Source organism: Camellia sinensis, unplaced genomic scaffold (assembly GCF_055761805.1).
Source record: "Camellia sinensis isolate YWXY unplaced genomic scaffold, ASM5576180v1 Unanchor3, whole genome shotgun sequence".
NCBI lineage: Eukaryota > Viridiplantae > Streptophyta > Magnoliopsida > Ericales > Theaceae > Camellia > Camellia sinensis.
This window is the reverse complement of record NW_028129178.1, coordinates 5,672,240-5,744,328: the sequence shown is the minus strand read 5'-3', so window position 1 is coordinate 5,744,328 and position 72,089 is coordinate 5,672,240. Positions and strand designations below refer to the sequence as shown.

The window sequence follows — 72,089 nt, the reverse complement described above, 5'->3', positions numbered from 1 at the left end:
GCCTAGGAATGCCTAAGATGGAATGAGGATGCAAAGATGCACTTTAAAACACTTTTCAGAATTTTCAGAAAACAGGAGTCTCGTTCGAGCGTGGCTTTCTACGCTCGAGCGGATATGTAGACAAAGGATCTCCGCTCGAGCGTGACTTTCCTCGCTTGAGCGGACTACAAAAGTACTGGATGCATGAAATTCACACTCAACGGGCGCTCGACCCCCGCTCGAGCATGAGACACAAGTCCTCGCTTGAGCATGCATTCCCTCGCTTGAGCGGACTGTAAACACATGCAAAGTACTGGATACACGCATTTCACGCTTAAGCGCTACTTTTCTCGCTCGAGCGGACTGCATGATCTCAGAGTGTACGCTCGAGCATGGATTTTCTCGCTCGAGCGTGGATCCAAAATCTGGAATTTTCAGATTTGTCTCCAAGCATGAAACTCAACATTTAAAGCATCAAATTCTATCCTTTTGGGCTAATTTTCTGGAAAACACTTTAAAACTCATAATATGACATGTTTCAAAGATCAATTTGCAAAATCAAAGCCCAAAGGTAAGTCAATTGAACACCATTTTCAACCATAACTTCAAGAACATAATGTGAATGAACATGCATGTGTTCAATTGAAACCAAAGCTTCCAATACATGATCAAATAACTCAATCCTTCCAAAAACATGATGAATTCATGGACCAAAGCTAGAATATGGACATGCATGTGAGGATTCTATGAAAACAACCTCAAAACTCAACAATGTATACATGCATGCAAGATTTAAGCTTCAATTTAACATGTTAGAACCAATTCTAGACTTAGATCACTAAAGACTCAATAACCATGCAAGGTACCACTAGAATTCATAATCAAGAAGATGAATATCCTACCTTATGTCTTGAATTCAAGATATACAAGCTCAATTTGCAATTATCCTTCAAATCTCCTAAGTTTCAAGCCAATTTGATGGACTCCAGCTCCTCTTCCAACTCTCTAGCTCTCTCTCACGTTTTGGGTCTAGGAAGTGAACACAAAATGATGCAAGACTAAGCTCTAAACAAGAAGTGTGAGGTGGCCCACTAGATGGAAAAATGGTAGTTAAGGCAACTAATGTGATTCAACACTATTTAATCTAATTTAATCATACCAAATCAAATTTCAATTAAACATACCATAAAATCACATAAATTCCAATTAGCATAAAACACTAATCAATTTCAGATTCGGCCGCCGATAAGGCCTTCAATTTATAGTTTAAAACATAAAACATGAACAGATAAATCAATGACAAACAAATAGAAATGCATTTAAACTAATACACTCAATCAATCAGTTCAGAATTTCAGTCAATCAGTCACTTAACATGCTTAATCATAGATTAGCACTAATCAGTGATGAGAGTTGTCACATCAATCCATCCAAAAATCCAGAAAGCATTCTTACAATTCTCTCTCTCTTTCTCCCTCTTGATTTAGAGTTTTCGATTAAGAATTTCTTAAGCAAGTTTATGCTTTTCTTATTGGTAATCAAATTTTACATACTTGATTATCAGTGTCTTGATTTTCTTGATTATATCAAAAGTATTCTGATCTATTGTCATCAGTACAGACGCCAATAGACTTAATCCTTAGATCAAGTTTGGTTGTATCCTAAAGGTGAATTTACTGTAACTCCTTGCATACTTTTTGGTGGATGCAAATATTGTCTTTAGCAAAGCGACTAAATAACATGACTTGAAACCCCAAATTTCTGCTCTATATAGACAAGATCATCGCCAAGTTTTAAAGACCCAAAACTACCAACTGAAGAATTCAAAACGAATTGTTCCAATATAAAGCATGAGGTACTTCCTCCATCCATACTAGTAGCCCATCACCACAACCAACCATTCGAGCCAAGCTGCAAGCGACCTTATTCCCAAGACGGCCAACATGAGATAGACGACAACAACTCTGAAGCTTCTTGCAAGATATGACCAAAAGGAGAAGACAAGTGAGCCCCATCCCCAATGCCATTGATAGTAGTAAGTGAATCACCCTCAATGTGGACATCATGGATGCCCAACTCTTCTGATTGGGTGCACTTATTTTGAACATATTTTGATAATTTAAATTATTCATTTTATACAACTAATGGAGCATGCCACTTACGTAAAAAATTGTGTTCATCTGATATTGATAATTACATGATCAATTTAAATGTTTCATTATCAAAATTAGGCTTGCTATTTGTTTTATTTAAAAATAAATAAACAAATATGGTCTATTCTTATGATGTCTTGCAAAATTAACCGATGAAATTATTAAAATAAATCCAAGATGGACACACGCAATCTCTCACAGCACCCTGCTATGCACAACAAGTACTCTCTCCCCTTCTTTTTCCCCTTATTAATTGATCAAAGTGCACAAAAAACATGCATTATTATATTATCACATGGCATGCTTGTTAATGATTGAAGATTTATTATTGATACCACTCATGCTAAATCTTCACGAAGTTAGTATCTAATTTTATCAATGTATCTATATATATGTTTACGTATGGATGATGAACTCGTGTCATCAATTTCAAATTATCTATCTATCCATCCTATTGGTTCTATATAAGATAGATTGGGGAGGCTGGATTTGTGAAGTTTATTATAATTTTTTATTTATTTTATGATTTGAACTATTTATTTTGTACGAGTCCTCTGTATAATGTCATTTGTAAAAAAAAAAAAAAAAATTAAGACGGTCTGATCATTATAACAATTTTATTTTATTACATTTATCTTTAAAAGAATAGACAATATTTAAAAACAAACATAATACAATGAATAGAATGTAAATGTCATAACAATATAATTTTTCTTTATGAATAATATATATATATATATATATATATATATATATAATTTTGCATAATAAACGATTCAAATGATTGGACAACTACTGAACTCACATGCATGAATAACACTATCAAGTCGAAATTATAAACAGTAGAAAGCTCAAATCGTAAAAAAGAAAATAAAAAAAGAAAATAAATAAAAAAAACCCACGTGATCCTTACGTAGTAATTGCTGCAATTTAATAGGAGCCAAATTTGACTTGCCAAGCTTCTAAACGCTATGGACTGACTGGTCAGGCTGCATTGAAATCCATTACTAGTACTACTAGTGGTGTTTGGGGTTTTTGTTTATTTGGTGGTCTTTTTTTTTTCTTTTTCTTCTTCTTATTTTTGTTTCTAGTTAATTCTTTTTTTTAATTTTAAAAAAAAATTAAAATTTTAAATTCAGTTTGATGAGATGAATCGAAAAATTAAAAAAAAGTTCAAAAAAGACAAAGAAATAAGGAGCTAAAAATAGTAGTCTTTTTGGTTTATTTTGACTTTTAATTTTTTTTTTTTTAGAATCTTCAAAAATTTTACATTTTAGATTTTTCTACCTAAGATAAATAAATAAAAAAAATTCACATAATTTTGAAAAAAAGTCACTATAGACAAAAAAAAAAAAAAAGAAAAAAAGAAAAATTAGTGAAACATTCCTTTTCAACTTTTAGTAGTAGGAGAGGCTTGATATGTTTTTTCTTATTAGTTAAGGTCCTTTAATAATATTATTAGAAAAATTCTAACCCATCACAAGGAAATTTCACAAATTTGCTTGTGACAAATTTCTACGTGACAAGCTAAATTTCTAGGTGAAATTTTTCATTGAAAGTTCAAATTTCTCTTTGAAAACAAATTTTTGTGTCAAAATTTTTATGTTGAAATTTCTCTATGCCAAAATTTTTCTGTGAAAACGTTAAGGAATTCCAATTACTATGAAGATGTTGCATGTTTTTTATCTTATAAAATCTTAATATCATGAATCTTAAACTAAAACCCTCCAAAAAAAATCAAAAAAAGAGATGACTTATATAACTATCCCCAAATTTTTTAATTTTTGTTTTATCTTAATATATTTTTAACTCCCTTAGAATTATTGGTCGAACTCTCTCCCCTCTGTGAGAGTTGTCTCTACCTTTTGGTAGCCTTTAGGGTTTATACCTTGTTTTCGGAGTTTGTGAGTTGTCTCTATCTTTTGGCAGCTGTTAGGGTTTCTACCCTGTTTTGGAGTTTGTGTTTCTTCCTTGCCTTCAGAGTCGGTCTGGAGTAGAGTGCCTGAGGGTGTGGAGTTTCGGTGTATCTCTGTATCTCTTCGTTTCTTTAGTTTCCATTTCTATTCCATGGAAACCTTTTCTTTAACCCCTAAAGGCCTAGACTGTGTAGATCTTGAGGAGGGCTCTGGTGAGAATGTTGATGTATCCCATCTGTGCTTATTAGGAAGGATTCTAGCCCCAAAACCTCTGAATCAGCAAGCTGTCATTAAAATTGTCCAAGGGGCTTGGAGGCCTCGGGCAAAGGTGATTATCTTCCCTTGGCCAGAGAACACTTTCTTGTTTCAGTTTGACGATGTGGAAGACCGACGACGGGTCCTCCTGGAGGCTCCTTGGTCGGTGATGGGGCATTTGTTGGCCTTTTAACCCCTCTCTGTAGGAAAATCTTCAGCAGAGATGGAGTTTCAATGGTGTCCATTTTGGGTACAAGTTCATGGTATTCCGGTTGCCAAGATGGCACGCCAGAATGGGGAGATTATAGGACATCGAATCGAGAGGCTTATTGGGGTTAAGGCTATGCATGATGGTCTTCTGCTTTATCGTAGCTTTCTCTATATCTAGGTGGAAGTGGATGTTTCCAAACCACTGCCACTTGGCTTTCTTCTACAGCAGAAGGGCCCTGCGACCAAAGACACATGGATCTCCTACAAGTATGAGAAGCTGTCGGATTTTTGCTATGATTGTGGAAGAGTGGGCCATGAGAAATATGCATGCAAATTTGTATATCGTGAAGAAGGAGCCAAGTCGAGGTATGGATCGGAGCTGAGAATTGGTCGAGCACCAAAGTTAGCCATCTCCAATGCCCACATTCACCAATGGGTAGACATGGCAGAGGAACGAGTTCAGGTCTTGGCGTAGCAGCAACCGCCGATGGCGGCACGTAGGAAGGACGAGCCGCGACCCGGTAACCACAAGCCCACTAGTACAATAAGGACAGACGTGGGTGTACATGTAGTCTGTACACCTTCCCAAAGGCCCAGTGTGGAGAGTGGTAGGAACAATGGGACAGGTGGCCAGACTACGGCCCTAACGGTAATGGCTGAAGAGGTGGAAGCATGCTCACTCAAAGGGGAGTAGACGCCTAACCCAGGAGTGAAACAACACTGTGCAGACCTGGGGCTTATGAACCAAGTGTCAACGTCTCCGACCCAATCCAATGTTAGGATTGGGCCTCAATATTTTGTTACTGAGCCTACAGAGCTGGGGTCCAATTTGTTGGATAGCCACACTCTTGTGAATGGTGTTAGGCCCAATCCTAACTTTTATATCAAAGAACTGAACCCAAATTCTAGCTCGTCCAATTTCTCAGTCTTGGAGCTGAGTGTTGATAAGGGCATGGCCCAGATTTTTCAAGCATTGTCTATTAAACAAAAGGTTTGTGATGACTTTGATGCCTCACCCCATGTATCCAAAAGATTGAAAGCTGAGGGAATGGCTGAAGCTAGGGCTTACAAACGGATCACCCAAGCGACGAAGGAGAGGAAATTACTCCATGATAGCTCGACAAGCTATTCACGTAGACGAAGGAAAGCAGGGACCTCTAGCCAATCACTGTTTGAGGTTCGAATTGCTCCTTCGGAAGATGTGGTGGATGATGTTTCTTTGGTGCCGATTCCAGTCCATCCGGTACATGAGGAGTTCGATGATTATGTTTCTTAGGTATCAAGCACTTTTCCCCTGAAGAGTGAGGACTCTACTGCTTGGGCTTTGGTGGCTGGCCTTTTACAACCACGGGCTCCAGGTTAATGCTCAGCTAGAACTGTCAAGGGTTGGGGCGACCGCTGACAGTCCGGATCCTCCGAGGGTTGGTCACAACCCATCGTCCCTCTTTATTTTTTTTTAATGGAAACTAAGAATAAAGCCTCTAAACTTGATTGTCTTAGGAGGCGGCTTCACTTTCCTAACAAATGTTACGTCAATCCTATGGGTCTGTCTGGTGGTTTGGCACTTTGGTGGTTGGATGATTTGTGTATGGATGTTAGATTCAAATCTCCTCATTTGATTTGGTGTGTTATCGGCACCCCAACAGGTGCTGGGCTTTGGGGGACGTCTTTTGTCTATGCTCCTTCAAACCGGGTCGAACGCAGGGGATTCTGGAAATTTTTGACCATTCAAGCCAAGGCCAATCACTATCCTTGGCTCTGTGTAGGTGACTTTAATCAAGTTGGTTCCATATAGGAAAAGACGGGTGGGCTTGGAGTGCAGTCGGTCTCAGATTGTAGAGTTTCAACAGTTATTTTCTGATTGTAAATTGATGGATCTGGAATTCAATGGCCACTCTTATACTTGGTCTAATAACCAGGTTGGTGAAACCAACATTCGTGAGAGACTTGACAAAGCCCATGCAACTGTGGAATGGCATGAAAAGTTCCCCTATGCTCAAGTTCTTCATGACTGCTTTATTGGGTCGGACCACTGTCCATTAGTTGTCCAGTGTTGTCTTCCTCCAAAACCAGTCCCAAGACTGTTTAAGTTTGAAACGATATGGTCTATGAGTCCTATCTACAGTGAAGTCATCAAAAATGCATGGGCCACTCAGGTCCATGGGTCTCCCATGTTTCAGTTAACAAATCGTCTGGAGACTTGTTGCAAGGGCTTGATTGCTTGGAGCAAAACTAAATTTGGCAACAATAAAAAACTGCTCGCAGAATGTAGACACAAGTTAACCACAATTCAAGGCCAAGAGCCTACTGATGAGAATCTTCGCCAGCAACAAACCATTAAATCCCACATTGATAAGCTTTTGACAAGGGAGAAGATGTTTCTTCACCAAAGGTCACGAGTCAATTGGCTTTCTTATGGGGATCGAAATTCAGCATTCTTTCATTCTACTCTTACCCAATGACGTCAACGAAATCAGCTTGTCAGACTTAAAACTGAGGAAGGGATGTGGTTGGACTTTGATGATGATATTAATTCCTACATACATCTTTATTTCTCTCATCTGTTTACATTAGTGGGTTATAGGAATATGCATGAAGCTTTAGCAGTGGTGCATCCGATAACGTCTGATATGAATAGGCTGTTAATCAATGAGGTGTCAGAGGAGGAAATCAAGATAGCAGTTTTCCAACTGGGCTCTATAAAGGCCTCGGAGCCTGATGGGTATCCAGGGTTTTTTTACTAGAGGTATTGGGCAGGTATTGGGGCAAACGTTTGCAAGGTTGTCAAAAGTTTTTTTCGTTGGGGGTCTCTCCTACAGGAGATAAACCAAGCAAATTTAGTCCTCATCCCAAAAGTCAAGGCCCCGGAGAAGCTTTCTGATTTCCGGCCAATTAGCCTCTGCAATTTCAACCTCAAGATTATCACCAAAATTCTGGCCAACCGATTGAAAAAGGTCCTAGGTAAGATTATCACTCCAAATCAATCGGCTTTTGTTCCGGGTCGGATGATTCAAGATAATATCCTGGTCGCACATGAGACTTCCATTTCTTAAAGTTATAAAAATGGGGCACAATTTCGAACATGGCCATCAAGTTGGATTTTGATAAAGCGTGTGACTGAATCCAATGGGACTTCCTTCTAGTGGTGTTACAAAAGATGGGCTTTCATGATCAGTGGACAAACTGGGTGATGCAATGTGTTACTACGGTCACTTTCTCAGTTTTTATCAATGGAGCTAAGCGTACATCTTTCATACCTTCTAGGGGTGTTCGACAAGGTGACCGTTTGTCCCCGTATTTGTTCATTTTGGTGGCGGATGTTTTATCGAAGCTCCTTCACTAAGGTTTGTTGGCGTGAGAATTCTCGGGCTTGAAAGTTCGGCGAGCTAGCCCTGTTTTGTCCCACTTATTGTTTGCGGACGATGTTTTGCTTTTCCTCAAAGCAGATGTCCTTCAATGTCAAAATCTGCTCCACATTTTGAAGGTTTATGGAGATGCGTCTGGCTAATTGATAAACTTCCAGAAATCAAGCATTCAATTTTCCTCCAATGTTGGGCCATGTCTCAAGCAACAAATTTGCTCCACCTTGGGTATGGCTACGGTTAAAGAGGGCTCCAAGTATCTGGGGCTTCCGTCCTGCTAGGGCCAATCAAAGACGGAGGCATACAACTTTTTGGTAGAACGAATGATGGATAAATTGCAAGGTTGGAAACTCCAGTTGCTATCCCATGCTGGTAGAGAGACTTTGACAAAGGCGGTGGCTCAAGCTATTCCCACCTATGCTATGGCGTGTTTTCTTTTTCCCAAGAAATTATGGGTATGTTTGGTTTGTGTTTGAGAGATGTGTTTTAGAGATAAAAAGTACGAAAACATGTTTGGTTTGGTTTTTTTTAAAAGATGTTTTGGAAAATTATTTTGAGATAGAGTTTTGGAAAAAGTGATTGATTTGATGTGTGTGAGAGAGAGATTTGTTTGGAAAACTTGTTTGGTTTACAAGTTTTGGGAAATTTTTTTGGGAAAATTTGTTTGGTTTGGTTATTTTTGAAAACTTATTTGTAGAGAAAATTTCCCAAATTTTTTTCAGAAAATCAAACCAAACGAGCCCTATGTGCTTCTTTTAATAAGCTTGTGAGTAAATTCTGGTGGAACAGAGACCCAGCCAATAAGGGTGTCCATTGGGTCGCCTGGGATAAAATGAGCAAGTCAAAAAACCTTGGTGGTGTGGGTTTTTGCAATTTTTGAGCTTTCAACAAAGCTCTGCTAGCTCGCCAGGGGTGGAGGCTCATTCATGACCCAAACTCCTTTTGCTCCAGATTCTTGAAAAGTATCTACTATCCACATTTAGATTTTTTGAATGCTAAAAAAGGGGGTCGGGCTTCGTGGGCATGGGCTAGTCTAATTGAAGGGCTGAAAGGTTCTCACTAGAGGGGTTCGCTAGCAAGTACATAATGGAGCTTCAATCAATTTCTGAAATGATAGATGGTTACCCTCAGCTAAGGACTTTCGTATTCACTCCCAAAAGCCTAGTGGCTGCCCTCTTACTCGGGTAAGCGAGGCAATTAACCCACGTACCAAGACTTGGGATGAGAATCGGCTGGAATCTCTGGTTTCTGATAGGGACTTGGCTACTATTCGAATTATCACTGTTTCGGTGAAAGACAAGGCTGATTGTGTGGTGTGGCATCACGACCCTAAGGGGACATACTCGGTCAAATCGAGGTACCGTGTGGCTTTGGACCTCCATCACAGTTTGCGGGAGCAGCAACCATCTTCTTCCTTTTATGTCCCAGAGAGTGTTTGGAAGTTCCTATGGGCCCTCCCTGTTCCCCCCAAACTTAGGCACTTCTGGTGGAGGGTGTGTCACAATTCGGTGGCCACGAAATGCAATCGCTTTCGGCGACAGTGTGCTTCAGACGGCCTATGTCCCATATGTGCCAAGGAATTGGAGACTGTGGAGCATTTGTTATGCGGGTGTAACTGGGTGCAGACTGCTTGGTTTGGTAGTTTGTTGAATCTCTCTTTCCAAGGGAGATCTATTCCTTCCATAACCAAATAGACTTGCGACATCTTTTCTGGCTTCTCAAATACGCAACATCGGTACGAATTCTTTTGTAAATTGTTGTGGTTGGCTTGGCACATCTGAAAGGGAAGAAATGATTTTATCTTTAATCATGTCCCAATTGACCGTCTGCCTGTTATCTTTATAACTGGGAAGGACTGGGAGGAATTTGCTGCTGTGTTTCCCATCGGACAGCCTGTGGTTGGCCGCCAGGATTTTGTTCCAAGGACCCATTAGGTGTGGCCTTCGTCTTCCCATGGGAGGTTAAAAGCAAATTGTGATGTGGCCTTCATTCGAGGGTCGTCTAGAGCTGCTATAGCGGTTTTATTTCAGGACTGGTCAGGATCTCTCGTGTATGGGGTGGTCCGAATGGAAGCGGTGGGCTCTGACATACAAGCAAAAGCTATGGTTGTGTAGACACCCCATTTTTGACCGTCCTCAAGACTTGGACGTCACCGTTTGAACACTCGGTGATTATCCGTGTTTGTGTTCGTTTGGAGTTCCCGGAGGTCTCGGCTCGCGCGTCTCGCCTCAGGATCTCCGAACCCGACCGTTTAGTGTCTGGTTTTGCACCAAACACTGACATCTTGCCTTTGAGAGGCAGGGTAGGGCTTGTAGACCATCCCCACCCACCACCGGCAGTGGCTAGAGGCCACCGGCTGGTTTTTGCTTCCATCGGCACTTTTTATTGCCGGCCGGCACTTTTTGTTGCCGGTCAGCACTATTTAGTGCCGGTCGGCACTCCTTTTGGCCAAGATGGCATTTTTGGCCGGCCGACTACTGTGCATTTGCTTTTGCAGATATTTTAAGACAGCTGTCTTACTTTTGCTCCCCTCCATACACGTGTATGGAGGGATCTCCCTCTTATGAAGCTTGTCTTGTAAGCTTTACAAGACAAAAGCTTCTATATAGAGAGGGGCTCTCTCTTGGCCTTAAAGGTTAGACACTTGAAACACTTGGGAGATATTTAGATAGCCATTGTTAGGGTTTGAGTTCTAGGGTTAGGGTTTGATACACCTTATCTCTCTCTTTTTCCCTCTTGTGTGTGTTTTAGTGTGTTTAGTCCATACTATTGCACACAAACACCTAGTGTTTCACCTTCACTTAGCTACTGAGGTTCTAAGGGATTGATTTTGAAGTTTTGGTGTTGGATTCAAGCCAAGGGAGGCCATTGGAGCACCATTGTTGAAGGGGTCATCAAGGGTAAGAAACTAACACCTTTATTCCCCATTTTTGCATTGATTTTCTACCTATCTTAGAGCTGTTTTCGTGCTTATTGTATAACACAAAAAAGTTCTTTTTTTAGGCCCTCTTGATTGTTTATTAAGAGTGTTTTGTGGTTTGAGGGTGTTTGACCCCTCTTAGGCCTTGAAAGGCCTCATTTTGTGCTATTTTGTGCTAGTTTCGGGATTTTGGTGTTTGGGCCTCTTCATCACTGAAATCTTGAGGGATTTCAGTGGTGGAGATGGTGCCTTGAAGTCTCTAAAAGGAGAGGGCCACCCCCTCTCCTTGTTGTCCTTGAAAAGGGCATGTTTTGGCCTCTAAAGGGAGCCTATGTTTGAGTGTGTGTTGAGCATGTATAGACTGTTTTTCATGCTTATTTTTCCATAATATAACATGATTTTAAATTGGTTTTGGTACTCCATGCATGCTTAGCGTAGTTGCCATGTAATGCCTTGTGATTCCTTAACATGTCTTAGGTCGTGTGCCTTTGTTTCTAGCATGTTTTAGGCTTACATTTGTGAAGATTTTGTGCTTATCTTGACATGTTTTAGGTCTGTCCATAAGTGTTTGGGTTGATTTTAGCATGCTTAGTATAGCCACTTTGCATTCCGGCTTGTTGGCCTTAAGTATGTGCATGTATAGCATGACATCTTTGCATTGATTTGGTGATTTAGGGCCACCGTACATGTTATTTCAGTCCCAATTTCATGCTTGCGTGACTGCCTTGCATGCCTCTTTAATGCTTTGGAAGCATGTGTTGCATGCTCCATGTTTTGACCATCGTGCATGCCTCTAAATTTGAGCCACTTAGATGCCATCTAAGTAGTCCTTTAGCCTTGTTTTAACATGCTAAAAACCTATTTTTAGTTCTTTAATGCATGCCATGATTGTTGTGATAAATGTGCTTCAAAGCTTCATGACTTGCCTCAAGTATTTGGACCATGCTTGCATGCATTTGCTTATCTTGTTTAACATGATTGGGCATCATTTTATAGCATGATTTTAGAGCTCATGTTGCATGCTAATCGTCCATGAAATCTCTTGTCAAGTGTGCTTGAATGTTGCTTGCTTAATGCTTGAGGTTTGGACCATAACATGTGTATGCGTGCATGTGTGTTTAGCCTCCTTTTTTGGGCATTTTGGCTACTGTTTTGGGCCTTATTAGAGCTACCCGAGTCTTGTATAAGTCCATCTTTACATCCATTTGCATGGTCCCATGTTTGCTTGTATGCTTGCATAAGCTTGTTGCCATGTCATGTTGCATCCTTAGCTTGCATGCTTAGGTTGCATTGCATCTTGCATGCATGCCTTGTTCCTTGACTTGATGATAGGAATTGGGCCTTGGTTTGTTTGATTGGTTTGCATTTCATTTGACATGAAAGTTGCATACTCGATTCTTTGGGCCATCATGCATGGAAATGCGTGATTGGTGGTCCGAGAATCGAGACACATGCCCTTTTGAGTCATTACCATGATAAGGGACATGGTTGGTGCATATACGCCTTGAATTGTGCTGCCATGCTTTGCCTTGCCCTCTGTTGCTTTCATTTGCAGATTCTGCAGGAACACTCTGCCGACCGGCAGTGTAAAGTGCCGACCGGCAATCATTTCTCTGCCGACAGCTTCGTTTTGTGCCGGTGGCCATACCACACTACCGGTGGCAATTCTACTCAGCCGGTGGTACTCCTCAATATCCAGAGAAGCAGTGCTGAGGTTTTGACAACCTCCAGAGGAGTGAAGGAAGGAAAACAGAGGCAGCCCATGCATGGCGGCGCATTTCCCGAGGCGATTTACTGTTTTCTTAGTTTAATTAAATTTGCTTAGTTGATTAGGCAATTTGTAATATTTAATTAGCTTGCGTAATTAATTAATTTGTAATATTTATTTGGTCCCTCCGAGTGAGGGCAAATCTGTAATAAGTGTGTGTGGGTGGTGTGTATGTCTTCCAATCCCCACTTCTTTCTTCCCTTTTATTTACCTGCTTATGATGGTAGATTAGGGCATCTTTAAAATTAGCATACCTTATGCTATGCATGCGTGCATCCATACATTTGTATTACATACATTAGGCTCGGTACATCACGCTAACTGCATCTGTACCTCAATTCACAAATTGAATATGTGGTAGTTGATCGCATTTCACATGCCATGTTTAGGGTTAGCCGAGCCTGCCTAGATTGCATTTTTGCATGTGATGCATTAGCCATTTTTTAACAGGAGCTAGGATCACGCATGTTTGCTAACTAGTTTATTGTTTTGGCACGGAGTACGATGTAAGTGTTTACGCTTTAGCATCCCGCATGCGTGTGAATGTTGCCATGACAGTATGCTTGCCATGCGGCTAAATGCTTATATGTTAAACTGTTTGAAATGCCTGTGGGTGGAGGTTGGATTGTTTGAGTTGGAAAAACTCGTTGAAATCCGTATTTTAGCCTACTTGCGAGTAGCAAATTCCAAAGCACTTTTTCAAAACCGAACGGATATGCAATGCTTATTTCCAAATTAGGCAATCTAGTCTATACTTGTTTGCTGCGCGCATAACATAGTAATTCTAGGCTAATAAATGGAATAAGAACACGTAATGTTTTCAAAATCGGATATCATGGTTAGTAGAGGCTGGTCTTCGGACCGGGCAAAAGGGGGTGCTCATAGCTGACCTTCCCCGATCGTACCTAAGCTCCCGAGCCGAGACAACTCCGGTGATGACGGACATGTGGCCTTCGGCACCGAGTTAGGGTTTCCTAAATTTCCCCATTAAAAAATATTTAGGTGGCGACTCTGTATCTGGCAAAGCAGTCCATGTTTGGCACTACTTTTCTAAAAATCTGTTTCTCAAAACGATTTGCCAGATTTGGACTCTTTGGTTCAGATTAAGAACCGCGACAACAAAATCGCGAGTCCGAACTGTAGTAGCATAAGGGCCCCCTCCGCGGGCGCGTCTACCGTTTCTGGCGACTCCGCTGGGGATTTTAGAGAGCTTGACTCGAACTCGTGATATCCTGTTTCGATCTCATTTATGTGTTTCTTTGCATTGCATGTGCATTGGTGCGCCTAGGAACACAGTGTTTGCCATCTGCCATTCCTGAATGGTTTTCCGGAGGCTTGTCTTGTCAAGGCATGACCATAAGGCTGACCGGCTATGGGCTCTGACAGTATGGGAACACAAACCCCGGTTTTTACCGACGCACCCTTTTCGACCATTCGACCTAGTGCATATTCGGATCCATAGTGACCATTCCAAGTTAGGACAGGTTGCTTACCCGATGCTAGGTTGTTTGAGAACCGCTGTGTGTGTAGTGAAACCCTAGCTCCTGACAAAATAGGACAGGGAAACCCTACCCCAACATAGGGGTGTTTTTGTTCTCTTTACTTGCTATGTGCTTCTAGAATGTATTTCTACAGGGAAAGTACATGTCAGTTTGCAAGTTTGAGTATCAGACCTGAGGACACCAGTATCAGTATCAGTTATGAGAATCAGTTATCTGCGGGTATCGGGTTCAGTTTTTGGGGACAGTGATTTCTGGGAACAGTGATCAGTAGTGGAATACAGTTGTTCGGCTACACCTGTGTTTGATCCGTTTGGGGCTGAAATGCTGTTTGTTTCTCCTTTCAGTTCAGAGAGTCGGAGAGTTGATACAGAATAGCCAGTGTCTCCCCTTGCTGAAGCAGGATTTATGGCGGCACAGAATACAGAAGAGATCGTGGTTATGATAACTGCATTGGATCAGGGGACCGCTCCGCAGAGTGAGGCCAGCATCAATATGTCACATCCACCCAGGTCGCCCGTTGTGCACCCGGTCTGGGCTCCCCAGTTATACCAGGCTCGTGAGCCCACCACCTTTGAATTGATGGGGATGATAGGTGACCTCCAGAGGTCCGTGGCCGATCTGGCCTATGGAATGTCGGCTTCACCGCCAGCGGCGCCATATGCCGGGAATTTCATACCACAGGAGCCCCTGCTACTGGGGCGGATTGTGATAGAGCTTAGCCAGCCAAAGGTGGCTTCCAGCTACAGCCACGACATGCCAGCACCAACCCAGACCCTTGATCAGGCTGAGGCTAGAGGAAAAGACAAGACAAGGGTAGATGCCGATCCTATTGAACAACTTCTATGGGCAGTCGAGGCTCTGAAAGTCAGAGGGATGAACAAGCAACAAACATCTGCGATCGTGACCAAAGCTGTGGATGATGCTTTCCCCACTCCAATCAAAGGCAGTTCAAGCCAGGCAGAAAATCGGGATGGGCCCCGTCATGCCCAGACAATTCCTATCGTTCCCAACCCTGCACTGGGAAAGGGTCAAAAAGCCAAGGCAGTGCCAGCCGACCCTTTCGCTAGCGCATCTGGCAAGAATCCTCAAACTTCAAAGTACCTGCCCCGAGGGCGCAGGGTCTTTCACGACCTCTACATGCCTTTGTCTAGGGCAGTACTAATATTGGCGAAGAATGGGCATCTTAAACCTTTGGAGCCTCGGCCACTCCCGAAGAATCTCCCCGCCACACATGATGCTACCTTGTACTACGCGTACCACCAACAGTCCGGCCACAGTACCGATGGTTGTTTCCGCCTTCGTCATGAAGTGCAAGATTTGTTCGACAACAAGGTTATCCTCCCACCCACCTCAGCCAAGTCCGTTACCACCCAGTTGTTGGATTTCGAGGGCTCAGATACTGCGAGTATGTAAAGTGAACCGCCTGCGGGCGACATTTGGTATATTTTAGATGTAGCGTCTGGCACGCATTTTCGAGCATCGGTGAAACTGAGTTTTGTAAATCCTGGCTTGGGTATCGAGTCAGTCTTTTGTTTTGAGTCTGTCTCTTTGTCTTGAGTCAGTCTTTTTGCTTAAGGGTCTGTCTTGTTGTATCGAGTCAGTCCCCTTTGTATATAATACCAGGTGATTCTGGGGGTTGTTGCCTCGAACACCGTTTTGTTTTGTAATTATCTGTTTTTGTTTTGAGTCTGTTTCTGCCAAGAGGCCATTACACCAACAAATCTGAATGGAACAGCTGTTGCTATCTCAACTTCATGCTTGCTTTCAGCATAAATGCCAGAAAATTTGATTGGGCTGACAGTACATCTCGCCTGCTCTCCTGCGCGCCAAACTCATTGCATTAACCTAAGTTTTTTAAAAAACAAACCTTTTGAACACTGCGGTGATAAAAACGAAGAGGAAGGAATTCCTCGGGTTTTGCAAAATTTTGATCATTTTGAGAGAAAGAGAGGCGTGCTAAGCCTTTTAATGAGTGAAATCATGCTTGTCGGCGTGAGTACTGAGGAGGATCCTGGCTGGATCCAGATTGGTTCCACATTATCTTCGGCGCGAGCGATTTGTCGCTTTCTTAAAAACTTTCAAAAACAAATGTTTTACGCGGCCCTGCGAAGACCTGTGTGGAATCGCTCTTGAGATTGCGCAGCTTAGGATCGCTCTCAGCCTCAAGATTCAACCCGCCCGCTTCGAACCTTGAACCCGTTCAGAACATCTAAACGGCCGACTGTCAGAGAAGGCCCGTGTGGCCAGTTTTGAAGTAGCCTTCAACCAAAAGACATCAAAGCTGAATCAAAACGAGTAGATCTCACCAGAAGAAGCTCGTGGAGCAACCGGGATGGATTTTTCCGCAAATCATTGCAACAGCCGTTCTCCTAGACACAGGGAGGCTTCAATTTCAGGAACCATTTGGCATGGACTTGCTACGCTTTTACCCTTTGAGAGGCTCGCTGGGCTGAAAACCCGGAAGGGCGACCCAGGCAAAAGTTAGAGCAAGAGAAAAATACAAAAAAGCAAAAAATACAAAAAAAAGAAGAAAATAAAAGAAAAAGAAAAATGCGAAAAAAAAAGAAATGAACAAAAGAAAATAAAAAGAAGCTCGCAAGGTCGAAAACCCGCATTGGGCGCCTTGGCAAAAGTGAGAGCCTAAAAAAAGTGAAGGTTAAAATACCCGAGTGTACCTTAACCGGAACTACGTGAGGCTTGATTCCCATGTTTGGGATACGTAGGCAACTTCATCATGAAGTCCAGCCCTCAACGCTTTCATAGCATCTCAGTCCATGCAATGGTCTCGATTTCATCCCAAAGTCTAGTCGCCAACGCTTCCAAAGGCGACTGTGTCCATATATTTGTTGTGACCGTCTTCGTCATCGCTGTGTCCAAGAGCTCGACCACCGCCAATGAAGACTGTTTGCGGACTGCTGCGGCACCATCCCAAACAAGGGGCAACTTTTCGTTGCCGCGAGCTGGCATGAGACGCCATTCAAACCAGGGGCAACTTTCCGTTGCCTCCCACTCCCTTCAAACCAGGGGCAATTTTCCATTGCCTCCGATCCGAGATTGCGCATCTCAAAGAGTAAGTTCCATGCCCGTTGAGCATTGACTGTTTGAAAAATAGTTTTTGAAAATTTTTACTGAGGTTGACTATTTTCTCAAAAACTATCCCATTTTCCAAAACTGGACCATTGTCTTGGACCCAAAAGGAAAATTTTCAGTGCTTGCAGCCTAACTTGCATGATTTTCAAATCAAAAATCAAAAAAGTACGTTAATCCGACTCTCATTTTGATCAAAACTGTTTTAGTAGAAAGCAAAAACAAAGAATGGTTAAAATGATGAACTAGGGGCACAGTTGAGCCAGGCGTTCTGTCATTCCCCCGTCATCGACGTACTTGCCAGAAGAGCACTCTACCCGTCAGAAGAAATAGCTGTGAGCTAACGGTGTTGAGCACAAACCCACACCTTTCTATTTATCCATCAATCACCCCGGGGAGGGATGAAAAATGAGAGAATGAAGAATAGAGAGGTGTAAGTTGAGAGAAAAGTGAGGAAAAGGGTTTTGAGAGAAAATCCGAGCTCGAGAGTCGAGTGATGTGAGAATCACAAATCAGAAGGAGGTGGGAAACAATACCCAGATCGAACTGGCTCCTCGTGGTCCGAGGTCCCCCATCTTCGCTGACGCGTCTGTGTGTCATGTCTTTTGTTTTGTTTATCTCAACCTGTGTTTTAGGTCTTCTCCGAGCGTGTCTCGTTGTGTTTAGGTCGTGTACCTTTTTGTTCGAGTCCTCCCCGCTGTGTTCGGTTGTAGGCTTGATACCTTGGTTTGAAAAACCCTCGTTTAATTTCAGAATTGTTTACACTCGGAGTGCTGTGCCATTCTCTACATTGGAGCATGCTTCAACTCCAACCGGTTCCATCTTTGAGCTCTGTCTTGTCAGATCGGGCCGTTCACTCAAGTTTGCTGTATGCAGAATGAACCGAATGCTGTGTTATGGGCTGTGTGCAGATTAATCCCCAACAGAGTAAGGGCTGTGTGTCCAAGAATCAGGCAGTGGGTTACTTGGGTTATTTTGCTGTTGGCTATTTAGTTATCTAATTATTACAGTGCAAGTGTTCAATTTTCAGACAGCCAATCAATTTCGTTTACATTGAGGTGTAACATGATGGAATGCGATGCAATACATGAGATATGTAAATGTAACACTTTTTAAGCAAAAATCTGTTCATTTCATAATCTTTTTCAAGTACAAAGTTTTGAGGAAAACAAAATCTGCCTGCGGCAGTACAAGGTAATCTAACTACCAAAGAAAAGACAAAAGTACAAGAAAGAAAAGAAAAACAACAAAAATCTATGTCAAGCAACTCCGAAGGCCGTCAGTCTGTCCTGGTCCTCTTCCTGGACGAGGGTCCAGGAGCATCATCAGCATCGTCGTCAGAGCCCAAGCCAGAACCGCCTCCGGTCTCCTCCGACGACGACTCGGACTCCGCCTCTGCCTCCGCCCCTGACTCCTCGTCATCATCATCATCCGGGACTGGAGCTCGCGAGCTACTCCCGACATGAGTACGCCCCGCCTTGGAGCGGGGGAATACTCGACCCTCCTCATCTCTCCCTCGGGCAGGGACAGAGGGTCCAGCTGGAGCACCTCCTGCCATGGGAATCTGGAAAGGAGGCTGAAAAAGTACATAAAAGGGAAATGCATCAGTATACTATAGACAGTTTATCAGTGCAGAATGCAATGCAGAGTACAGTGTATGAATGCCGTGAGCAGTCTATCAGTGCAGAATGCAATGTAGAGTACAGTGTGAGAATGCCGTGAGCAGTCTATCAATGCAGAATGCAGTATATGAGTACAGTATGAGAATGCCGTGAGCAGTTTATCATCGCAGAGTACGGTGCAGAATGCAGTGTATGCAGTGTATCAGATACTGTGAGATCAGTGTATCAGGTGTTGTGCCATGCATCAGATTATGTGAAGCAGTGTATGAATGGTTGAGGCCAGTGTCAGAAGAACATACCGATATGCTGTAGAGGGCTAGGAGGTCAAATGTCCGTTGAAGCATCCCCATCATCGAGGCATTCATCGCCAACGACTGACGGGTGTACTCAGAAGAAGCCTACAAAAGTATCAGATGCATCAATATTCTGTGGAATATCAAATAAACTGAAAATGAATGACTATACAAAAGTGCAGTAATACATACTGGAGGTAAGTCGGGGACACCGACGAACTCGTGATCAGCTGGCGGAGGGGCGAAGGGGATCTGATAGGTCGCCCCACCCTGCCCCTGGAAAGTCAGTACAGCGGGCAGGGCGGGCCAGCCAGTCCCCCGTCCTCCCTGAGCTCTGCCCCTGCCACGGACTCGGGCCCTCCTCGCAGCCCCTACTCTAACTCCCACTCCGGCCCCAGCCGCCGATGCCACAGGCCTGGCCCCCTCCGCTCGACGGCCACCGCTCAGGGGTCGCATCAGGTATGTCTGCACGTACTCCCGATAGTCGCCGGTGCCTCTGAAGCCGGCCTCCTCCCAGCCAATGGTGTAGTCATCCATCTGCTCCCTGGTGAGCCTCTCGGTCTCCCTCATATCCGCATGAGGGTGAACCGGGACTATCTGCTCAGGTAACCCCAGGGTCTGGCGTAGGAAACGCTCACCCAGGTACCAAGCCCGACAGACCGGGCCCTCCAGTAAGATCCGGAAACGTGAGGTCTCATCGGCACCGGCAAACCGATCTCGAGTCACAGCTGGCAACGGAGCCCACGGCCGCCAAGTGATCTGAAAGTGACAGACAGTTTGTTATCTACTGTTATTGAAATATGCAGTGGGAAAGCGAAGCTTAAATGAACTGCAAGTAAAACATACCTCGGTCGGGGTAATGGTGTCGAAGTATCAGCAGAAAAAGCCGAAAGTCTCTCGCGGCCGCCGGGTGCACCTCCCGTCAAAGCGCCGTGAGAAGGGGACGACCAGGGGAGTCTCTGTGACTGGTATGGGGACAAGCCTAGGAAAGTAGGCGTAAACCCACAGCTGCAAGGTAAATACCAGTGCATTTATCAGAAAAAGCAGAATATACAGAATAAAATAGAAATGGCAGAGCCGTGTGTTGTGCAGTGTACAGTGTGAGCAGTGTACGGTCAGTGTGAAGCAGAATATATGTGTGTGCCGTGTGTACAGTATACAGCAAGTATAGAGCAGACTACCGTGTGTGCAGTGTACAGAGTACAGAAAATATCAGACAGAAATGAAAAGCGGAGAAGGAATGTACCTCCCAAGCCCGCCAGTAGCCCCCGAGCAACTGGCCACTGCCGCGCGAAGCCGAGCTCATGTACCCGTAGAGAGTGGCCAGAGCGGCGCCACCCCAGTCATAATGTAAAATGTCCCGGACGTCCACCAGTGCGCTGAGAAGACAGAGAGGCACGGTGTTCGCCCTGTCGGCGAAGATGGTCGTCCCGAATAAGAACATCAGGAAGCCGCGGGCGTACCTCTCCACGTCCTCCTGAGTCATCTGCGCCTCCTCCTCCAACACGGCCTGGACCCTAAACTGTACCTCGAACCAGGAGTACCGCACGAAGCCTGGACGAGCAAGAGGTGGGGCCTCCCCCAGCAGATGGACCTGAGCGGCGGTCCACTCATCCATGTCGATATCGAATGGGATCGAATCACCCCCTACCCCGATGCCAGTGAGCATCGAGAAATCGTAAGGGGTCATCGTCATGTCCCCTGCAGCGGAAAAGTGAAACGAATCGGTGGTGTCCTACCATCTCTCCGCCAGAGTGGCAAGGAGAGGTCTACAGGTGGAAAGCCTGGAGAGTCCTCAGCAGAAGGCGCCAAAGCCCGCCCGGTCCACTATGCGTCAGACCGCGTCAGGGAGCTCATCGTACCACTCCTGAGCGCCAGTGTTCCCATACCCGCGGATGGTATGGGAACCCTCCTGTAAACAGAAAATAACAATTGTAAGACAACATTCAAAATGCAGTTTTGAAAAAGCAGATGAAGCATGTGTGCAAGTTTGTCAGATTCAGACAAATACCGGGTGCCAGTGTGCTTACAGTGAACTACAACGTGTAATGTGTCAGCGTTTTTGGGTGTTTCAGAACAGATATAGCATGTGTGAAAATTTAACAGATTCAAACAAATACTGGGTGCCAATGCGTATGCAGTGAAATACAGTGAGTGTAGTGTGTTTGAGTGATTCAGGGCTAGTGCAGTGTGTGTGCATGTGTCAGTCTCGAGCAGATGTCAGTTGTATGTATGTTTACAGTCAACTACAGTCTACGGTATATCAGATTCAAGCAGTTAAAGAGTACAGCTAACTATGACAGTTTTGTATCCTACATTGCGGAAAGTAAAGCAGAAGAAAAAAAGTTACCTCGGAAACGCTGAAGGAAAGGTGGGAGGTAGGCTCGCGCAGTAGTAGCTCAAGCGCCACGTGCCTCTCGAAGCTCCGGAACTGACGCAGGCCGTCAGGGGGCAGAACATGGATCGCCGGTCGGTAGGTCACCGGGTCGAACGGGCGCTCGCTCAACGGTAGGAGCTCGACCCCGGGATTCATCTCGTGGTCCGGGGGAGTCCCGCCACGTGGAATGTCGTCCGCCATATCGAAAATGATGAGAAAATGGCCGGAGGAAGGAAAACCGGGCCGGAATACGAAGAGTCAACCGGAAAGTCAACTCCCGAGAAGGTCAAAAATGGCCGGGAAGGCCGGAATGTGAAAAGGCACGGGAATGAAGAGGAAAACGAGGGGAACAAACCCCGAAAAGGCGGGAACGCCAAACGAGGCACCGAAACAAAAATGTGATCGGTTGAAAATGTCCGAAACGCGAAGAAAATCGCGAATCCGACGACGAAATGGGCGTAGAACGCGAAGAAATGGAGAAACGGGGAAGGAAAAACGCTCTAGAGAGAGAAAGTGAAGGTTTTCAGCAGTGAAGGAAGTGAGGATTAGGGTTTGGGAACCCTATTTTATAACACCCGTGGTGAATTGTCAAAACTGCCCCGACTCAGCAACTTTTTGCCGGTCGGCAATATTTTGTGCCGGCCGACAGTATTTTGTGCCGATAGATTTATTTTTCAGCCGGTGGACAGCCGGTGGCCTCCCCTTCCGGCCGGTGGTGTTCCCACAACCTTGTTTAGGCCATATGAGAAGTTTTTGGTCTTCATAGCTCAAGAAAGTGCAAGAAAGAGCATCTCCGATGCTCAACCGGCCTCCGTTTTGACCTCGAACTGCGGCTTCCGTGCGTGGCACTCCAATTCATACAAGGTGTATCCTTTTCGTATCCTTTTGACTTTTACAAGATCCAAAAGTTGCCCCATGTATATCGCATATCAATCGCACTGTTTTGTGCATTTCAAACCGGCGCACTGTTTTGTGCATTTCAAATCGTCGCACTGTTTTGTGCATTTCAAACCGGCGCACTGTTTTGTGCATTTCAAACCGTCGCACTGTTTTGTGCAATTCGAATCATCGCACTGTTTTGTGCATTTCAAACCGTAACGCTGTTTTGTGCATTGCATTCCGTTGCGCGGTTTTGCGCATCTCATTGCATTTTTACCTGCGTAGACCGCATGTTTGTAATCATTTCTTTACTTGCGTAGACCGCATGTTAATTACATTACCTGCGTAGACCGCATGTTTGTAATCATTTCTTTACTTGCGTAGACCGCATGTTAATTACATTACTTGCATAGACCGCATGTTTGTAATCATTTCTTTACTTGCGTAGACCACATGTTAATTGCATTACCTGCATAGACCGCATGTTTGTAATCATTTATTTACTTGCGTAGACTGCATGTTAATTACATTACCTGCGTAGACCGCATGTTTGTAATCATTTCTTTACTTGCGTAGACCGCATATTAATTGTTCAATTTCTTTACCTGCGTAGACCGCATGTATTGCTTGCGTAGACCGCATAATTGTTCAATTTCTTTCCTTGCATAGACCGCATGATTATTGTTCAATTTCTTTACCTGCGTAGACCGCATGTATTGCTTGCGTAGACCGCATAATTGTTCAATTTATTTCCTTGCGTAGACCGCACATTTATTGTTCAATTTCTTTACCTGCGTAGACCGCATGTATTGCTTGCGTAGACCGCATAATTGTTCAATTTCTTTCCTTGCGTAGATCGCACATTTATTGTTCAATTTCTTTACCTGCGTAGACCGCATGTATTGCTTGCGTTAACCGCATAATTGTTCAATTTCTTTCCTCGCGTAGACCGCATATTTATTGTTCAATTTCTTTACCTGCGTAGACCGCATGTATTGCTTGCGTAGACCGCATAATTGTTCAATTTCTTTCCTTGCGTAGACCGCATATTTATTGTTCAATTTCTTTACCTGCGTAGACCGCATGTATTGCTTGCGTAGACCACATAATTGATCAATTTCTTTACTTGCGTAGACCGCATATTTATCGTTCAATTTCTTTACCTGCGTAGACCGCATGTATTGCTTGCGTAGACCGCATAATTGATCAATTTCTTTACTTGCGTAGACCGCATATTTATCGTTCAATTTCATTACCTGCGTAGACCGCATGTATTGCTTGCGTAGACCGCATAATTGTTCAATTTCTTTACTTGCGTAGACCGCATGTATTGCTTGCGTAGACCGCATTATTATTTTCATTACCTGCGTAGACCGCATGTTTTGATTGCGTAGACCGCATTATATCATTACCTGCGTAGACCGCATGTTTCGTTTGGGTAGACCCCATATTAATTTCATTGCTTGCGTAGACCGCATAATTTGTTGATTTCATTACCTGCGTAGACCGCATGCTTATGATCAATTTCGTTACCGGCGTAGACCGCATGCTCCACTTACATGTTTGTATTTCCACAACATTGTTATGCTCCCCACTTGCTTTGCGCTGTCACGCATTTCGAGTATACTACTATGCATGTTGCTAACGATATTGTACCTGTTAAGTTTGTTTTCTTTTCAGGCACGATATTGTATGTACGGTTCATTTGAGGCTGGTGCAACCAGACGAGCCGCACAGGTATTGTATCTCCCGAGTGAGACGTATTGAGAATTGCATAATTCTCTTACATCCTTTCTGCATTGTAGTGTAGTTCGGTGTATGCTAACTTAAAACTGTCGCATGTGTGCTTCGTTACAGCTTTCTTTGCATGATCATAAGTTATGTCCGGCTCTGTGCATTGTCTTGCATTCTGCCCCTGCCTTCGGGCGCATATCTTGATTGTCTTGCATGTTTGTCTAAGTCTTCGGCCTTGTCAAAAATGGGTCGTCTCTGGGCTTTGACATTCACTCCCGTCATTGTTATGACTTTCGAGTTCTGTCAAAGAGGGGCAACTGTAGACACCCCATTTTTGACCGTCCTCAAGACTTGGACGTCACCGTTTGAACACTCGGTGATTATCCGTGTTTGTGTTCGTTTGGAGTTCCCGGAGGTCTCGGCTCGCGCGCCTCGCCTCAAGATCTCCGAACCCGACCGTTTAGTGTCTGGTTTTGCACCAAACACTGACATCTTGCCTTTGAGAGGCAGGGTAGGGCTTGTAGACCATCCCCACCCACCACCGGCAGTGGCTAAAGGCCACCGGCTGGTTTTTGCTTCCATCGGCACTTTTTATTGCCGGCCGGCACTTTTTATTGCCGGCCGGCACTTTTTGTTGCCGGTCAGCACTATTTAGTGCCGGTCGGCACTCCTTTTGGCCAAGATGGCATTTTTGGCCAGCCGACTACTGTGCATCTGCTTTTGCAGATATTTTAAGACAACTGTCTTGCTTTTGCTCCCCTCCATACACGTGTATGAAGGGATCTCCCTCTTATGAAGCTTGTCTTGTAAGCTTTACAAGACAAAAGCTTCTATATAGAGAGGGGCTCTCTCTTGGCCTTAAAGGTTAGACACTTGAAACACTTGGGAGATATTTAGACAGCCATTGTTAGGGTTTGAGTTCTAAGGTTAGGGTTTGATACACCTTATCTCTCTCTTTTTCCCTCTTGTGTGTGTTTTAGTGTGTTTAGTCCATACTATTGCACACAAACACCTAGTGTTTAACCTTCACTTAGCTACTGAGGTTCTAAGGGACTGATTTTGAAGTTTTGGTGTTGGATTCAAGCCAAGGGAGGCCATTGGAGCACCATTGTTGAAGGGGTCATCAAGGGTAAGAAACTAACACCTTTATTCCCCATTTTTGCATTGATTTTCTACCTATCTTAGAGCTGTTTTCGTGCTTATTGTATAACACAAAAAAGTTCTATTTTTAGGCCCTCTTGATTGTTTATTAAGAGTGTTTTGTGGTTTGAGGGTGTTTAACCCCTCTTAGGCCTTGAAAGGCCTCATTTTGTGCTATTTTGTGCTAGTTTCGGGACTTTGGTGTTTGGGCCTCTTCACCACTGAAATCTTGAGGGATTTCAGTGGTGGAGATGGTGCCTTGAAGTCTCTAAAAGGAGAGGGCCACCCCCTCTCCTTGTTGTCCTTGAAAAGGGCATGTTTTGGCCTCTAAAGGGAGCCTATGTTTGAGTGTGTGTTGAGCATGTATAGACTGTTTTTCATGCGTACTCCATGCATGCTTAGCGTAGTTGCCATGTAATGCCTTGTGATTCCTTAACATGTCTTAGGTCGTGTGCCTTTGTTTCTAGCATGTTTTAGGCTTACATTTGTGAAGATTTTGTGCTTATCTTGACATGTTTTAGGTCTGTCCATAAGTGTTTGGGTTGATTTTAGCATGCTTAGTATAGCCACTTTGCATTCCGGCTTGTTGGCCTTAAGTATGTGCATGTATAGCATGACATCTTTGCATTGATTTGGTGATTTAGGGCCACCGTACATGTTATTTCAGTCCCAATTTCATGCTTGCGTGACTGCCTTGCATGCCTCTTTAATGCTTTGGAAGCATGTGTTGCATGCTCCATGTTTTGACCATCGTGCATGCCTCTAAATTTGAGCCACTTAGATGCCATCTAAGTAGTCCTTTAGCCTTGTTTTAACATGCTAAAAACCTATTTTTAGTTCTTTAATGCATGCCATGATTGTTGTGATAAATGTGCTTCAAAGCTTCATGACTTGCCTCAAGTATTTGGACCATGCTTGCATGCATTTGCTTATCTTGTTTAACATGATTGGGCATCATTTTATAGCATGATTTTAGAGCTCATGTTGCATGCTTATCGTCCATGAAATCTCTTGTCAAGTGTGCTTGAATGTTGCTTGCTTAATGCTTGAGGTTTGGACCATAACATGTGTATGCGTGCATGTGTGTTTAGCCTCCTTTTTTGGACATTTTGGCTACTGTTTTGGGCCTTATTAGAGCTGCCCGAGTCTTGTATAAGTCCATCTTTACATCCATTTGCATGGTCCCATGTTTGCTTGTATGCTTGCATAAGCTTGTTGCCATGTCATGTTGCATCCTTAGCTTGCATGCTTAGGTTGCATTGCATCTTGCATGCATGCCTTGTTCCTTGACTTGATGATAGGAATTGGGCCTTGGTTTGTTTGATTGGTTTGCATTTCATTTGACATGAAAGTTGCATACTCGATTCTTTGGGCCATCATGCATGGAAATGCGTGATTGGTGGTCCGAGAATCGAGACACATGCCTCTTTGAGTCATTACCATGATAAGGGACATGGTTGGTGCATATACGCCTTGAATTGTGCTGCCATGCTTTGCCTTGCCCTCTGTTGCTTTCATTTGCAGATTCTGCAGGAACACTCTGCCGACCGGCAGTGTAAAGTGCCGACCGGCAATCATTTCTCTGCCGACAGCTTCGTTTTGTGCCGGTGGCCATACCACACTACCGGTGGCAGTTCTACTCAGCCGGTGGTACTCCTCAATATCCAGAGAAGCAGTGCTGAGGTTTTGACAACCTCTAGAGGAGTGAAGGAAGGAAAACAGAGGCAGCCCATGCATGGCGGCGCATTTCCCGAGGCGATTTACTGTTTTCTTAGTTTAATTAAATTTGCTTAGTTGATTAGGCAATTTGTAATATTTAATTAGCTTGCGTAATTAATTAATTTGTAATATTTATTTGGTCCCTCCGAGTGAGGGCAAATCTGTAATAAGTGTGTGTGGGTGGTGTGTATGTCTTCCAATCCCCACTTCTTTCTTCCCTTTTATTTACCTGCTTATGATGGTAGATTAGGGCATCTTTAAAATTAGCATACCTTATGCTATGCATGCGTGCATCCATACATTTGTATTACATACATTAGGCTCGGTACATCACGCTAACTGCATCTGTACCTCAATTCACAAATTGAATATGTGGTAGTTGATCGCATTTCACATGCCATGTTTAGGGTTAGCCGAGCCTGCCTAGATTGCATTTTTGCATGTGATGCATTAGCCATTTTTTAACAGGAGCTAGGATCACGCATGTTTGCTAACTAGTTTATTGTTTTGGCACGGAGTACGATGTAAGTGTTTACGCTTTAGCATCCCGCATGCGTGTGAATGTTGCCATGACAGTATGCTTGCCATGCGGCTAAATGCTTATATGTTAAACTGTTTGAAATGCCTGTGGGTGGAGGTTGGATTGTTTGAGTTGGAAAAACTCGTTGAAATCCGTATTTTAGCCTACTTGCGAGTAGCAAATTCCAAAGCACTTTTTCAAAATCGAACGGATATGCAATGCTTATTTCCAAATTAGGCAATCTAGTCTATACTTGTTTGCTGCGCGCATAACATAGTAATTCTAGGCTAATAAATGGAATAAGAACACGTAATGTTTTCAAAATCGGATATCATGGTTAGTAGAGGCTGGTCTTCGGACCGGGCGAAAGGGGGTGCTCATAGCTGACCTTCCCCGATCGTACCTAAGCTCCCGAGCCGAGACAACTCCGGTGATGACGGACATGTGGCCTTCGGCACCGAGTCAGGGTTTCCTAAATTTCCCCATTAAAAAATATTTAGGTGGCGACTCTGTATCTGGCAAAGCAGTCCATGTTTGGCACTACTTTTCCAAAAATCTGTTTCTCAAAACGATTTGCCAGATTTGGACTCTTTGGTTCAAATTAAGAACCGTGACAACAAAATCGCGAGTCTGAACTGTAGTAGCATAAGGCCCCCCTCCGCGGGCGCGTCTACAGGTTGTTAGATGGGCATGCCTTATGGCCCAATCTCTTGACTTCTCCCAAGTTGAGATTGTGGGCGACAACAAGACAGTGATCCACTTGTGCACCTCTGAAAAGGTTCCTTCGTGGGAGTGCTTTTCCATTTTTGCTGATATTCGGACTTTGGCTTGTGGAAACAATTTCCTTTTTCTTTGGACTCCTAGAGAGGCTAATGATGCTGCCCATTAGACAGCTAGACAGTTCCTTAAGGGTCTTTTGCCCCATGACTGGTTTTGTAATCCCTCTGATGCTTTGCGTCAGGCTTTGATTTTGTGATTAATCGATATCCTTATCCCAGTTCAAAAAAAATATAACTATCCCCAAACAACCAATTTGGCAACGTTTGGTTTAGTTTTCAAATTAACATTTGGATCAAAAAATTAAAAAACATGTTTGGTTAACCAATTTTCAAAACTCTCTTCAAAAATTTTCTCTCATCTCTCCTTCTCTTTATTTATTTATTTATTAATAAATAAATAAATCTATTTTTCTCTCTTATCTCTCTTCTCTCTTCTCTCTTCTCTTATTCTCTCACATTCTACACATCAATCAATCAATCAAATTTTCTCATACCCATATATTCAACTACAAATATATATATATATATATATATATGCATATGTATAAATCATCCCAAAATAATTTTCAAAACTCATAACCAAAAAAATTTTTAATTTTCAAATCTCTTTTCAACAACTTATATTTCAAAATACAACTCAAAACTCAATATTCAAAAGTTTTTGCAAAAATTAAACCAAACAAAGTCAGTATTTAAAATCTAATATTCTAAAATGTGAAGAACAAAAACACTTTTTTTAAATAAATTTTGTTTTGGGGTAGAGCATAATATTTTTCGTAAAAAGTTTGCTCAGAGAGAACTTATGAAGGTAATTGGATTACAAATGACATGTCTATTTTGAGAATTATGTTAAATGTCAGTTTATTAATTTATTATTTTTATAATCACATCATCTCTTTATTTTTTTATATATTTTTTTATAAAAAAAAAAGTCAAACAAATTTTAAAAAATTAATTTTTAACCTCCTTTTCAAATAATTTGTTTGAGTAAAAACAGGATAACACAACAAAGTAATACCTCCGGTTGACTTAACCAATTGGAGTAATTATTGGGTGCTCTAAAGGCATTGTAATTGGTAGAAACGGTGAAATTCATGATTTTATATCAAGTAAATGGAGAATATGAAGGGACATAATATATGATGATTAGTGAAAAGTATGAACATGCGATACTCTAAGAGTACTCAATAATTTTTCAAGCAATTGCAAGCTGATGTGATTATGACAAATTCAATAAGAGTTTAGTTTAACTCAATTTCTTAAAGGAGGATAATCCTCACTAGTTCAGATTTTAGATTGGAGAGCGTTGTTTGGGCCCATGGAGCTCACTACGGGTCCCGTTTCAAAATTTAAACCTTTCATTTTGTTGAGCACTTTGTAAATTTCATTCAAACAAAAAATTAGATCGATTCAATAACTGCAACTTATTCAATTTATTACATTTGTCACCAAAAAAATATATGATTTATTTTCAAACATACAATTTTTTTGGGTTAAAAACATTATAAATTGAATAAGTTACAGTTATTAGATCGACTTAATTTTTTGTGTGAATGAAATATGCAAAGTGTCCGACAAATAAACAATTCGAATCATTGAAATGAGACTCATGGTGAGTCCCATGGGTCCAAACAATGCTCTCCCATAAAAAATCTGGACTAAAGGGGATCCTTCTTTATTAAAATACTTGACTTTTTTTTTGTTGGTTTTATTTTGCTTTTTTCTGTTTTTATTTTTGTTTTTTTAAAAATTTTAAATTTATTGAAATTTAACTTTTCAAACTTTGATTGTTATTTTCTATTATTTAAAAAATATACTAGTCCTATATATACACATAAAACTTAAAGTAACAAAATTTCTATTGGATTGATAATCAGATCGTACCGAATTCAGTAATTGAATCAACCAAATTTCGATTTTATCAAATTATCGAATTGAAAATTTATTGATAGATTTAGATTTTTTAAATTGAATTCAAATTAATTCTGATTTGTTGGCAAGTATAATTAGATTATCGAAGCGGAAGTTATGGTGACGGGCAATGGACATCTCTCAAGTTGCAGAAAATCTAAGGTTAAAGTCTTGATATTTTATTTTGCCCGATCGCATATATTTTTGAGTTTTCATTTCTCGATTCGAAGGATCGATTCTTGATTATAACAGGAAGAAAAAAAAAAAAAAAGAAGAAAGTTGTCAACGTGATAGGCACTGTGTATTAAACTTTGTTTATCAGTGCATTAATAATTTTAAAACCAGTATTGACTTCAGAATTAATCATAATTAAGTAAATCACGCAATACAACTAAAAAATTAATTAACAACAATTTGAGCCTTTACTTCGATGGCTGTTCGAGAGATGGACAAGTTAACAACCTTGATGGATGTCGTGATCATCGACAACCAAAACCAAGATGGATTTTAAAATTAATACAAATGTGTATAGAATTCATACACAACAAAACACATTGAATAAAAACAAGTGAGTCTCTATGAAAAAATGAAATAGGTGTCCAAAATAGAGATATAGGGGAAGCTCATACCGTTGTTGTTGGGTTTTTTTATAATTGACAATTTCATTTGACAAAATTCATTTCAATTGTAATTTTATTCGCTCTTTTGTTTCAGTGAGGCTATGAATATTTAGATGCGAATCTAATTCGAATTGTGCCTTGCAGACGAGTTTGTGATCTTAATTCTTTTATGTTTGCCACTTCGCTGATCATGGCAGATCTGAGGCAACGTCCAGGCAAGGTCGAGGGGTAGCCCCTCGACTTTTGCAGAGTGCCAATTGAGCGGTCATTTGTGCAAAGTTGTTTGACCGGTCGAGCGGTCATTTGTGCGCTCAAGTAAAGAAAATGATCATCCAGTACTTTTACAGAGTGTCTGAACTTCTGAGAAGAAAGTTTTATCACTCGAGCGGTGAAAGTTACACTCGAGCAATCAACCTATATGTTTCACACTGTCTTTAGTCACATTGCTCGATCGATGAAACGTGCGCTTAAGCGGTTTTCGCGATCCAGGTCTGTTTGGTAACGTTTACATTTTCAGTTTATATTTACAAAAATTTTATAAACTAGTTTTTGTTTATTTTTTGAAAAACATAAACTACAAACGCGTTTGGTAATTGATAAAATGTTTAAAAAAATTTAAAAATATAAAAAAAAAGTGAGAAATGATAAGTGGCGGCGGAAGACGGTAGTGGAAAGTGGTGACGGTGGGTGGTGGGTAACGGGCAGTGGTGGGTGGTGGCCGGTAGGTGGTGGTGGTAGACGGGTGGGTGACGGTGGCGGGTGGTGGTGGTGGTGACGAGTGGTAGCGAGTGGGTGGTGGTAGTGGGTGGGTGGCAGTGGCGGGTGGTGGGTGGTGAATGGTAGCGAGTGGGTGGTGATGGTGGTGGTGGTGGTAGGTGGGTGGCAGGTGGGTGGTGGTGGTGGGTGAGTGGGTGGGTGGGTGACGGTGGCGGATGGTAGCGAGTGGGTGGTGGTGGTGGCAGGTGGGTGGCAGGTAGGTGGTGGGTGGTGGTGGTGGTGGTGGGTGGTGGTGGCGGGTGGGTGGTTGGTGGTGGTGGGTAGCGGGTGGGTGGTTGGTGGTGGTGGGTGGCTGGTGGTGGCGAGTGGTGGATAGTGGTGGCAGGTAGGTAGTGAGTGGTGAGTGGCAAGTAGGTGGCGGGTGGTAGTGGCGAGCGGTGGATGGTAGTAGCGGGTGGTGGATGGTGGCAGGTGGATGACAGGTGGGTGATGGGTGGTGGTGGTGGTGGTGGTAAGGGATGGGTGGTGGTGGCGAGTGGGTGGTGGTGGCGGGTGGTGGCAGGTAAGTGGTGAGTCGGGGTGGCAGGTAGTGGCGGGGGGTGGGGGTGGGTGATGGTGGCGGTGGAAAATGGTGGCAAGTGGTGGCTAGTGTTGGGTGGTAAAAAAAAAAAAAACTCAAAACTCAAAATAGAAACACATTTTTTGTGTTTACATTTTTTGACCAAATTTATAAACTGAGACCACAAATTTATAAATCAAAAAGTTTACCAAACAAGTTTTTATTTGAGTTTTTAAAATTTTTGTAAATATAAACAGAAAACTGAAAACGTAAGTGTTACCAAACAGCACCTATAAATTGTGTTGTTTGCTCATTTTAAGGTTTGCGCCATCCAGATATTCAGAGATGAAGAAAATACAAAGTGTTTTATATTGGATAGTGTTTTATGAGTGTTTCCTTACTGATTTAAGAGTGATCAATGGATCTATGAACTTTAGATTTATTTTCTTTTATTCACAAAACAGAGAATTGTTCTTCAGTGGATTTCGAGAAACTTGAGCCTGAAGCTTTGGTAGATTCCGGAGTGGTTCATCGTCGTGGATTCGACATCGACCTTGTGGATTCAACATTGGACAAGACAATTTCGTGATAAAGACAATGGTGGAAAATGTGCATTGGAATCGGTTCAATTCGAATGTGAATTCGTTAGGTAATTGAGAGTACATTTGTTTAATTCCTTTTTGTCTTCTTAGTGGATTGTTTTGTAACTTTGGTCCATTTTTTTTTTAATCACAATTGGAGGCGCTCCAATTGTGATTTTTCCACGTTAAATCGTTGTGTTGATTTTTCTTTGATTGTTTGATTGAGATTATTACTTATTGTTTAAAAATTGAAACAAAATCACAAATCAATATCTTGAAAATTTTCAGTTGTCCTTTTTATTCTGTGAACTATTTTTGTATGGATTGAGATTCTATCCATTTTATAGGTGAAATTGAAAATTTCATTTTATGATCAATACTTGTAAAAAATTCCCGTCGACAAATATTTATTTGGAATAAGACTCTTTCACTTGGTGGTTGTGTAGTATCATTTAATGATGTGAAGTGTTTGGTTCAAATTTTATTGAGAAAAGTTTAATATCTTTTGATTATTATTTTTCTCTTATTATGATTGTTGTATTGAGTGAAATTAAATGGAGATCTCTATCATACGGAGATCATAAACAAATTTAGAATATAGCAAAGTGTAAGTATATTTTGTCACTCAAATTCATCACGTAAATTACACTAAATAAATCTCAACTACACCCTACATTACTTGTATATTTTTTTGGTTCAAAAATACTAAAGACCTGAAATATTCCATTAAAAATTTTATTATTTAGGGGTGGTTTGGGATATTTTAAATAAGTGTACTTTTTGACTTTTTATAAAATATGGATTGAGTATGGGTTGGATTTGAAGTGATATTACAGAGAGGTGATGTGACTTAAATAAGATGATGTGACTTAAATAAGATAATAATTTTTTGACTTTTTAACTTTTTTAGTATATGTCAAACAAGGCCTTAATGTTCGTTTGGATGTCCCATTAAGACTAAAATAGTCATATAAAATAAAATATGTTATGTTAATCAAATAGGATAAAATGTCACTTCTAACCTATAATCATTTTATTTTTTCTTTCATAAAAGTCAATAAAACTAAAAAAATCTATTCTAAATAAGACATTTTAACCCTAAACTAAAATGATCCAAAAAAAATTAAAATTCAACCTCCATTCCAAATAATCATTTTCACAAAAGTCAATAAAACTAAAAAAATCTATTTAAAATGAGACATTTTAACCCTAAACTAAAATGATCCCAAAAAAAAGAAAAATGCTTGGGAGCACTAATTAGTGCTCCCACTAATTAGGTGGCAGTGGGTCCCGCCATTAATGATGTGATGTTTTGATCTTGGAATTGTATTTTTTTTTATTTTTTTACTTTTTTAATGCATTAGTGCTATTAATGGTGATGTTTTTAATGGGATAAATCATTGTTGCAAAAAAAATTAAAATTCAACCTCCATTCCAAATAGCACTCACTTGAGTATTAAATAGGAAAATTTGAGGAGACCACACATGAGTGAGCGTGACAACCAACACCGACTTCATTCTTTCCCTTATATATTCTTTCTTACTGGCATTCCAATCCTTGCTACAACTCTCTCTCTCTCTCTCTCAAAAAAAAATGGGTTCAACAACACCACAACTATCTAGGGAAGTTCTACCTTACCTCAGGGTCTACAAAGATGGAACCATCGAAAGACTCGCCGGAACTGACGTTGTCCCAGCAACCTTCGACCCGAAAACTGGTGTTATCTCCAAAGACACCGTGATCATACCGGAGACCGGTGTCTCCGCCAGGCTCTACCGCCCCAAGCTCACACCGGCTCACAAGAAACTCCCCCTGGTGGTCTACTTCCACGGCGGCGCATTTTGCATATCCTCTGTTTCCGATCCCTTCTACCACCACTCTCTCAACGTACTTGTCTCCAAAGCCAACATCGTCCTCGTCTCCATCGACTACCGACTCTCGCCGGAGCACCCTCTTCCCACCGCCTACGCCGACTCCTACGCTGCCCTCCAATGGGTAGCTTCCCATTCCGGCGGCGGCGCCACTGCCGGCGGTGGTAGCGCGGAGGATTGGCTGAAAGATAACGTTGACTTTGACAAAGTGTTCTTGGCAGGGGATAGTGCTGGGGCAAATATTTCACACCATATTGCGATCCGGGTCGGGTCAGACCCAATCCAAGGCTTGAAGTTTCATGGTATTTTAATGATCCACCCGTATTTTTGGGGGGAGGTGCCGATTGGATCCGAGGTCACGGATCCGGTAAGGAAAGCTATGGTGGATTGTTGGTGGAGGTTTGTTTGCCCGTCGGATAAAGGAAATGATGACCCGCTTATTAACCCGTTTGTGGATGGATCCCCGAGTCTTTCCGGGTTGTGTTGTGACCGGGTTATTGTTTGTGTTGCTGGAAAGGACATATTGAGAGATAGAGGGAAGCTGTACTATGAGTCATTGGTGAAAAGTGAGTGGCAAGGGAAGGTGGAGTATGTGGAGATAGAGGGTGAAGATCATGTTTTTCACATCTTCAATCCATGGTGTGTGAAGGCTCTCAAGATGATCAACAGTTTGGCATCTTTCATAAATCAAGAGTGATATAGCTCTGTACTAGGTGCGCAAAATGAATTTTATAGAATAAAGCACAGATGTAATTCAAAATATTTATATCTACAAATATATATATATATATATATTTAGTAGCTCTAAAATAAGAGTTTTAAAGGAGTTCTAATGACGTGGCACTAGTCCATGTGTAATTATTGTTACTTTTTATTGATGTTTTTCGTTTTCTTTTGACTTGTCAACTCATTAAAACTCTATTTAGAGTTATTAAATTAGAGATATGTATCATTGTTTTTATATCTATAGATCTTTACCTTCTGTATTCGAAACTTTCTGTGTGCTGTAATTTCTTATTTTAGTTTTAGTGGTATACTAATGGGTAATTCATACAATGCACGAAAATTTAATTTCAAAATAAAAATTAATTTTCAGTATTAATATTTCATGTATAGAAAATTTTAATAATTGAAAGTTAAATACAAATAAATTTGTTAATGATTGATAAAAAAAATTTGTTACGGTGTGTGATTCTATGTAAAAAGCTTACAAAAACAATTTCTTTCAATATTAAAAAAAAGTTTATTCTCAATCTGAAATCAAATCTTCATTTGTGTTAATCAAATTTTAAAAAAAAATTATGAATTCCATTTGTATCAAAATATATTTTTTTGAAAAAAAATAAAAAAAAAGGAAAAAATTCTATAATATACAAATTATAACTCGGTTATAATTCATGGTGTATTGTTTTGGTTATTAATTGAAAAAGTCTTAACTAATTTATTATGTTTTTAGTATGTCTAAAGTGATGCATTGAATTTATAATTATGTTTCAAGTGGTATTTTATTTATTTAGATTTGTGCTTCAAATTGTGTTTGATTATGATCTATTAGAATATTTTTATATGACAACATTTAAGTATTTTATTACACGAAAAAGTGTTTAAGGTGGATTGACTCAAAAGTAGGATTTATATTTATATCAGTACGATCGTAAGAGTTATTCACATTGATATATAAAAAATTATAAATTTAAATTAAACAGCATCCTCAAAGAGAATCAGGTATAAAATCTCTATAAAATTAATAATTTTAGTTTTCAAAAGGGTTCTGATTAATTATGTGACACATCCAACCAAATTATTTTTGCATATCTTTTCTGGCAGAGCTCATAAAAGTGTATTACCAGTAATACTATAAATTCAAAAAATTTATTTAAAAATTATTCAAGAAACATTAATAAGTGCCTTAAATATACACAATCATTTTCGATAATTTAAAATAATACTCCACACTATTTATCATTTGACATTTGTTAATTTATCTTCTAAAAACTTAACAAAAAAAAGTATTGAGTTACATTATTTTAATCAATTAATATCAAATTGGATGCTACACATGTATCTAAATCAATTTTAGAAATATAATTTCTGATAAAAAATCACAATAGAATTAATTTTAATTAATGTAATGATATTTTATATTATGAGATAAATTATTATATTTTTTAATATATATATTTTACAATCATTTACCACAAAATGTAAATTACAATTATAGATATTAGTGTTGGGTGTTTGATTTATATGTTGAAAATGATTTTATGAGTAGCATCTATTTTGACAGTGCACTATTCATGCACTGTTCATCACAATGCATAATTTATTTTATATATTATATTGTATATTTACTATTCATCAAGCAATGTTTTCTCTATTTACTTGTTGAAAAATAAAACCTTACATGTGAGCTACTCATCTTTTGAATAAATTCATTTTTTCACGTGCTCAAATCTTCAGCATGGAACATCCATATATGTTTTCCTCCGCGAAGCATGCTTAATTCTTCTACGATTTGCCATTTGCATGCTGTCTGCAACGACTACTTTTTTGAAAATTATATAAGAGACGCTCTAATTGAAGAAAAGTAGATTTACGGAGAAAAGAAAAGTAAGATAAGTGGTGAAATAGTTGTGATATTCAATAGAGTTCTCAAATTATTTCGTGGTGCATTTTTATTGAGTTATAATTGTTTTTGAGAGAAAATTTATTGAGAATTTGAGTTTTTATTATAAAAGAGTTCTCTATCCTTTATTTTTATTCTTGTAAAAAGAGTGACGTTTTGTGAGTGATTTTATTTTTTTGATAAAATCACTTGGGTTAGGTGTGACTAGCGCCGGATTCACAACTAGTTAGTTGAAGTGATCGGGGTTGATCAATTGTTAAGATTCGTTAACACTTGTGAAGGTAGGAGTGTAACTACTATTTGACGAATAATGAAAAAATTTCAAAGAGGATTTTGAAGAGTGGACGTAAGTTTGGTATGAGTCGAACCATTATAAGCTCTATGTTTACTTTCTCTTCCCTTCGCTTTATTTATGTTTATTAGTATTATTTATATTGTTTCATATTTTATTTATTTATTTTTCATTTGGATTAAATTTTAATTTATTACTCTTATCTTTATTGCTTCATATTTTTATTTGTTTATTATTTGGGTTAATTTTTTTTTTAATTTAGTAATTTATTTAGAAACTCAATTCACCTCCCTTTTGAGCTGCTTTCTGGACAACAAGTAATATAAAACTAAAAGTGATTCTAATTATTTAATTTTATTTTTATTTTTATATTTATTTGGAAATTGAAAATATGTAGAAATAGAACTACACAAAATTTATTTAAAAAATTAAATATAAATATGTTGTGATTGGATTACGAAAAAAATATATAAATTAATTATGTAGGGTATCGATTTTTTCTTTAATATTCTCTTTGAATTATTCATATATATTGCATATAGGTATATAAAATTTAAATTAAATATAAATATTTTGTAATAAATAATTTCATGTTAAATAAAAAATTAAATATAAATTAATATTAATAGATAAAAAATATAAAATAAAAAAATAATTTGATCCGTGTGATATACATAATTAAGCATATTTTATCTTATTTATTTATTTGTATATCGAGATAATTATTTTTTTCAAATATCGTAATAATTAAATTATAATTATATATAGAAAATAAGTATTTCTCAAATAGAGTTCATATAAAATTGATTATTATAATTGAAATTGAATTTGTATAGAACTTTATATATGTAAATAGAAAAGGCAATATGACTTTTTTTTAAAAAAAAATAAACCTTTAAAATGTGCATTAAAAAAAAATACTAGTTATATATATATATATATATATATATATATGGGGTCATGGTCTAAATTTTGTGACCTTTATATAATAAATTAAAATAAATAAAAGGATTCAATAAAAGTTCTAATAAAAAAATTAAATAAAATAACATACACATTGGATTCAATAGAATAGTATAATTCAAATATCTGATCACATTACTAAACAAACATAGAATTTAATAGAATAGTCCAATTCAGACATTATGACTAAACAAATACGTGATACAAATCCAGTTCAATTAAATAATTCAGAGACATATCTCAAAACTAACAATCTGATGAATTATAATCTTTCCTTATCCAATCCATTCAAACAAACACACTCTACAAGTGGGGTAATTATTCAATAATCTCGGAACATGGATACGTGATATTCCATAGTATTATGATTGGTAGAGAATGTGAGTATATGAGGTATTGTATTGGGTAATTAGAAAATATGAAAGTAGGGATGGCAATTTGAACCCGATCCGACGGGAACCCGATCCCCTGACCCCGATTAAAATGGGTTTTTCCCGAAAATTTTCCCCATAGGGGCGGGGATGGTATTGAAAATTAAATCCCCGACGGTTCTCCGGCCGGGGCCAGGGACGGGGATAGGTTTCCCCCGCCCCCGCTCCTGCCCAGTCTCGGCCCGAATAATCCCCGAATAATTCCCTTAACATTCCCCGAATATTCCTCATATATATATATATATATATAATACATGTTTATGTTTACGGTTGAGTTGTCTGCCTCTCTCTCTCTCACTCACTAACACTCTCACCTCTCAACCTCTCTCTCTCTTTGCTGCAGCTGTTCCTCACGACATCGGCATCGGCATCGGCGTCGGCGTCGGCGTCGGCCGCGGTGGCGACTCCTCCACTGTCCTCTCCCTCCTCCTATCTCGTTGATCTCCGATCTCGCCGAACTCACCCATCTCGCCGATCTTTCCGATCTCACCGATCTCCCTCCTCGTCAACCAAGGCAGGCAAATGAAGTGTGTAATATGAAGGACACACCTGGCTGGTCACAAAACGACGAGGGACGACTTCTAACTGGATTCTCTGCTTGGCCGATGTTGATTGCTTTTTAGGAGGATTCCCTTTTGAACGGGAGGGATTAGACTTGGAGTGTTTTTAGAAGATAACGATCTTTCTGATCTCACCGATCTCCTTCCTCAAGAACATTACGGCGACGCCTTTCCCTTGCCGGACTCCGACGCCTTGATCTGTATCAATATTGATGATTTTGGTGATTGTTATTGATTTTGATCTCTCTGATTTTGTTGATTTTGATCTATTGTGTATGATGATGTCGCTGCCTTGATCTGTATTATTGAATTTTTTTTTTCTTTTTGACCGGGGAATTTTCGAGGTCAGGAAAACTTGATCCCCATTAGGGGGCGGGGACGGGGACGGTGGTAGGTTTCCCGTCGGGGATCGGGGCCGGGAACAGGGGGATTATCACCATCGGGGATCGGGGACGAGGAGTGTGATCCCCGGCTCCACCCCGACCCGTTGCCATTCCTATATGAAAGGACATATTAATGCCTCGTTTGGAAACATGCTAATGTTTTGACTTTTTGATTAAAATATGATGTAAAAACAAAAAACTAATATGTTTGGAATAAATTTTTAATTTTTTATGAAAAGATGTGCAAAAAGTAAAAAAAAAATAGAATATTTAATTTTTTGGTATAAGTTGTTGATTTTTTAATTTTTTTAATGATTTTTTGACTTATATTTAAAATCACCACTTATTAAATGAGACCTAAATAATAATTGATTAAAGAGGATAACTACTCTGAAAATATTTAATAATTTCGCCTATAAGTGCATGGGGGGTTTGATATATGTCGGCCCTGTTTGGTAGGGCTTATTTCCAGTTTATTTCAACTTTTAGCTTAATTTAAGCTATTTTGATGTATTTGGTTCAGCTTAACAATACAGTTTATACCTTTTTGTAATTCAAAAATCAACTTATTCTTTGAGTGAGAGAGAAAAAGCTTAATTTATAAGTCAAAAATCAACTTATATTTACAATTATAAATTTGGGAGCTTTTTTGATAAATCCATTTTCTAAGAGCTTTATTCCATCCAACCCATATTCTTTTTGACTATTCCATTAGGTCCAATTTGAGATAAGAAGACCAAAATATCCTTTTCATCTACTTATGTTCCATTTAGTTCACATTATTTTCTTATATTTCAATAAGTCCTATGGGTGACATAATTACAAAAATACCCTTAATGTGAATGTTCACACCGTCAACGTAAATGTTCATATCGTCAATGTGTAGGGGCCGGGCCCATGTCGATCCTCGTGGGTGCCCGGAAAAATTCGAGTTGGGCCGGGCCGGCCCACAGGCCAAAAAAATAGGCCCGGCTCGGCCTGTTGATAATATGAATATTCACATTGACAAGTTAACATTCACATTGATAGGAGTGTAAAATTAGCCTGCGGCCCGTGGGCGGCCCGAAAACAGCCCGCCGCCAGGGGCGAGCCCGGACCGGCCCGTTCACAATGTGAATATTCACATTGACATATTAACATTAACAATAACATTGACAAGAGTGTAAAATTGGCCCATGATCCGTGGGCAACCCGAAGCCCGGGCCCGGGTCGGGGCGGGCCCGGCCCGGCCCGTTGACAATGTGAATATTCACATTGATATGTTAACATTCACATTGATAGGAGCGTAAAATTAGTCCGCGGCCTGTGGCCGGCCCGAAACCCGCCCGCGACTCGTGGGCTGCCTTGGGCCCGGCCCGACCCGTTGATAATGTGAATATTCACATTGACATGTTAACATTCACATTGATAAGAGTATAAAATTAGCCTGCGCCCCGTGGCTGCTCGAAACTAGCCTACGGCCCGTGGGCGGCCCGGGGTGGGCCCGGCCCGGCCTGTTGACAATGTGAATATTCACATTGACATGTTAACATTCACATTGATAAGAGTGTAAAATTGACTCGCGTCCCATGGACGGCACGAAACCCGTGGGCGGCGCGGGGCGAGCCCGGTCCGGCTCGTTGACAATGTGAATATTCACATCGACATATTAACATTCACATTGATAGGAGTGTAAAATTGGCCCGTGGCCCGTGGGCGGCCCGAAACCTGCCCGCTGCCCAGGGCGGGCCCGGCCCAGCTCGTTGACAATGTGAATATTCACATTGACATATTAACATTAACATTGATAAGAGTGTAAAATTGGCCCGTGACCCGTGAGCAGCCCGAAGCCCGGCCGGGGCGAGCTCGGCCCGTTGACAACGTGAATATTCATATTGACATATTAACATTCACATTGATAAGAGTGTAACATTAGCCCGTGCCCCGTGGCTGCCCGAAATACGCCTACGGCCCGTGGGCGGCCCGAGGCGGGCCCGGCCCGGCCTGTTGACAATGTGAATATTCACATTGGTATGTTAATATTCACATTGATAAGAGTGTAAAATTGACTCGCGTCCCACGGGCGGCCCGGGTTTGGGTCCGGGCCTACCCCGGGCCACGGGCGAGCTTCGAACAGCAGACAAATTTTACATTCCTATCAATGTTAATGTTAACATGTCAATGTGAATATTCACATTGTCACGGGTCGGGCCAAGCCCGCTTCGGGCTGCGATCAGGCTTCGAGCCGCCCACGGGCTGCGGGCCAATTTTACACTCCTATCAATGTGAATGTTAACATGTCAATGTGAATATTCACATTGCCAACGAGCCGGGCCCGCCCCGGCCTGAGGTCAGGCTTCGGGCTGCACACAGGTCACGGGCCAATTGTACACACTTATCAATGTGAATGTTAACATGTCAATGTGAATATTCACATTGTCAACAGGCCGGGCCGGGCCCGCCCTGGGCCACCCACGGGCCGTGGGGGGGTTTCGGGCAGCCACGGGGCGCGGGCTAATTTTACACTCCTATCAATGTGCATGTTAACATGTCAATATGAATATTCACATTGTCACGAGTCGGGCCAAGCCCGCCTCGGGCTGCGGTCAGGCTTCGGGCCACCCACGGGCTGCGGGCCAATTTTACACTCTTATCAATGTGAATGTTAACATGTCAATGTGAATATTCACATTGTCAACAGGCCGGGCCAGGCCGTGCTGGGCCCGCTCCGGGCAGCGGGCAGGCTTTTGGCCGTCCATGGGCCGCAGGTCAATTTTATACTCTTATCAATGTGAATGTTAACATGTCACTGTGAATATTCACATTGTTAACGGGCCGGACCGGGCCCGCCCCGGCCCGCCCATGGACCGCGGGTGGGTTTCGCGCCACCACGGGACGGGGGCCAATTTTACACTCCTATTAATGTGAATGTTAACATGTCAATGTGAATATTCACATTGTCAACGGGCCGGGCCGGGTCGGCCCGCCCTGGACTGCTGTCCAATTTTATACTCTTATCAATGTGAATGTTAACATGTCAATGTGAACATTCACATTGTCAACAGGCAGGGCCGGGCCCGCCCACGGCCCGTGGGCGGGTTTCGGGCAGCCATGAGGTGCGGGCTAATTTTACACTTCTATCAATGTGAATGTTAACATGTCAATGTGAATATTCACATTGTCAACGGGCCGGGCCGGGCTCGCCCCGGGCAGCGGGCGGGCTTTTGGCCGCCCATGGGCCGCGGCCCAATTTTATACTCTTATCAATGTGAATGTTAACATGTCAATGTGAATATTCACATTGTTAATGGGCCGGACCGGGCCCGCCCCGGGCCGCCCATGGGCCGCGGGCGAGTTTCGCGCTGTCACGCGACGGGGGCCAATCTTACACTCCTATTAATGTGCATGTTAACATGTCAATGTAAATATTCACATTGTCAACGGGCCGGGTCGGGTCCGCCCTGGGCTGCTGTCCAGTTTTATACTCTTATCAATGTGAATGTTAACATGTCAATGTGAACATTCACATTGTCAACAGGCCGGGCCGGGCCCGCCCACGGTCCGTGGGCGGATTTTGGGCAGCCACGAGGCGCGGGCTAATTTTATACTCCTATCAATGTGAATGTTAACATGTCAATGTGAATATTCACATTGTCAACGGGCCGGGCTGGGCCCGCCCCGGGCCGCGGGCGGGCTTTTGGCCGCCCATGGGCCGCGGCCCAATTTTATGCTCTTATCAATGTGAATGTTAACATGTCAATGTGAATATTCACATTGTCGATGGGCCAGACGGGGGCCACCCCGGGCCGGCCATGGGTCGCGGGCGGGTTTCGGGCCGCCACGGGACGGGGGTCAATTTTACACTTCTATTAATGTGAATGTTAATATGTCAATGTGAATATTTACATTGTCAACGGGCCGGGCCCGCCCCAGCTCGCGGCCGGGTTTCGGGCCGCCCACGGGCCAATTTTACAATCCTACCAATGTGAATTTTAAAATATGAATGTTCACATCATTAAATTGCTAATCGTTTAAAAAATATTTATAAGGGTATCAAAATTAAATATAAGGGTATAAGTGTCCAAGAAAATAGTGTAAATCAAGAAAATGGATTTTATGGAATAAAACTATACATACATGGGACTAAATGGGTTAAAAAATTCCTTCATGGACTTCTTGGGTTAAAACACTTCTAAATTAGACTTATCAATAAAAATTCCTATAAATTATAAATTATTAAATTATAAATTATAATTACTTTTTCACATTTCTACCAAACGGGCAGTTGCTTTCATGGTCGGTACACTGATAAATGATCCGGAGACTTCTTTTCCGGCTGACGTGCCAATAATGTTTGCCAGAAGTTCTCGCTTCATTAATCGACATTAATGTATATATATTTTATAAACATTTCTAGAACCGTAATTGTTTTTTACAGTATTTTATTTTTCAAACTTTAGCCGGCCTATAAATCAAAAATAATATATATAGACGACAGAAAAAAGAAAGGTCCTATGCTGCCTTATGTCGGATAATCTTTATTGTATTTAAAAATTAAATTTTATTGTGCATTTAACAATAATTAGAATATAAAAGAAATAAAAGAAATGAGAGAATTTGTTTGATTACAAAAATCAAATTAGAAAAATTAAATAAAATAAATAAAAATATATTTTTATTTTGTTACAAAAACAAAATCAAAATCTGATTTAAATAAATAAATAAAAACAGAAAATAAATAACCAATTTACTTGATTAATTTGTTGAATAATATTCTAATCAAATCTAGTGTTAGACACTGTATCCTTAAAACAGATTCGTCATCTCCACGGTACTTTCAGAATGTGGACGTTTATCTTCCAGGACGAAATGATCAACAGCAAACAATAGCAGCACTACAAATTGTTTGCTCAACGAACACACTGAGTGTTTACACTCTTTCTCACAGAAATTAAAATACAGCAAAATGCAGAGAATTTTAGCAGAGGAGAAGTACGAAGTTTGTTATTAAAAAAACAAATGAGGAACTGTCTATTTATATAGGTGAAGTGGTGGCTGCTCAATTTGAATCCAACAGGTAGCAAATATGTTTTGAACAGATACAGCACCTGTTCGGTTTGAATTTGAATAGATAACCGAATTTGATTTGAATCTCAAACAGGTAAAACAGTTTTGGGTTTGAATCTGGACAGATTTAGATCTATCTGTACAAAATTTTGAAGAGGTGCAACAATTTTGAATTTAAAAATTGAAATTTAAATTGGACAAATTTCATTTTACCAAAAAATAAAATTGAATTCAAATATTTTTGGCCCAAAAAAATTAGTATTGGGCCGGACAAGCCCAACCCAACCTCACACTCGCGCCCAAGCCAAGCCCATCCTGCCAGCGCGTGTGGTGATTTTTAGGTCCAATGGGTCTAGCCCATTTTACCCATAATCTCTCTCTCTACAAAACTTAGGTACCCCTTGAGGCACACCCCAAGTTCCAATCATATGCCTTATAAACCCACTCAAAACTTCTCACCAAATCAATGTGGGACAAGCCATTTCCAAACCTTTAACGATTTTTCACAAACACTCTATTTTCATGGAGCACACTTTAGCTTCAATTTCTCATTCACTCGATGATGGTTTTGAGCAACCAAATATATCATGTGAATCACAACGCGACATAGAACGTGTTATCACTTTGACTCGCCATTTTTAGCGCATGGGTCTCACCTAAATAATAGACCAAAGTTAGAAAAAAATTCTGTTTTTTACCCAGAATTTTCCAACAATTTCTAACACTTTACCCAAAAAAAATTAAGAAAACTTTTAACAAAGTTCAATAACTTAAACCATCTTTAATGGCACATTAAATTTGAATAAAAATTCAAGTAAAAGATTCATTTGATATCAAGTATTCTAACGAAATATTTTGAAATTTTATCAGAATACCGGTCGACTAAGCGAACGATCGGGAGGATGTCTAGCTAGTTGACTGGCTAGTATAAATTTTGCACAAATTTTTACTTTGAGGTAGTCATTCGAACGAACTACCGAGCGGTCGATCGGCCAGTGTAATTTTTTCACAGATTTTTTGTCTTGAGGTAGTCATTTGGAGAATATCCAGAGAAACATCCGGTGGTGACAATTCAACCACAATAAAGAGTGATTTGATGAAAGGTACATTAATCTTCAGTTTGATAAAAAAAAAAAACAAAAATCTAAATTTAATGATATCGTTAAAAAAATAAAAATTAACTTTTTTATCAAATTTAAATTTGATAAACCATTGAAAATAATCGTATTACACAGATAATATAAACACAAGTGGCCAGAGTTAGACCACTTGTTTGTTTGAAGGATTAGGGGGTGGGATTGGACTATTAGTCCCACCAGACTAATAGTCCATTGTTTGTTTTATTTTTTTTGTTCCGGACTAATAGTCCTCCCGGACTATTAGTCCTACAAATATGGGACTATCCTATCCCATGGGAGAGGGTGGGATAGAAACCATGGGATTGGTATCTCATGGGATTATTTTGTGAAATGTCCATTTTACCCTCCATGCTATTACTCAGCAAAAATTAGAAAATGATAAAATAGTCTTTTGAACATTTATAAATTATTTTTTTAGTGTTGTTAATTTAAAATTATATATTAAATAAAAAATTTTAATTATAAATTATAAATTAAATTTAATTAAAAATAATAAATTATAAATTATGGCCTTATAAATTAAATTTTTTTTAGTGTTGTTAAAAAATTAAATTTACATATTAAATTAAATTATTTTTTTAGTGTTGTTAATTTAAAATTATATATTAAATAAAAAATATAAATTATAAATTAAATTTATTTTAAAATAATAAATTATAAATTATGGCCTTATAAATTAAATTTTTTTAGTGTTGTTGAAAATTTAATTTATATATTAAATAAAATTATTTTTTATTGTTGTTAATTTAAAATTATATATTCAATAAAAAATATAAATTATAAATTATAAATTTAATTTAATTGAAAATAATAAATTAAAATGATTAAAATATTGTGCAAAAAATAAAATAAAACAAATTTTTATTTAATCTAGTTTAAAATAATTAAAATATTAAAGCGATGTTTAATATTGTAATTATTTAGTAAATAATTGAAAAGAATAAAATAGTCATTTGAGCATTTATCCTTCTCCATAATATCCCAAACAAACACTGGATAACTAAAAATAGTCCAATCCAGACATCTAATCCCATGACTAAACAAACATATGATACAAATTTAGTCCAACTAAATAATTTAGGAACAATGTATCCTAAAACTAATAATCTAATGAATTACAATCCCCTCATTCAGTCCGTCCAAATAAACGCACCCTAATTTCTTGGTGAGGTGTAAAGACTCTTCTCCACTAAGTCCATTGTTTGTTAGTACAATACTGTTATATATTGTTTTATTTTGCCTCCGTTTGGGAAGTGGATTGGCTTTTTAACTTTTTGGCTTTTTAGCTATTTTAGCCTGGTTTAGGAAGGACTTTTTGGCTTTTTGGCTTTTTTGACTTTTTTTGTGAGAGAGGATTGTAATGATTATGGGTTGGATTTGATGTTTTGTTTTTTGTGGCTAAAAAGCCTATTTTGTTTTTTGTGGCTATTTTAGCCAAAAAAGCCTGGCTTTTTTCTTCCCAAACGGAGCCAAACTATTATTATTTTATATACATGATCAGTCTTAAATCACAAGCAATAATGTAAGTATTGATAAAATTTAAGATCTCAACCAAAGGGTGGGCGACATTGTGGTTAAGGCTTGGGGTTTAAGTCCTAAGGTCACAAGTTCAATTCCCCTCTCCCTTGGGCTAATTTCCTGGGCAAAGTATAGTTGGTTAGGAGGTTGGACCTCAAGTTGTCTAATCAGCACCTGACGTGGGTTCAATGCTCCCCCGCTTTGCGAGTCCTGACTTAAGCGAAGTTTGTCTTGCGAGGTCGAGGCAAGTTCTCAGGTTATAGTCTCCTCGCTCGGAACGACTAATAGGACGCCCTGGTAATCTCTGCAAGGGGCGCTGCCTTGGACCTGTGGGAGAGTAGGGAGGATTTTCCTGCAACAAAAAAAAAAATTTAAGATCTCGAATCATTAACATTGGTTAAGGTACACATAAGTTAATTCAAACATCTAATTATTTTTTTTAAAAAAAGATACACAATAATAACAAAAAATAGTGACATATAACATGACATTGTTAATAATACCATGATTAACGCATTTTTTTTGGTTTATTATACGATGTGTCACTATTTTATTAATATAAGACATTAAAAAATTAATATGAACGGATATCAATTAAAAACAATTATGTATTTGTCTTGGTATTTTTGCTTAATTAATTTAATCACCTACTTTGAATCCCAAACATAAATAAATAATAACATACAAAAAGAGACTTGTGACTTTTGACGTAAAAAGCTATACAAATTTATTTTCCTACAAGACCTAGTCTACCTAACCAATCCACTATTACGAAAAAAAAAAAAACCAAATTACAAGGTATAACTTACTACTCAATCCCGCTTAAATTCGTGCGTCTAGGTATTGTTTGGTAAGTTGATTTGTGGTTAAAATAGTCACAAAAAATAAAATACGTTATTTTAACCACAACAAATAAAACATCATATTCAATTCATAATCATTACACTATTTTCTCACAAAAAAAAATAAAAAAAGTCAAAAAATTCATTTTAAATCAAACTTTTTAACCCAGACTGAAATAACTAAAAAAATCAAAAAGCTAACCCATTTTCTAAACGGAAGCAAAGATGTTTTGAATCCATAAACTTGAAAGTGTACTTTTTATACTGATTGAATTCATAATTTGTTTTCAATGAATCGTAGGAATTTAAAATAAAATTATAAAAAAATTAATACAATACTCACATGATTATAAAACTGTCTCCCATACTCCACACAGCAAACATTGAATAGAATATTTAATAATTTTTTAAAAATCTAACATTTTTAATTCCTGCACTTTGTTGCACAACTGACACAAATATCACTTCAAATAATTGAAGACTTTTGAAACCATATTGGACGAATTTTTGGTGGGTCCCATGAATTTTTATTTAATTGAAATTTTAAAAAAAATTAATTTGGTAGAAAATGAATTCAAGAAAAAAAAGCCCTTTTATATAATTTTTTAAGGTAAAAATATTTTTTAAAAATTTAAAAATATCAACTTTTATGTTTACTTTTGTCAAATGAATTTTTATTTTTTTTAAAAAATTATCATTATAATATTAACCTTGTTTTTGTGTAATGCTGTCATTAGATTCCACTTGTTTTTGTCATGTTGCTTCATGCCAAGCTTTGTGAAAAAATAAGCAAATGAAAGAAACACTTTTACATATCAGGATTAAAAAAATTTGAGTGTAGTAGCCATTATCTTTTTCTTTTTTCTTTTTTCTTTTAAGTGGGGGAACACTAGACATAAGTGACAAAAACTCTTTGGTGAGATGTAAAGGCTCAACAAATTGGCTTCTTGTTTGTGAATTGAGAACTGCTATATATTGCTTGTCTTTTTTTTTCTTTTTTTTTAATACTATTTTATATCACTGTATACATAATATTATATTATTTACTTTCATTATTTTTTTAATGATTGTTTCCCATCAATGAATAAATCATGCGTACCTACGCAGACGATGACAACAACAACAAAAAAAAAAAAAAAAAAAAAAAGAAAAAAAGAATAGAAGAATAGAAAAGAAATTGATGACATGTAACATTTCTCCGGCCAATAATATTATGATGAATACATTTTCTTATCAAATATTTTTGAATCTGGAAAAAGATGCGGATCCTCGCGACCCCCACTAGCTTGTGATTGTTTTTTTTTTTTCTTTTTTCTTCTCTAATCACCAATCTCCACGTTGGGAGGGAGGTGGTGGAGGTGGAGGCTTGAGAGGTCTCAATCACTTCCGTTTTGAACCTTGCTATCAAATACCAAGCTTTGTATAAAAAATAAGCACGGAAGAAGCTCTTCTATAACTCAGGATTCCAATAATTTTGTTAAATAAATGTATTGCTTTCGTCATTGAAAGCTAAGCTTTATCAATCATAAAGTTTGTTTCCATTATCGTTAGACTTTGGTTGATGAAAGTGGTGTTTTTTCCCAACTTTTCTTTGACTAGTGATATTTTTTTTGTTTCTAACTTCAAATTGCTCTGTCAAATCCAAAACTTGTGTTGGTCCACAAAACAGATTTAGGATCCGTGTTGTTGAATTTCTAATAAGAAACTAACCGACCTTTTAATTTTGAGGCATTTATATTTTATCACAAGTACAAAAGATTGACTTAACGTTAAAAAAAAAAAAAATCTAAATTGGGAAAAATTAATGTTCTTACCCCTTACTTAAATAATTATCAATAATGATAATTGTTCAATAATCTTGATATTCCATAATATTGTCGTTAGTTCGGGATGTAAGAAAAATCGAAAAATGAAAAAAATAGACTAAACTTGTTAAACTAAATCAAACTGGCTACATTTGATCGGTTTTTTAATATAAATCGATTTGGGAGGTTTTAAAATTATTTTTCGATTTTTGGTTTTCGATTTTGTACCGATTTACGTATCTTGTGAACCGAATTAAACCGAAATCGACCAAAAATTTTGCATATTAAACATAATATATATTAAATATATAATGAAATTGGTTGAGTATAAAGTTCAGTTGACTCACTTAATTGTTTATTTTTTCTTAAATATTTCAAATTTGATAATAGATATTGACAATGTGATAAGCTGTTTGTTTGCCACTCATATATGCTTGAGTCAAGTTATGCTACTACTATGCCTATACGGCTATATCAGATGTTTATGTCGTTTTTAATTTTTTATTTTGAGTTGATAAACTTGTGATTCAGTCTTATGAGATAATAGTTTTAAACTTTGATTTTATTTTGGTGTCAAGACTTTTGGTTTTTAGATTATATTTTGTTTCTAATTCTACTTCAATAAAAGCTTTAACACTTAGGAGTTGTTTGAGAAGTGGGTTTGGGGCTAAAATAGCCACAAAAAATAAAATAGACTTTTTAGTCCCAATAAGACAAAACATCACATTCAACTCATAATTATTACATTCTTTTTTCTCACAAGAAAGTCAAAAAAGTCAAAAGCCCTTCCTCAATCAGATTTTTTAGCCCTAAGCTAAAATAGTCAGAAAAGTTAAAAAGCCAAAAAACCTACCCACTTCCCAAACCAAGCCTTAGTATTTATTAATTCTTTTGTTTGTATTTTTGTGTGAGGATTGGATTGGATTGGATTGGATTGGATATTGAAGTAATATACAAATGACTAATTCAAAATTTTTATATAAATTATTTACTATATTACAAATTTGAGAAGTAACTCAAATTTAAAATGTCATAAATTGAAAACTACACCGAGCTGAATCACTTGAATTAGTGCAGTTTGGTGCAATTTACTAAAAATTTCAATCTATATCAATTCTCAATACAATAGAATCGACTTTATTAGTTCAATGTAAAATTTTACCTAAACACTGACTATTCCAAACCGATTACATCCCTAATTGTTGTGTCTTGTAATTTTTCATGTATCTAAAACATCATATAAATAATAATTTATTACGTTATACTCCAAGACTTTCTGATTATTTTAAAACAACAAAATAGACTTTACTATTTAATCAATGAATTAGAAGATTTACCATTCTACATGCTTTTTTTTCAAAGTATAAAACAATATTATATTATGAAACAGATCATTTGTCATAATAATTAAAAAGTTAACAAAATTTACTTAACCGCTAAATATCAAGCCCACTAAATCAAGCCCAACAACTACTTACCCTACTGGCATTCTATATTCTGCTATGTTGACTAACAGATGCACTTAAAAAAAAACAAAAAGTGAGATTTTAAAAAAACTTCCACTATTATATATACAATGATGTGATATTATGTGTTAATTTTCGATTTTCTATATATTCAATGATATAGGGCCTACTCTCTTGTCACGTCAATTGTCGATGAATTTGTGAATTTAAAATGTGAGAATGTAACATTGCTCAAAAAAAGAACATCAATTGTGAATGAATTTTTGAGTTTGAAATGTAGAGACGTAACATTACTTAATAAAATATATATAAAAAAAGAAGAAAATATCCGCATCACCCAAATCCAAACTCGCATAACTTCACCGACAGAACCCATTGCTTTGTTTTCAAAAACTTGGAGAGAAGGAAGTCTCATGCTCTACTCATTTTGGTTCCAACTCCATATTCACAAATATCCGTTTCATTACAAATAAATAAATAAATAAAATTGAATAATAAATAACCAATTTACTTGATTAATTTGTTGAATAATATTCTAATCAAATCTAGTGTTAGACACTGTATCCTTAAAACAGATTCGTCATCTCCACGGTACTTTCAGAATGTGGACGTCTATCTTCCAGGACGAAATGATCAACAGCAAACAATAGCAGCACTACAAATTGTTTGCTCAACGAACACACTGAGTGTTTACACTCTTTCTCACAGAAATTAAAATACAGCAAAATGCAGAGAATTTTAGCAGAGGAGAAGTACGAAGTTTGTTATTAAAAAAACAAATGAGGAACTGTCTATTTATATAGGTGAAGTGGTGGCTGCTCAATTTGAATCCAACAGGTAGCAAATATGTTTTGAACAGATACAGCACCTGTTCGGTTTGAATTTGAATAGATAACCGAATTTGATTTGAATCTCAAACAGGTAAAACAGTTTTGGGTTTGAATCTGGACAGATTTAGATCTATCTGTACAAAATTTTGAAGAGGTGCAACAATTTTGAATTTAAAAATTGAAATTTAAATTGGACAAATTTCATTTTACCAAAAAATAAAATTGAATTCAAATATTTTTGACCCAAAAAAATTAGTATTGGGCCGGACAAGCCCAACCCAACCTCACACTCGCGCCCAAGCCAAGCCCATCCTGCCAGCGCGTGTGGTGATTTTTAGGTCCAATGGGTCTAGCCCATTTTACCCATAATCTCTCTCTCTACAAAACTTAGGTACCCCTTGAGGCACACCCCAAGTTCCAATCATATGCCTTATAAACCCACTCAAAACTTCTCACCAAATCAATGTGGGACAAGCCATTTCCAAACCTTTAACGATTTTTCACAAACACTCTATTTTCATGGAGCACACTTTAGCTTCAATTTCTCATTCACTCGATGATGGTTTTGAGCAACCAAATATATCATGTGAATCACAACGCGACATAGAACGTGTTATCACTTTGACTCGCCATTTTTAGCGCATGGGTCTCACCTAAATAATAGACCAAAGTTAGAAAAAAATTCTGTTTTTTACCCAGAATTTTCCAACAATTTCTAACACTTTACCCAAAAAAAATTAAGAAAACTTTTAACAAAGTTCAATAACTTAAACCATCTTTAATGGCACATTAAATTTGAATAAAAATTCAAGTAAAAGATTCATTTGATATCAAGTATTCTAACGAAATATTTTGAAATTTTATCAGAATACCGGTCGACTAAGCGAACGATCGGGAGGATGTCTAGCTAGTTGACTGGCTAGTATAAATTTTGCACAAATTTTTACTTTGAGGTAGTCATTCGAACGAACTACCGAGCGGTCGATCGGCCAGTGTAATTTTTTCACAGATTTTTTGTCTTGAGGTAGTCATTTGGAGAATATCCAGAGAAACATCCGGTGGTGACAATTCAACCACAATAAAGAGTGATTTGATGAAAGGTACATTAATCTTCAGTTTGATAAAAAAAAAAAACAAAAATCTAAATTTAATGATATCGTTAAAAAAATAAAAATTAACTTTTTTATCAAATTTAAATTTGATAAACCATTGAAAATAATCGTATTACACAGATAATATAAACACAAGTGGCCAGAGTTAGACCACTTGTTTGTTTGAAGGATTAGGGGGTGGGATTGGACTATTAGTCCCACCAGACTAATAGTCCATTGTTTGTTTTATTTTTTTTGTTCCGGACTAATAGTCCTCCCGGACTATTAGTCCTACAAATATGGGACTATCCTATCCCATGGGAGAGGGTGGGATAGAAACCATGGGATTGGTATCTCATGGGATTATTTTGTGAAATGTCCATTTTACCCTCCATGCTATTACTTAGCAAAAATTAGAAAATGATAAAATAGTCTTTTGAACATTTATAAATTATTTTTTTAGTGTTGTTAATTTAAAATTATATATTAAATAAAAAATTTTAATTATAAATTATAAATTAAATTTAATTAAAAATAATAAATTATAAATTATGGCCTTATAAATTAAATTTTTTTTAGTGTTGTTAAAAAATTAAATTTACATATTAAATTAAATTATTTTTTTAGTGTTGTTAATTTAAAATTATATATTAAATAAAAAATATAAATTATAAATTAAATTTATTTTAAAATAATAAATTATAAATTATGGCCTTATAAATTAAATTTTTTTAGTGTTGTTGAAAATTTAATTTATATATTAAATAAAATTATTTTTTATTGTTGTTAATTTAAAATTATATATTCAATAAAAAACATAAATTATAAATTATAAATTTAATTTAATTGAAAATAATAAATTAAAATGATTAAAATATTGTGCAAAAAATAAAATAAAACAAATTTTTATTTAATCTAGTTTAAAATAATTAAAATATTAAAGCGATGTTTAATATTGTAATTATTTAGTAAATAATTGAAAAGAATAAAATAGTCATTTGAGCATTTATCCTTCTCCATAATATCCCAAACAAACACTGGATAACTAAAAATAGTCCAATCCAGACATCTAATCCCATGACTAAACAAACATATGATACAAATTTAGTCCAACTAAATAATTTAGGAACAATGTATCCTAAAACTAATAATCTAATGAATTACAATCCCCTCATTCAGTCCGTCCAAATAAACGCACCCTAATTTCTTGGTGAGGTGTAAAGACTCTTCTCCACTAAGTCCATTGTTTGTTAGTACAATACTGTTATATATTGTTTTATTTTGCCTCCGTTTGGGAAGTGGATTGGCTTTTTGACTTTTTGACTTTTTAGCTATTTTAGCCTGGTTTAGGAAGGACTTTTTGGCTTTTTGGCTTTTTTGACTTTTTTTGTAAGAGAGGATTGTAATGATTATGGGTTGGATTTGATGTTTTGTTTTTTGTGGCTAAAAAGCCTATTTTGTTTTTTGTGGCTATTTTAGCCAAAAAAGCCTGGCTTTTTTCTTCCCAAACGGAGCCAAACTATTATTATTTTATATACATGATCAGTCTTAAATCACAAGCAATAATGTAAGTATTGATAAAATTTAAGATCTCAACCAAAGGGTGGGCGACATTGTGGTTAAGGCTTGGGGTTTAAGTCCTAAGGTCACAAGTTCAATTCCCCTCTCCCTTGGGCTAATTTCCTGGGCAAAGTATAGTTGGTTAGGAGGTTGGACCTCAAGTTGTCTAATCAGCACCTGACGTGGGTTCAATGCTCCCCCGCTTTGCGAGTCCTGACTTAAGCGAAGTTTGTCTTGCGAGGTCGGGGCAAGTTCTCAGGTTATAGTCTCCTCGCTCGGAACGACTAATAGGACGCCCTGGTAATCGGAACGACTAATAGGACGCCCTGGTAATCTCTGCAAGGGGCGCTGCCTTGGACCTGCGGGAGAGTAGGGAGGATTTTCCTGCAACAAAAAAAAAAATTTAAGATCTCGAATCATTAACATTGGTTAAGGTACACATAAGTTAATTCAAACATCTAATTATTTTTTTAAAAAAAAGATACACAATAATAACAAAAAATAGTGACATATAACATGACATTGTTAATAATACCATGATTAACGCATTTTTTTTGGTTTATTATACGATGTGTCACTATTTTATTAATATAAGACATTAAAAAATTAATATGAACGGATATCAATTAAAAACAATTATGTATTTGTCTTGGTATTTTTGCTTAATTAATTTAATCACCTACTTTGAATCCCAAACATAAATAAATAATAACATACAAAAAGAGACTTGTGACTTTTGACGTAAAAAGCTATACAAATTTATTTTCCTACAAGACCTAGTCTACCTAACCAATCCACTATTACGAAAAAAAAAAAAACCAAATTACAAGGTATAACTTACTACTCAATCCCGCTTAAATTCGTGCGTCTAGGTATTGTTTGGTAAGTTGATTTGTGGTTAAAATAGTCACAAAAAAATAAAATACGTTATTTTAACCACAACAAATAAAACATCATATTCAATTCATAATCATTACACTATTCTCTCACAAAAAAAATAAAAAAAGTCAAAAAATTCATTTTAAATCAAACTTTTTAACCCAGACTGAAATAACTAAAAAAATCAAAAAGCTAACCCATTTTCTAAACGGAAGCAAAGATGTTTTGAATCCATAAACTTGAAAGTGTACTTTTTATACTGATTGAATTCATAATTTGTTTTCAATGAATCGTAGGAATTTAAAATAAAATTATAAAAAAATTAATACAATACTCACATGATTATAAAACTGTCTCCCATACTCCACACAGCAAACATTGAATAGAATATTTAATAATTTTTTAAAAATCTAACATTTTTAATTCCTGCACTTTGTTGCACAACTGACACAAATATCACTTCAAATAATTGAAGACTTTTGAAACCATATTGGACGAATTTTTGGTGGGTCCCATGAATTTTTATTTAATTGAAATTTAAAAAAAAATTAATTTGGTAGAAAATGAATTCAAGAAGAAAAAAAAGCTCTTTTATATAATTTTTTAAGGTAAAAATATTTTTTAAAAATTTGAAAATATCAACTTTTATGTTTACTTTTGTCAAATGAATTTTTATTTTTTTAAAAAAATTATCATTATAATATTAATCTTGTTTTTGTGTAATGCTGTCATTAGATTCCACTTGTTTTTGTCATGTTGCTTCATGCCAAGCTTTGTGAAAAAATAAGCAAATGAAAGAAACACTTTTACATATCAGGATTAAAAAAATTTGAGTGCAGTAGCCATTATCTTTTTCTTTTTTCTTTTTTCTTTTTTTTTTAAGTGGGGGAACACTAGACATAAGTTACAAAAACTCTTTGGTGAGATGTAAAGGCTCAACAAATTGGTTTATTGTTTGTGAATTGAGAACTGCTATATATTGCTTGTCTTTTTTTTTCTTTTTTTTAAATACTATTTTATATCACTGTATACATAATATTATATTATTTACTTTCATTATTTTTTTAATGATTGTTTCCCATCAATGAATAAATCATGCGTACATACGTAGATGATGATGACAACAACAACAACAAAAAAAAAAAAGAAAAAGAAAAAAAGAATAGAAGAATAGAAAAGAAATTGATGACATGTAACATTTCTCCGGCCAATAATATTATGATGAATACATTTTCTTATCAAACATTTTTGAATCTGAAAAAAGATGCGGACCCTCACGACCCCCACTAGCTTGTGATTGTTTTTTTTTTTTTTTTTCTTCTCTAATCACCAATCCCCACATGTGTGTTGGAGGAAGGTGGTGGAGGTGGAGGCTTGAGAGGTCTCAATCACTTCCGTTTTGAACCTTGCTATCAAATACCAAGCTTTGTGTAAAAAATAAGCACGGAAGAAGCTCTTCTATAACTCAGGATTCCAATAATTTTGTTAAATAAATGTATTGCTTTCGTCATCGAAAGTTAAGCTTTATCAAGCATAAAGTTTGTTTTCATTATCTTTAGACTTTAGTTGATGAAAGTGGTGTTTTTTCCCAACTTTTCTTTGACTAGTGATATTTTTTTTTGTTTCTAACTTCAAATTGCTCTATCAAATCCAAAACTTGTGTTGGTCCACAAAACAGATTTAGGATCCGTGTTGTTGAATTTCTAATAAGAAACTAACCGACCTTTTAATTTTGAGGCATTTATATTTTATCACAAGTACAAAAGATTGACTTAACGTTAAAAAAAAAAAAAAAATCTAAATTGGGAAAAATTAATGTTCTTACCCCTTACTTAAACAATTATTCAATAATGATAATTGTTCAATAATCTTGATATTCTGTAATATTATCGTTAGGGATGTAAGAAAAATCGAAAAATTAAAAAATCGAAAAATCAAAAAATCGAAAAAATAGACTAAACTTGTTAAATTGAATCAAACTGGCTATATTTGATCGGTTTTTTAATATAAATCGGTTTGTGAGGTTTTAAAATTATTTTTTGGTTTTCGATTTTCGGTTTTCAATTTGGTACCGATTTATGTATCTTGTGCACCGAATTAAACCGAAATTGACCGAAAATTTTGCATATTAAACATAATATATATTAAATATATAATGAAATTGGTTGAGTATAAAGTTCAGTTGACTCACTTAATTGTTTATTTTTTCTTAAATATTTCAAGTTTGATAATAGATATTGACAATGTGATAAGCTGTTTGTTTGCCACTCATATATGCTTGAGTCAAGTTATGCTACTACTATGCCTATATAGCTATATCACATGTTTATGTCGTTTGTAATTTTTTGTTTTGAGTTGATAAACTTGGGATTCAGTCTTATGGGATAATAGTTTTAAACTCTGGTTTTACTTTGGTGTCAAGACTTTGGTTTTCAGATTATATTTTGTTTCTAATTCTACTTCAATAAAAGCTTTAACACTTAGGGGTTGTTTGGGAAGTGGGTTTGGGGCTAAAATAGTTACAAAAAAATAAAATAGACTTTTTAGTCCCAATAACACAAAACATTACATTCAATTCATAATCATTATATTCTTTTTTCTCACAAGAAAGTCAAAAAAGTCAAAAACCCTTCCCAAATTAGATTTTTTAGCCCTAAGCTAAAATAGCCAAAAAAGTTAAAAAGCTAAAAAGCCTACCCACTTCCCAAACCAAGCCTTAGTATTTATTAATTCTTTTGTTTGTATTTTTGTGAGAGGATTGGATTGGATATTGAAGTAATGTACAAATAGCTAATTCAAAAATTTTATATAAATTATTTTACTATATTACAAATTTGAGAAGTAACTCAAATTTGAAATGTCGTAAATTGAAAACTACACCGAGCTGAATCCCTTGAATTAGTGCAGTTTGGTGCGATTTACTAAAAATTTCAATCTATATCAATTCTCAATATAATAGAATCAACTTTATTAGTTCAGTGTAAAATTTTACCTAAACGATGACTATTCCAAACCGATTACATCCCTAATTGTTGTGTTTTGTAATTTTTCATGTATCTAAAACATCGTATAAATAATAATTTATTACGTAATACTCCAAGACTATCTGATTATTTTAAAACAATAAAATAGACTTTACTATTTAATCAATGAATTAGAAGATTTGCCATTCTACATGTTTTTTTTTTAAAGTATAAAACAATATTATATTATGAAACAGATCATTTGTCATAATAATTAAAAAGTTAACAAAATTTACTTAACCGCTAAATATCAAGCCCACTAAATCAAGCCCAACAACTACTTACCCTACTGGCATTCTATATTCTGCTATGTTGACTAACAGATGCACTTAAAAAAAAACAAAAAGTGAGATTTTAAAAAAACTTCCACTATTATATATACAATGATGTGATATTATGTGTTAATTTTCGATTTTCTATATATTCAATGATATAGGGCCTACTCTCTTGTCACATCAATTGTCGATAAATTTGTGAATTTAAAATGTGACAATGTAACATTGCTCAAAAATAGAACATCAATTGTGAATGAATTTTTGAGTTCGAAATGTAGAGACGTAACATTACTTAATAAAATATATATAAAAAAAGAAGAAAATATCCGCATCACCCAAATCCAAACTCGCATAACTTCACCGACAGAACCCATTGCTTTGTTTTCAAAAACTTGGAGAGAAGGAAGTCTCATGCTCTACTCATTTTGGTTCCAACTCCATATTCACAAATATCCATTTCATTACAAATAAATAAACTTGAATCTCATGAGGTTCTTCCACAATAAGAACTACACAAAAACAGAAATGTTATCAGAGTTGCAATCACCAATTGCGACAACCACTATAAGCTTAAATCCACAGTTCACCGATAGTCAGAGTGATCCACTACTCAAATCTAACTCCTTTTGTACTGTAACTTGCATTATCAATGATTATGTTGTTTATTCTGTTAAAAATAAAAAATAAATAAATAAATAACTCGACTCCTACATCCTCCTAAAATTTGCAGTCAGCTGCAACCTTTCGCAAGTCATCAAGTTCTAACCACAGGTAGGAAAATCCTTCCTTCCATCATCATACTGTTCACTCAGTTTGGTTCCAATTTTCTAAATATTGAATTTTTTATATTTTGATTTTTTTTTTAATTTTTAGTAATTTTTTTTTAAATATTTTAAGAAAATTTGTTACTTTTAAACGCACCAAATCAAAGTAAGATGAAAACTCTTTCATGACAGCATTGCCTACCCACATAAGCTTTGTTCCACCTATGATTTTACCTAAATAATGAAACATTTCTAGCAGTTCAAGGAGTTCTAATCATACCACATTGTTTTCAACTTTTTAAGTGCCACTAAAATGCAATCTTGTGGAGAATCAAACACTGAACCCTAGAACACAACTGTGTCGAGCATGGTGCCCAAAGTCTGAATTATGTTTGAAGACATCAAGTTGGAGACATGTTCTTCGAGATGTTTTTTGGCATCCTGTCTTCCCACATTCGCAATTGCTAGTTTTTCTGGTGGCAACTCATCCTCTTCCTGCACTGCCTTGTTATATTTAATAGCAAGGTTTAGCATCTCCTGCATATCACAAGGAATACAATGTAAGTCATGCTTTTATCACATTGGGATGCCTATTTGAGAAATTGCACATTTTAATAATTGTAGCCCGTGAAGCAAGATATGAGGCCCAGCTAACCCAAAATTTCATAAAAAGGACATGGATGCTGCAATATATGTGTACATTTTAATAATTTATATATCATAATAGGTCTAGTACATCTAGTTCTTCCCAGACACACTGCAGTGGCACGAGCCTCATGCATTGGACTACCCTTAAATATCATATATAGGACAAATATATACGTTTGACTATGGAAAGGTTATCTCTACAGCCCAAAAGGTCGCATTTACAGCCCTCTCACTCATGTAGGTTTACATGTGATGTGAGGGAGACACTGGAATCTGCACCTTAACAAAGATGTCATAAGTAAATTTTATTTGCATCTATTACTAGTAGCACTTCTTCTATCCCAAATTCAACGACACTTTTCTACATTAAAAGTGCTAATTGCATGCTTTAGGGGTGTTCATGGGTTGGTTCAGACACTATCAACTTGCCACCTGAACCGATCATTACGGGTGGAAGAATTGAACATCCGATTTCGACTGTGGACAGTTCGAAATCGCAAGCATCGTGCCATACAGTTTGTCGGTCAGAATTGGCCGAGTTCTCGGGTGATTTTTCCATCAACAGCTTATCCGCCTTTCTCACATAAACAAATATACAGACAGATTTGAGAAATAGTTCCCAATAAAAACAAAAAAGACAAGACTTGAGAAAGACGAAGAAAGTGAGCAGGCAGTTGTGGTATGGTGTTGACATTCATAGCCATTTGATCTAATCCAAGAGCATCAAAACAGAGCAATCTGGACAATGGTTGTTGATGACTGAAAGGATCTAGACGCAATAAACCATCAGAATAGGAAAAGGGTTGAAAGAGAGTGTTTGGAGAGAGGAGGAATGAGAGAGAGAGGGCTATTAGAGTTCTGCGAGAAGAAAGGAAAAATGAACAGACAAAGAACAATACATAAAACTCTATGTATTAGTATGTATATGTCAAACACCATGTATATCATAACATCATGTATGTCATATGATATAATCATGTATCTTATATATATAACATGTATGATGCATCCATGCATTGAAAATATCAACATGACTGTATTATAGGGTTCGACACTAGACTACCTTACTATTGGTCAAATATTTATTGAGTTTTTTTCTTGCATTTGAGATATGAAACGAAAGGGAAATGAAAGGTCTGACATTTTTTTTTGAGCCATGTGCCTCTTTCTTTGTAATTGATACAGAGACTTAGAGTTTTAATTTATTATCACATGAAGAAGAGTGAAGATATTTAATTACTGTAAGACTATTTGATAATTTTTCAGGCGGTTCGGATTTAGTTGGATCCCAAGGAATAAAACCGTCAGCCGGTCATGGAGGCTTTTTGAAACTAACCATAATCATTCGGTTCGGTTCAGATTGGTCGGTTTCATCCGGTGATTCAGTTTTTTGAACACCCTTAGCATGCTTAACTTGTTTCGTCAATACTTAAGGCATCAATTGCTTTTGATGAAAATTTTAGACATGCATGGTATGTTCCTACTAAATTCCTTCAATTTTTGTGCCTGACTTGCAAATGCCGCCTATTAGAAGCATATGCTTTCATAGATTGCACTTTTCTAGTTCAACCACAGTGAACTTGAGGTAATCCTCATACAACATCAATTAATGGGCTTCAAGGACTCCAAAGAAATCTCAATGGTAAATGATTATCTGTATACAGCAAATTACTTTATTCTAAACCGAGGAACAGGTCATCCACATGGATAGAGGAACCTATATAAGTTACCCATGGGTGGTCTAGCTTATCAGAAACAAGATAATTTTGTCCACAAAGAAACTTCCTATGAAAACGATCCAACTTGACAGAACAACTTCAACTCCAAGGGAGCAACGTTATAACATTACTAAAATGCAATGAAGAATGCAAGGAAGTTTTAGGTAAGTAATAATACACTGATGAGTGCATCCAAAGTTAATTTTTGGGTTATCTCTTCCAGACTACATAATGAAAAGGATCAGATTTTAGCCTTCTAGTTTATATTGGAAAACAAACTTGCAAAGAAATAATATCCATGTCATGACTGATCTCCATATTAGTGCCTTATTTTTGGGTCTTCAGGATATAAGAAAAACAAACTAGACTAACCCCTTGAAGCAATCTACAGGCAACACTTGAAGGACTTCTATCTCATTACTGGATTGTATTCCCATTCCCATATTATTGTTTTGATTCTAGGGCATTCAGCATCAGATCCTATGCATCTATGCAGGATAGCAACACTCTATGGACCTTGCCTCTCAAGTACAAAAGGCAACACAACAATCCACAATAAAAATCTTCCAAAATTGAGGTTAAAAAAAATGTGTAGCCTCTGCACCTTGTTGCAAAGGTGCCAAATACAACACACACACAAGACTATGAAACTCATAGCCTCGCAAAAAGCTTCACTTACCTGAACAGTCTGCTCATTGGTCTTGGAATGGGTATCAAATCGTTGCAGTGTCAAGCCATCAGTCCACTTCTTCTTGTGCAGGTTCAGTAGCATTTTCTCCTCAAGTTCATTCTTCCTGTAATTAATGGCTATTGAGTAATAATGCCTGTTCAGCCCATGGATCAATGCCTGCAAAACAAATTGCCATTAGAGGATAAGACTCAGGGGTGACACCGCAGCTATCAGAAACACAAAGGCACCACTCATTCAGCACTCACTTGAATGGATGGCTTGTTCAAATGTCCAAGGTTGGACGTTGTTTGCCTTGGCTCTTGGCCAAGCATCATGGTTTGTGGGTTAATTAAGCGGAAGGCATCAATGACCACCTTCCCCTTAACACTTTGTATGGGATCCACCACAACTGCCACAGCACGTTGATTCAAAGCTTCAAAACTCTGCATGATATCACAAAATGTCAATAATTAAGTTGGTCTTGACTATTGACAGAAATAAATGATAACAAAATTACCCCAATTCGAAACATACACACACAGATAGACAAAGCAAAAAAAAAAATTGCTCATACAGAATGGAAAATTACAATTTAAAATGGGCAAAGAAAAAGTAAAAACGTTTCTTTTATACAACCAAAAAAGGTCATAGGAAAATGCCATCATAGAATAATGATACCAACAATAACGAACGCATAAAAACATAATAGAAGAATAAAGTACCATACAAAAACCATTATATAAATTAATAGTAGTAAAACAACTACATAATTGTACCGCTACTACCATAGACAACAACAAAAGAAGATAGAATACAACCTGTTGAGTATTGATGTCCACACCAGAGAGCCAACAGCCAAATCCAGGATGTGAATGATACCATCCTACCACCATTTCTGGCCTGCAATACCAAGCAAAAGAACAAGCTCACTATAACATCTACGAAAATGTTTGAAAGAATGTCGCTGCTTGTCTTTATAGCAGTGAGTGCAGGAAGCAGAATATCAACGCCAATTACACCCGCAATGAGTGCATAAACCAATGGGCTTTTTAAATGGGCAGTTAAACCCTAGTTATAAAATTTCTATATCAAATTAGGAGGCAAAAGGCATAAGGGGAGCCCCTTTCGCACAACCGAATCTAGAAACATAACATAAATAAAAGAAATCACAGATAAGAGCAGGTTCTTCCAATGCCAGACTTAAACATTCAGTTGTAATTAGGCATAAGAATTAACAATAAAGAATGAGAGTGAATTACCTTCCAGTTTGTTTAAGCATATCAAGCATATTAGTCTGAAAAACATGATCGACCGCTTCGACACTGACACCAGTACCACTCTGCGGCATCGCAAATACATCAACGACGCGAACAGTGTACTCATCCACAAATTCACCCAACATCAATCCCATCACTTCCATAGGAACTCCGGCTCTACCTGTCAATCCCAATCCCCCCAAATACAACACAATAGAAACACAAACCCTAATCAGGTTCACACACATAACCCTATATAACTTTATGTATATATGTATACATCTATATATATCTGTAGTTACAGAGAAACCCTAAAATCGAAAGAAGGAGAACGTACCGTGCTTGAGCATTTTAAGGAGGGCAAGCGAAGAGATGTAGACTTGCTCCGACGAATCGAGAGTCGGAGAGTCCGGCGGCGGGTGTCCCAACGCTCCTCCAGCACCGGCGAACATTCTCTGCAATCTCTCCATCCCTGACATTCTCTCGCTCCGATCGGAATTCGATTTCTTTGATACCAAGATTGCTGCGCGAATTGGTACTCTTCAGGGAAAATAGCTTATTTAGCGTTTGTGATTTTGCAATAATGCCCCCAAACTTTTCTAATATTTCAATTTTGCGGGAATGAAAATATCTTGTACTAGGATGTGAGTCCATCCCATAGATGTGTTCAAAATATTAATTTTAATTTTGAGTTGATAATATATTTTTTATGTTAATATTTTTTTATGTTGTTTAGTAATGAAAGTATTTTTTTAATAAAGTAAATAGTCTTAGATTTAAGTATTGTATCTTCTTTTAAAGAGAGAAATAAGTTTATGGACACTAACGTCGTGTTTAGTTGAGAGATTTGATGAGAAATTTGAAAAGAAAAATGGAAAAATTAGGTGAAAAGTTAATAAATATAGAAGTATAGATATGTTTTTGCAACTTGAGACCCATAATTTTGTTATATTTATACTTTGGGAAATAAATTCCATAATTTCAAAACACCGTATAACACACCACGATCTATCAACCAGTATAACAGACCACAATCTATCAACCACTAAAACAGTTCAATTCAACACCATATAACAAAATTATGTATTTCTTAATGCAACATTTTAAGTTATCGTTAAAATTTTACCCATTAAGTTCGAGGTTATGGGCTGATTGAGTTATCTCAGTTGACCAATACTTTCTCAATTGATAAATTAAAGAGTTAATCCTTACCAAAAGTAAAATTGATTATTTATTCATTATTAGAGAGTCTTTCTTTAGATATTTGGTTTATTATTATTTATTATGGAAATTTTAGTTGTTGGGGTTGAATTTGCAGATTTATGTTGTCGAACTTTTTAAATTATATTGTTTTGATATTTATAAAAATATAAATATTCTCCTATCAATTGGTTTAAAAAAAAAAAGATTTGAATTTAAGGATAACCATTTATTTGTTTTTTTTTGGTTGGTAGCTATTCAAAACGATTTGCCCTCTCAACAAAATTTAGGGCAAATTACATATACCCCTGAGGTTTGAGAAATTACAAATACCCTCTAAAGGTTACATTTGCATAACAAATTAGTGGACAAATTGTTATAAAAATATAAACCTCAAGGGACAATTTGTTATGAAAATATAAACCTCAGGGAGTATCTGTAATTTTTGAAACCTCAGGAGTATCTATAATTTAGCTAAATCTCGAAGAAGTTATATATAACTTGCCCCAAAATTTAATAGGAATTTGATTCTTACTTAGATGCTCCAACCATCAAATCAAACCATTTTTCTATTTGCTCAGTCGAGTACTACTATGGTAACACTTGTGGTATTGCAGGCTGGGCCTCAATCAGTAGTGGCTCAAGGTTAGAAGGCTAAGGCCCAACATTAAAATAGGCCTCTTATTAATAAGCTTTTAGGAGAGTTCGAACATTTGACAAACTCAAATTAAATTTTTTGTTTTTGGTAGGCTTTTAGATAAGAACAAAATTGTAAACTATTTTTTTTTTCTTCAAGCAAGGTACTATTAACTTGCCTATATGTTGAACTGACTCTAGCTTCAACTATAGGGATGGCAACGGGGCAGGGCGAGGCGGGGCCGGGGACTACACTCTCCGTCCTTGATCCTCGAAAGTGATATATTCTCCGTCCCCGCCCCCGATCCCTGACGGGGACCCATAGCCCGGCCCTATCCCCGCCCCCGATCGGGGATCTCCGACCCCGAAAAATCTCCGGTGATTTTTTTTTTTTTTTTGATCTGTAAAAAACTATAAACATCCTAATCTTATTGAAATATATTTGTCAACATATTTGCCAATTAAAAAAATTCTATAAACATCAAATTCAAATATATTTGTCCAGCAACATCAATAAATCAATAAATATCTCCTAAACAGTATAAATCTGTCCAGCATATAAATTCAGTATAAATTTAATAAATCAATTGCCATCTCTACATATAAATTTAGTATAAATCTGTCCAGCATATTTGCCAATATATACAAATCAACATCAACATCAACATATTTGTCCAATATATACGGTACCGTTTGGTAACACTTACGTTTTCAGTTTTCTATTTATATTTACAAAAATTTTAAAAACTCAAATAAAAACTTGTTTGGTAAATTTTTAATTTATAAATCAGTGGTCTCACTTTATAAATTTGGCCAAAAAATATAAACTCAAAAAATATGTTTCCGTTTTGAGTTTTTAGTTTTTTTTTTTTTTTACCACCCGACACTAGCCACTACCTGCCACCATTTTCCACCACCGTCTTCCCCCGCCACTACCCACCACCCACCACCATTTTCGCCCACCGTCTTCCCCCACCACCACCCACCACCCACCCTCACCACCACCACCACTCACCACCCACCTACCACCACTACCCACCACCCGTCACCACCAGCCACCTGCCACCCACTCGCCACCACACTCACCCCTTGCCACCACCACCACCACCACCACCCACCCGCCACCACCCACCACTACCCGCCACCACCACTCGCCACATACCCGCCACTACCACTCACCACCCACCTGCCACCACCATCCGCCACCCGCCACCACCAGCCACTAGCCACCTGCAACTCACCACCACCAGCCACTTGCCACCTGCCACCCACTCGCCGCCACCACCACCATCACCCACCACCCACCTGTCACCACCACTCACCACCCACCACCACCACCACCCACTTGCTACCATCCACCATCACCATCCACCACCCACCTGCCACCACCACCTACTATCCGCCACCCACTTACCACCACTACCCGCCACCACTACCACCACCACCATCACTACCTACTCGCTACCACCCACCACCCGCCACCGTCACCCACCCATACACCATCACCACCCACCCATCCACCATCACCACCCACCAACCACCCGCCACTACCCACCACCACCAACCATCCGCCACCCACCCACCGCCACCACCACCTACTCGCTACCACCAACCACCTACCATCGTCACCCACCCACCCACCCACCATCACCATCCGCCACCCGCCACCCACCACCCGCCACCGTCACCCACCCACCCACCACCACCACCTGCCACCTACCCGTCACCACCCACCACCACCCGCCACCCACCTGCCACCACCGACTTGCTACCACCCACCACCCGCCACCGTCACCCATCCACCCACCACCACCTGCTACCCACCACCCACCGTCACCACTTTCCACCACTGTCTTCCGCCGCCACTTACCACAACTTGCCATTTCTCACTCTTTTTTATATTTTTAAATTTTTTTAAACATTTTGTCAATTACCAAACGCGTTTGTAGTTTATGTTTCTCTAAAAATAAACAAAAACTAGTTTATAAAATTTTTGTAAATATAAACTAAAAACGTAAACGTTACCAAATAGATATTTGCCAAGGAAGCACGGGTGCGGGTACGAATACGGTACGGGTACGAGTGCGGGTACACCGATACGGCAAAACCTCAAAAAAGTATGATACGGATACGGCTGCGGTACGCCGATATATATATATATATATTTTATAATTATGGTTAAAGGATCCAACCTACAAATTAAAATTAAATATCAAAACTAAAAAGAGAACTACAAAACTAAAAGACAAATATTAATTTGTGAAATCTCACTTTGACATGTTATGCACTGTGAATCTATGATCATAATTTATTTCAGTGACAAGTATGACAAGAACAAGGACACTACAACACCTTTCAATCTGACTCCCATATTGACCTACAAAGTATCTCTCAATTTTAGTTCACGAAAGACAATGAGACAATAACCAATCATATCCATCCACAACATCAAGCATTGCAAGGAAATTAACCAATGTGGAAACAGACAGATAACTTAACTTAACTCAAAACCAATGGCTATGCATCACAAATTAATGCTCTGTTTTTCAGTTACAAAACCCCCATCCCTCCCCCTCAAAATAAACTGCTACGAAAGAGAATTTAAGGTGTCAAGGGATTTTAATTTGTCATCAAGCTTTACAATCAATATCATATTGCATATATAAATGACATATATTAGAAAAAAAAAAAAAAGGACAAATCTTAGTTCAACAAGTCTGGATAGATTTTAGTTAAAAAATCTGGACATATATCAGAATAAATAAATAAATAAATAAGGACAGATCTTAGTTCAACAAATCTGGACAGAGTTTAATTCAAAAATCTAGACGTATATCATGCAAAAAAAAAAGAGAGTTCAACAAAAATGAAGAAGAAGATGAAGGATCAAAGAAAGAGAAAACCAAAGAGGCGAAGAAACAACACAAAAAATCTGAAAAAAAAAATAAAAGAAAGAGGATAAAGAATCGAAGAAGAAAAGGGGAAAGAATCGAAATGAACTTACCTCTTCAATCGCACCTTCGAATGAGAGAATCAATTAGCAACACCTTCGATTTCAATTACACCTTCCAAGTGTTCTTCAGACTCTCTTGGGAGTATTTCTGGAAGGAGATGATCGAATAGACATAGGAAAGAAAGAGGATAAAGAATCGAAGAAGAAAAGGGAAAAGAATCGAAATGAACTTACCTCTTCAATCGCACATTCGAATGAGAGAATCAATCAGCAGCACTTTCGATTTCAATCGTACCTTTCAAGTGTTCTTCAGACTCTCTTGGGAGTATTTCTGGAAGGAGATGATCGAATAGACATGGAACCCTAGCACCTTCGAAGTTCTTCAGCCTTGGAGTATTTCGGAATGAGATATGGGAGGAGCTAAGATAATCGAATGATAGAGAGAATAAAGAACCCTAATTTTATTTGGTTTTATGTTTTATTTATTATAAAAGAACCCCAGATTTTTATAATTCTTTAAAATAGACATAAAAAATTGCTCCAATACCCTGTAATTTATAAAAAATCTCATTTTTTACCCCGGAGTACCCAAAACGTACCCGTGGCGTACCCATAGCGTACCCGTCAGTATACTAACAGTATAAAATGTACCCGATGCGTTTTTGGCATACCCGGTACGCGTGCAGCCATACTGGTATGCGTACCCGCACTCGGGAAGTACCTGGTACTTGTACGGCAACATTTTTGGAGTACCCATGCTTCATAGATATTTGCCAATATCAATATATACATATTTGTCCAACATCAATATATACAAATTCTATAAACATCAACATATTTGCCAATATATACAAATCAATAAATCTGTCCAGCAGCATCCTATTCAAATCAATATCTCCTAAACAAAATAGCACCTGTCAAATATTCAATAAATCTGTCCAGTAGAGAAAATAGCATCCTGTTCAACAAAATAGCACAAACAACAAAACATCTGTCCAGCAACCCACACACATAAGAAAATTCAACAAGTAGCAAAGAGAATAATTAATCTCAAGCACAACTCACAAGGGATAGATTACCCAAAAATTGAAATTAAAAAACTCTGCTTAATAACAGATAACTCTGCTTAATAAAAAAACTATTGTTTCACACACTTTAATTCTTACACATTTTGAGACATGAAATTAACTATAATTTCAAATAACAGATAACTCTGCTTAATAAATAACTCTGCTAACAGATTAATAAATAATAGATAACAGATCAATAACAGATTAATCATATATATATAACTCTACTTAATAAATAACAGATACATATCAATCATATCTCAAATTTCATATAACAGATACAGATCAAATTTCATATTCATAAATAACAGATCAAATTTCAATTATATATAACTCTGCTTAATAAATATCAAATTTCATAAATAACAGATACAGATACAGATACGAATTTCATATAACAGATACAGATATAGATCATAACAGATTAATAAATAACAGATACAGATTAAATTTCATATTTATAAATGACAGATCAAATTTCAATCATATATAACTCTACTTAATAAATATCAAATTTCATAAATACCAGATATAGATACAAATTTCATATAACAGATACAGATCATAACAAATCAATAAATAACAGATACATATCAAATTTCATATATATATATATATATATATATATATATATAATAAGGAAGCTCGGTTTTTGAATTTTGATGTGACCTTTATACCTGTGTCAAAATTCGAATCGTTAGATTGATTTAATCTAATGGCTTAAAATATCTCACCCCATCTGCCTCTCATTTTCAACAGACAGCCTCTCACTCTCTCTCACTCCCATTTGTCTCTCCCATTCCCATTTGATTTCAAATTTTGAAAACGCAGGCCCTCTCTCTCTCTCTCTCTCTTCTCTATCAGAACCCAACCTTCCCTGTCGGAGCCCATTCTCTCTCATCATCTTCTCTCTTCCTCCCTCCATCTCTCCGACGGCACCCCCTCTCTCTCTCTACCTCCAGCGGAGCCCATTCCGCCCAACCCTTGCTAGCGACTGAGCCCCAAACCCGTATTACTCTCCTCATCATCTCTCTCCCTCCCTCTCTCTCACAATCTTCATCAGCAATGGCAACCCCAAACCCCATTGACGACGGAGCCGTTGCAAAAGAGGAACAGGGAACAATGGTGAGCAAACCTGATGAAGATTGCATACGGTTGACGGCACGTGGCTTGCGTTAGCCTCATACACAGAAGCGAAGAGGCAGCAAATCCAAATTCCGAAAGAACCCTCCAAACTCCAAGGTAAATAATTAGATATATATTATCAGAGGGATAGGTTCCTTCATATCTCATCTCTTTATATTTTTTTATATATTTTTTTATAAGGTTCAATTTTAAACCTGCACTGATGATCAGTACGATTTTAGAATTAAGCCCCATAATAAGAGTGTGGAGAGATAGATAAATAAGGTATAAAGGAGAGTCTATCTCTGAAAAAATAGCAACAGACATACTATTAGTTTGTGATTGGTGTGTGAAATGTGCCATATGATGTCTCTTGGGTACCGAATAATTTTCTTTTATGCTATGTTTAGACGATGAATTTGAATAGAGATTTGGAATGTAAAATAGAAATGAAAAAAAAATTAATTTATATTTTATTCATATTTATCTCATTTTTTTTAATTCTTATTTAAATTTATGATCCACAATTTAATAATTCTATTTTCACGTCCAAACATGGTTTACTTCCTTCCAATTGCTAATCCAATGAAAGTAATGAAACATGGCCACTGGCCTCTATCTCTACTAACTCCGAAGTTGTTGAAGTGTAGGGAGGCTTAGACAGTGACCATTTCAACTAACAAAGATTTGATTAGGCAAAGGTAGATAGATTTAGATAGATAGATTAAATTATTACTGACAATTGAAACATAAAGGGTCAACAAACTTATAAATATGTTTTGTTTTATTAACAAAGGGTATTGCTTTAAATCATCTATATAATAATGAAGCTCGGTTTTTGAAAG

General features: G+C 37.7%; 1 protein-coding gene and 1 pseudogene across 2 annotated transcripts; one reads left to right on the top strand and one right to left on the bottom strand.

The window, feature by feature from the left end:
• Positions 1-34,094: 34,094 nt before the first annotated feature.
• Positions 34,095-35,468, top strand: LOC145816170 (putative carboxylesterase 2 pseudogene; annotated as a pseudogene). Its single transcript, XR_014358609.1, has one exon. The product of XR_014358609.1 is annotated as a putative carboxylesterase 2 pseudogene (transcript).
• Positions 35,469-60,129: 24,661 nt separating this feature from the next.
• LOC145816155 (26S proteasome non-ATPase regulatory subunit 14 homolog) lies at positions 60,130-64,892 on the bottom strand. The gene is made up of 6 exons (XM_082912412.1): positions 64,598-64,892; positions 64,264-64,441; positions 63,823-63,904; positions 63,271-63,447; positions 63,014-63,181; positions 60,130-60,505 (listed from the first exon to the last, which is right to left on the bottom strand). The coding sequence occupies exons 1-6, from the start codon at positions 64,737-64,739 to the stop codon at positions 60,314-60,316; spliced, it is 939 nt and encodes a 312-aa protein (XP_082768538.1). The 5' UTR covers positions 64,740-64,892; the 3' UTR covers positions 60,130-60,313.
• Between the last annotated feature and the right edge of the window lie 7,197 nt (positions 64,893-72,089).

Excerpts from the sequence above, each read along its gene's own strand:
- LOC145816155 (XM_082912412.1), bottom strand. The coding sequence starts at position 64,739 with ATGTCAGGGATGGAGAGATTGCAGAGAATGTTCGCCGGTGCTGGAGGA. Across the intron at positions 64,442-64,597 it reads CCTTAAAATGCTCAAGCACG|GTAGAGCCGGAGTTCCTATG; the intron begins GTACGTTCTCCT and ends TGGGATTGACAG. Across the intron at positions 63,182-63,270 it reads TGAACAAGCCATCCATTCAA|GCATTGATCCATGGGCTGAA; the intron begins GTGAGTGCTGAA and ends TTTGTTTTGCAG.